Raw genomic sequence first — 66,990 nt, 5'->3', positions numbered from 1 at the left:
TTCACAGGGAGATGCAAAAATCAAGTGACACCCATTTTTAAGTTGAGTAAATAAAGTTGAGGAGATAGTTATTAACCTCACAAAAAAAGCTCATTTCCCAAACAATGCTCAGAATGTTACCAATTCCCACCCTTCCTCCATAGCAGCTCTGTGCAGTGTAACTGTTCTGCAGGCAGCTTCCCATTAAATGCTGTTGTGGGATATTCCCCGGCCTGGAAATGTATGAACAACAGAATTTGAAGCGCAAACCTGGCTCCCCGCACCAGGTGGGATTTGAGTGTTTTGTCCCTGTCACTTAGGGTTTGTCAATAGTACAGATGCCATGGGCAGGACTCCAGGCTCTGCTGGAGGGATCCTGGCACAGGGGCTGGTGGGGGAGAAAGGATTGTAGATTCTGACCTGCCCTCTGGAGAGGAGCTAATAAGTGAAGGGGCATTTTTAACTTCTCCCCTGCCTCAGTGTCCCCTGGGCTGGAATTGTACATTCCACAGGGCCAAATGAGGGGATGACGCCATTTGGTTAATGAAAACCTACACTCCAGGTGAGGTTTGAACTCACAACCACAGCATAGCCCCTCTCAAGACTGCCCTGTAAGTACTGTGTGCTAACCAATTGCGCCACTGGAGAATCTGTTAATTGTGATTCTCCGTAGGTTGATAAATGTAAGGAGTGACCCCAAAACATTCTCAGTGGAGTTGAGAGCAGGTAGCGACAAGCGTTGTACTTGGTGGGGTGGATTCTTCTTAAGGCTTCCAGGCACCATTTCACCCTTTTGTTCGTCCCTGTGTAATAACAGAGCTGACTGAGACTCACTGTAGAGTCTTGCTGCAGACCAACAGATCTGAAATCACTGATCACCAGGTCTAAGCATTAGTCCTGCTTTGGGACAGTGTCTCTCATCCAACAAACTGCCCAGTCTGCGCTAGCAGTGAGGCTCCCTCACTAACAGCTGAAATCAGGGAGAGCTGTGTGAAGTGCAGGGCCCCAGGGGTGCCTGAACAGGGGCGAACAACACCCCAGGACTTTTAAAAATGGGAGAGCTCGGCCTTGCCACTTTGTAATGACCGTAAGGGCGAGTGAGGGGGGAGGGGGCAGAGAGCAGTGAGCAGGAGGTGGGGTCTTGGGGGGAACAGGCCGCACAGGAGCGGGGCCTTCGGGAGAAGGGGTGGTGCAGGGGCGTGGCCTCGAGTGGAAGGGATGGAGCTACTGTTCGGGCTCTGGTGGCCACTACTTTTAGGGAGCCTGTTCCACTCCTGGTGGGACCACAAGACGTCCCAGAGCGGAGAGGGGCCAGCAGAGCGGTGACAGGGTGGAACGGCAAGTGGCCGGCAATATGGCCAGACAGTGGAGGGAGAAAGGGGCTTTCCCCCCAGGAGGTAAGAGGTGAACTCTGGGTTTTCATTGACCCAGGACAGCAGCTGTGGATGAGGTGCAGTGGAGGGAGGGGCACATCCACAGAGCTTTTGGTGTCTGGATTTAAGAGCCGGAGGCAAAAGGCCACTGCCCAGAGGGCTGTGGGTGGGTTTTTTGCTCATAGTGTTGTGTTATGAATCCTCATTGTGGTGTTTTCCCAAGTTAATACAAGGTGAGTTTCCTCCTTTTTATTAAAGTTTCTTTTCTACACTCAGTGCGTGTGAGTGGGGAAAGTATCACCTCTTAGAGGCACCCAGTGGCCAGGGCTAGTTTCCCCAGGTTACTGGGTGGGGGCTTAAGCAGATTGTGTGTTGTATTGTTGAAGAGGAGCCCCAAGCACCCAGACAGGGAATTGTAACTTCAACCTTCAAAGTAAGAGCCAGAGGTGCTGCCAGCTGAGCTAGCCAGGCCGCCTAAATGTATTAACCCCTTTCACCGCAAGAGCAAACACTGGGTACTTCTGTGTTTCTCAGCAGCTGGGAAAGAGCCTCTTGGGGGAAACCCTCCCCTCCTCTTGCCCCACCCTCAATTGCTCTGTGGCTCTTAAGCCTTCCCTTGGAGCTGTCAGCACCAGCTGCCTCTGCTCCAGATGCCAAGAGGAGAGGTGTACTGGGGTCCAGCCTGGGACTCTTCCTCCCTCCTGCCTATCCATGACTATTAAACCTGGGCAAGAGGAAGAGGGTGGCAACTGGGCTGTCGACGTGCTCTCTTTCACGTAAATCAGTGTGACTCCTGGCCTATCCCTGCAGAAAGGTGTACCACATCTGTGTCCGGTGTGAGCTCAGATCAGAGGAATTGGAGGCTACCTCCTGCCCTCCACTGGTTCCACTATGGAGAGACATGTCCTCTAAACCGACCTCACTAGAAACCTGCACCAGGGAGTGGTCATCATAGAAGAGTTTCCTCTGACAGTTGGGAAAATGGGACCAGCGGTCCTCAGGCCATCTGACACAATTAAAATCCACCCCCTACACCAAACACTGTGTAGTCCAGAGGAAGGGAGCCAGTTCCTTTCACACCTTAACTGGGGACCATAAACACTAATATAGCGGTAACAAGATCCATGGAGCACTGCAAATGTGAAGAACAAGACTCCAACCTCATCATTCTTCCCTGGCCAGGAGGGCCAGAAAGACAGGCCCTTCCTCCAATCACCCTCTGCCCATCAAGCCACCCTAAAGCTGTTAATGTGCATTTCCTGAATGCACACCATGTCCAAGTCCAGCTTCTCCAAGTCACTGAACATCCTACAATCTCCTCCTGGGCCCTCCAATCCCTGCCACGTTCCACGTGGACACTTTTACAGATGCCCCTTCCCCAGTACTGCCCTCACTCAGCTGTGGAGAGGAGCTTTTGTCCCCAGTCCCTGCCCCCTCTGGCACCATCTCCGAGGGCCACCCTGCCTCACTCTCTTCCCACCATATTGGGTCAACCAATAAGTCGCATGGGAAATACAGCTCCCATCTCTGATTTTAAAAGGTCAGGTGGGCCAACTGGGGCAGAAGTCCATGCTCCATTGTCTTGTTGGGGATCTCAAAATCAGGGATTCACCTCAGGTAAAGGTGCTGCTGCGCTCCCAGAAAACAAGCCACCTCCACACAAAGAAAGATAAAAGGGCTGTTAAAGCCAGGGATTGAACCAGGGACCTTTAGATTTTCACACTAATGCTTGCCTAACTGAGCTACTTTGGTACCTGCATACTGCTTTTTTGGCCTGCTGCTTCTCTGTCTGGGATGTTTTTATCGGCCATGGCCATGGCACACAAAAAGGACGTCATTGTGAGTGGCCCACGAAGACAAGACTCGCTTTTGTCTGCCTTGCTCAGCTTGACTTGCTTCCTCACACCCTTCCTGCCTTAGTTCCCGGGTTGACCTGGTGGCAGAAGGGGACTGGGGGCCAGTGCTGCGGGGAGGAAGTTGAGATGGACCATGAGCTAGACTAGACCCTGACAGTAAGAGTCTGGCCACCACTTGCTGCCCCACCTTGTTGTCCTGGCTTCCCCCACTGGACGTCATTTAGGAAGGGAAGTGGGGCTTCTACCTCCCCTCCCCGATTTTCACATCACAGAGGAGCACAAACAGGAAAACAAATGGCTGCTCCATACTTCTCCCACGAGAGGAACCAGACGACCTTAGCTGTGGTGAGTAAGAAGTGTCTGTTGGCTGACAGGGCCTGTCCTCGAGGAGCTGGAACAGCAGCTGACACCTCCCCCTTGGCTCCACACTGTGGTAAATGCCCATTGCCTGGCTGCGTGGGTGAATGCTGCTCTGGGCTCTGGAGAAAGTCTGTATTGGTCTGTCAACCCCCCATCTTCACTGAGCCAGTCTGGTAAGGTCCCAAGTGCCCCCTCCGGCCTGGCAGCTGAGAGTCTGTGCAGACATCAACCCCCCTGCCAGCCCCACAGGCGGCAGCAGCACCAGCCCCCCCAGCACCACAGGGGCACTCAATGCACTTCCTGTGGGGAAATGGCTCCTTGGCATCCAGCTGCTAGAGTGAGAGCCAGGAGAGAGCAGTGTCTGGCTCACCTTGGGGGAGAGAAGAGACCTGATGAGAGCTGATCTTCAGTCTCCCTCGCAATGCTGGTCAGTTTTATTGCCACTATAATAGTCAGTGCTTCCCTTCAGGGCTGGCCCTAGAGGGGTGCAGGACCTGGGACAAATCCCCCCCTTTCTGCCCTTCCCCACTCCACCCCTTCCCCCAAATCCGACCCCTTCCTGCCCTGCATCTTCCTGCTCCATTCCTCTCCCTCCTCTTCCTGCACCCCACTGAACAACTGACCATTGGCAGGGGGAAGTGCTGAAGGGGAAGAGCAGGAGCTTGTCCACAAGGCCCGAAGCAGGGGCAGAGCTGGCTGCCAGTGGGTGCTGAGCACCTTTTTTTTCCCCCTGTTGGTTCTGCAGCCCCGTAGCACCCCTGCATTCACTGACTCGGCTCCTTTCATGCTCTAGAGAGAGGAGCAGATCCAGGGCTGTGGCTGATCTATGGGGCACCAGGTGAGTGGCAGAGACTTCAGCTGCTGAGAGTTTGCCTGACCCCTCAGGGACACAGTGTGAGGTGGTGCCCCAGGGATCTCTATGAAAGGCGCAGAACAGGATTTACTTGGGGTGGGGAGAGAATTGAGAGCATCTGTTTGTATAAAGGTATTGCGTGGGTGAGAGGTTGTGAGCAGGATTCAAACCTACAGAGGGGAATACTATTGGATTTATCAATTCTAACGCTTAACCACTCAGCCATCACAGCTGTGAGCATAATAAGGCTTTAATACCACAGAATAAATAATCATAATCACAATGAACTGGTAAATAATCACCATGCCCAAGCTTGAAGATTTCCCACAGCAAACCTGGCTCCCAAAGCACAGGGGGGGATTTGGGGTTTGTTCTCTTTGCTTAGCCATGTGCAGTTGCACAGAGAGCGCATTTAAAAGTTTCCCACAGAGCGGGAATGGGAAATGATTCTCAATTTGAAGCCTGATGTGAATGCGAATGTCTGGACCAAGGGGCCAGGGACTGGTCTTTGCTAGAGAAACCACTGTCAAGTTTTAGCAAATTAGGACAAGTCAGCAAATAAAAACAACCTCAGGTATCAAGTATCAGAGAGGTAGCCGTGTTAGTCTGGATCTGTAAAAGCAGCAAAGAGTCCTGTGGCACCTTATAGACTAACAGACATTTTGGAGCATGAGCTTTCGTGGGTGAATACCCACTTCGTCAGATGCATTTACCCACGAAAGCTCATGCTCCAAAACGTCCCTCAGGTATCAGTAACTGCTACAGGTTGCAAATTCCTACATGTAGCAGTTTCTGGCACTACACCTGTGCAGCTCTGCTCCCTGACTCTTCATGGGATCCTGCTCTCTCCTTAGCTCCACCCCACTCTGGCCCAGACAGTTGCAGATCACACAGAAGATGGGACTCCCTCATTTGATTGTGTGAAAGTAGAATGAATTACATTGTGAAAATAGAAAGGATTAAAGAAATGCTGTCTGTACCTTTAAGCAAAACTGTTGGAATGCTGCAATCCAGGTGTCAGGAATACAGACATTAACATAGAACAATTGGACCGTTTAAGGGCAATTGGTGAAGTATTAGCCTTAGATGGATAAGAGTTAGTAAGGAAGTAGGATATGCATGCTGTGCCCCAGGTGAATTTTACTGTTTTGCTTTCTTTGTCCCTTTGTCTAATTCCCGCTCTTTTATCTGTATAAATAAGACTGTTTAGGTCTTGCATGGCCACTCACATTACCTGGGTGTTATTGGCGGAGCACTGCGCTAATAAAACAGAGTGGTCTGACAAATTGTGAGTCCTGATTCTAACTTTGACAATTTGGAGGTTCCACCGAGATGGCAACCGTCTTCACTGGGGCTGTGTGATTCCTGACCGTTTTTGTAGGATGACCGTGGCAGCCAGCACCTGGGCATTTGGCCCGAGCGGTCCTCCACTAGAGCGGAAAGGCGCACAGCCACAGTGAGGTCTACGCCATCGAACCTATTGGTTCCCACTCTGTTCTGGTAGGGATCCCGGGATCTGACATCAGGAATCTGGTCAGGTAATTATTTCTGTGTTTTGTCCGGACTGAGGACTGTCCTGTCTCTTGTCTATCCGTCCTCTTGTGGAGTGTTTGAGTCTGGGTGCTGTCTCCGTCCGGGGATAGACCGACCAAGGGGTTCCTGTCCCCGCGGTCTGAGTGAGTGGAATCTGCACAATCGCAGCTGCATCGCACTTTGGGTAAAACCCCTGGTGTAAAAGCAAGGGCGATTGAGGCAGTAGCCTGTGGGCTCCTTTTGTGTGTTTGCACTGGGCATCGCTCTGAGGAACCCGAATTTCCTTCTTGTATGATTGGTGTGTGAAGTCCTCCTGTATTGGTAACCAGACGTCTAAGTCGGGACCATTCCCTAAATGAACGCCGGCTCATTTTATGTATTATGTATTTAGAATGGGTCTGGACTCCTGTAAAAAGGCTCCAGACTCCCGTAAATTTCTGGAAAAATGGTCTAGGCTAACTCAGGGGGATCCCAAAACTCAGTGGCCACTATTAAAATCTTGGTAAAAAAAATGAGTGGACGTCTTTAAGGACAAATTCGGCCAACCTAAAACTAAATTGGCTAAAGGAGAGGTTAATTGTTTCATGCAGTGGTGGCAAGAGGCAAATCATAGGTGGACAAACTCAAAACTTGCCTCTCTCAAATAGTCAAATAATAAGTTAAAAGCTTTATTAAAAGCCTCCTCTCCCACCACCAGACTGAGCGCTCCCCTTTACCCCGTTCTCCAGACCCCGGATCGATCCAACCCCCTTCATACTCCCATCTCATTGTAAAAAGGACAAAAAGCCCCTTGTTCTGTTCCCCTTTGTTGTCTGCCTCAAAAACTGATTCTTTAGTGTTCCACTACCAATTCAGCAAGGAGGGTGGGCTCCTCAACTAGCTCCTACCCTTCCTGGTCCCTTTCCTTGAACATTTCTTTCAAAATTGTGAAATGACCACAGTATCACTCACAAACGGTTCATTGAAAAAAAAAGCAGGATCGGGCCCAGACAAGCAGGCAAGCAACAGATAAATGTTGGAGAAAAATTTAGTTTTTGCTTTTAGTTTGGGTGCAGCAAAATCAACTTTGCATTTGATCTTGCTGCACAGTCAATAAGTTCAGATGGCGTGAGCCCAACAGAGACAGAAGGCCCCACGGACAGTTCTTCGACGACACCCCAATAGAGATTTTAAAATGTTTTTTACCTTTATTGTGGCGCCATGGAGTTCGAAGGGGAATGATTCATAGCAGCTGCCTGTGGGTCCGTAGGCGTAGGTTTGAATAGCCTCCTGGTTTATTATTTATGCTTTTAATTGCTTAATTTTAGTTATCAAGTACACATTTTTTTCCTTTTTTCCAACTTTTTTATTGTCCAGTTTTGCTACAGCTGGGGTATATTCACCTGCCACCCTTTCCGGTTAACCAGGGTGGAGAGAGGAATGCTAAACCCCTCTTCAATTTTTAGACTTACTGCGGCTGAGAGTGGGCACTTCTTTAATCATGCAATTCTTAATATATAACATCAACAATACCAAGCAAAGCAAACATAAAAATAACAAGGGTAAAACAAACAGATGGTGTAAATTCCGCAGGGCTCCCCCCTTTTCAATTGCTCACCAAATTGTGATAAATTTCTGTTACCAATTTATCCCTTGTGTTAGGTGATCAGGCTGACACTGCAGGACCTTGGGGGAAGATAAAGAAAACACACTATATAACTGAATTTTAAAGCTTTATTAATAAAATAATAAAACAACAATGGAGTGTTGGGAACGCTCCCACATTACTTAGGAAAAACATTAATGCTTCAAGCCCTATGCCATTTTTTTACTTACACATGTTCAGACTGGCCACGTCTGTGTATAACGTTCAGAGAAGGGAGAGAGGTGGACGGGAGATTATTCTGTATACAGCTTGTCCAGAATTTTCAACATGCTTTTGCTTTTGGGAGGGCTGTTTTTTGCACCCTGGAATCTCCTGCGGCATTTGTTTCAGAGATTCCAGTCCAGGTCTACTGCCTGTGGCTTCTTTGGTGTTACCAAGCCACACCGGCTCCGGGGTCACAAAGGCACACTGTTGGATTTTACTGGACAGTTAAGCTTTGCAAATATAATCTTAGTTCTGTAACTTGTATTGCCTTTGGTTTGCCTTTGTTTATATTGTTTTTTTACAGCCAGCTGGGGCCGAAAGCAGTTTTTCTTTGTACTTAGCATAATCTGCGTTGATTTTTTACCTTGAACGCAGTGCAACTTTCTCTTTATCTCTGGGCCAAGCTGAATTTCAAATTAACCTGTTTCTTTTTTTAATAGACAAATTGCTCACACTGTCAGAGGCTTTTTGATGATTAAAAGCTCCTTTTAGATGTATGATCTTATCTAGATTGAAGGTACCTTTTAGTGGGCATTGTTTAGATGGATTTTCATGCGTGTAAAGATTCCAATTTTTTAAATACCTACAGGTTGTTGGACCATAATGTACGTACATGAAGTAAGATGGGGTACCCTTAGGGGGTGAGCTGGAATGCTTAGACTGTCCCCTACCCATTTTCCAATTACACACACACAGGGGGGATGCCCTGTCCCCGCTAGCGGCACATAAACTAAGGATTTTTCCCTACAGGGTACTTACACAGGAGAGGCTAACAAGGATGGCCATGACCCTCCTACATTTTCCTTCAGCAAAGAGCGTCGGCTAGTCTCAGGGAGACGGCGCCGCTTACTCTGATTGCATCCAGTGAAATGATTAGATTGTCAGTAGCCCACACGGAAAGGAAAGGGGGAGGGAAGATGGGTTCACCTGCTCCTAGACCCAGGTAGCTTTCTTACCAGACGATGCCAGGCTGAGTCAGCCCACCATGGGTCGGATCTCCTAAAGATCCACTAGTTACCGGGCTTGCGTTAGAGTAGTCCTGGTTACGAGCTTTTGCTTTACAGGGTACTCGGGGCGTCTTCCGGTAACAGTTACTTACACTAGTGTATACACACACACACCAAGGCCTTATTTGTAAATACCACGATGCATCTGTACCTTATGTCCGGACCCAATACCATGAGGCGGTATAACAACCCCTTTTGAGGTGGTAAAAACCCCTTAGCACCGGTGCATACCTAATGCATTTTACTATGCATTACCTAATGCATTTACCTATGCATTACCTTGTTGGCCAACCCAGCAGTTTTTCAGTACTGCTATAAACTAACCTTATTGGGGCCTTTTCCCAATACCACTTTGTATCTCAGTAGGTGTTGCCATCCCGGATGAGCCCCCAAATTGTCGGAGAAAAACTCAGTTCTTGCTTTTTGTTTGGGTGCAGCAAAATCAAATACTTTATTTTAACTTCAGCGATTGCAATAGCGGGAGGGAGTGCCCTAGGACACTGGGTTACCCCAGTCCCGGACAGGTCTCTTAACAGGTAAACAATTACAGCAAGCATTTATACCTTTCAGGACTGGGGTAACCCAGTGTCCTAGGGCACTCCCTCCCTCAGTGCAAGGTTGTGATAACTTCTCACACAGTTTTTTCCTACTAGCCTTACACTATTCTCGCTTTTACAAGTTTCACGTCATTAGGGTTACTGTTAGCCTAACTTTTGCTAATAGACTGACATGCATTAAGATTCCCTACAAATCCTTGTCAATTCTTTTCCCTACTTTCACATAAACAAACTGAAGAACAGGTTGAAAGCCCTAAGGGAATAGTGTCAGGAGTAAGAAAAGCAGCAAGTGCAGGCATGAACCCCTGGAACAATACTTAAAATGGTGAAATCTGAGGTGATAAAGGTGTCATTTTGGGACATAAACAAGTGATTTAAGAAAGGAGTGAAAAGTTAACTCTACAGAGGCTGAAGAGAATTAAGCAGTTAAACTTTGTGGAAAATGTTAAAAAGGACCATGTTAAAGAGAAATTATTCTTGGTTTCTTTGCAGCCATTCTGAAGGGAGAATGGGCCCTTTTTCCAGAAGAATGCCTGTAAATAATCCATATATATATATATACAGCTATGTAAAAACAATGTAAAGAAATATTAAGGAAAAGAAAATGTGTATGTATCTATTTGTCTGTGAAAATATGTAACGTTCTAGGAATCTAAACCAACACATCTGGTTTGTAAAACTCCTGTTTTCTAGGTGTGAGATAAATTGATTTTGTTTTTGTTTTTAATGCCACTAAAAATTCATTTGACTCTTTAATTCAAAGTTGCAAAACTGACAGACCTTTTTGCAAGACCCAGGTAATTAGTGCTGGTTGGCTTTGGGATTTAGCATTTAACCCTTAAGGGGTAACTTGATTCTTTACAAAAATTAAAATGTTTTTAAATAAAGACCAAGTCATGGCTGCAATAGGGTAGTCAAAATCAGGAGAATAGCGAGAGATTCTGAAGTCTTTTTGTTTGTTTGTTTATTTGTTTTTTTAAACAATAGCAAATAAAAGTTGTAATGAAAGAATAAGAAATTAACAGTGACCCTCTGAAGCAACAGCAGAGATGAGGTGCACAAAACAAAAAGAAGCAATGTTAAAAACACTGAGCCTTAAAATAGCTCTGTGTAATCAGACAGTCATTTTTATAAGGGTACATGAAAACTCTGTAAGAACAAAAGAAACAGTTACACCTTATGTAAAAATTAATATGGCTAATGTTTTTAATAAGTTATAGTATAGAAAGAATGTGCATTTTCCCTAGGCCATGTGCAGTGTATGTTGTAGAAAGGGGTAGAAAAAATGCAAATGAAACGTGCTGTCGTGGTATAATTCCCCAATCTGAAGCTTAGCATCCAAAAGATGGGGTACCAGCATGAATTCCTCTAAGCTCAATTACCAGCTTAGAACCTGTAGCGCTGCCACCAACCAGGAATTCCAGTGCCTGGTACACTCTGGTCCCCACAAAACCTGGCCCGGGGACCGCCAAGACCCAGTCCCTCTGGATCTTAACACAAGGAAAGTAAACCTTTTCCCTCACCGTTGCCTCTCTCAGGCTTCCCCTTGCTGGGTTACCCTGGAAGATCACTGTGATTCAAACTCCTTGAATCACAAAACAGAGAGGACAATTCACCGTCCTCCCTCCTTCTCTCTCCCCCTCCCAGACTCTTCGTGAGAGAAAGTAATCCTGGCACAGAGAGAAATCAGCCTCTCTCTCCCTCTTCCCTCCTTTCTCCCCACCAATTCCCTGGTGAATCCAGACCCAGTCCCTGGGGGTCTCACCTGAATTAAAAAACAATCAGGTTCTTAAACAAGAAAAGCTTTTAATTAAAGAACGAAAAAACAGTAAAAATTATCTTTGTAAATTTTAAAAAAATGGAATAGGTGCAGGGTCTTTCAGCTATAGACACTGGGAACACCCTCCCAGCCTAAGTATACAAGTACAAATTAAAATCTTTTCAGCCAAATACCAATTTGAACTCCTTTCAGCCAAATACACATTTGAACTTCTTCCAACCAAATACACATTTGGAAATAAAGAAAACAACCATAAGCCTAACTCGCTTTATCTACCTAGTACTCACTAGTCTGAACTTATAAGAGCCTGTATTGGAGAGATTGGAGAGAAACCTGGTTGCACGTCTGATCCCTCTGAGCCCCCAGAGTGAACAAGAACCAAACACTAACAGCACACACAAAAACTTCCCTCCTTCAAGGTTTGAAAGTATCCTGTCCTCTGATTGGTCCTCTGGTCAGGTGACAGCCAGGCTTACTGAACCTGTTAACCCTTTACAGTCAAAGAGATATAAAGTACTTCTGTGCTATTAACTTTTCTTATCTGTTTATGACACATGCTGCTGAATTAAAATCCTAATAGGGCTCCAAAAAGAGCCGCAATAGGCTGTGTTTTCTTTTTCAGATCCCTGTGTGTTAAGACAGAGTCTCTGAGCTCTGCTGAGGCTTTGAATCCAAAAGCCAAGCCTGTGTTGATGCAAATTACCTAACTGATAAAGAAAGGTGAGAACTGCCAGCACAAAAGAAGCTGCAAATAAAGAACATACCTGGTCAGCAAACAAAATGCCTACATAAAAGGCCTGGTATAACAATATACCTTTAATAGATTTGATGCTAATGTTATTGTTAATATTAAACATTAAAATAAATTTAGTGTTAGTAAGTACCCCTGTAACAGCTTATAGTGTGTATGATTTTTGGAAAAATCCTTTAAAGTAATATGGTAATGATGCTTCTCAGCTGTTACCTGTGAATAAACTTAAGGCTTAACACAGCAGGAAAAACATTACAAACTTGGTCTGCTACATAAAAGGAAAAACTTGAGGTACACCACCTCATGAATTTAATAACCAAACAGTGGAATAATTTCCGCATAACTCTTAAAAAGTAGAACCCATTAAAACCTGGCCTGCCTATAGAACAAAAAACACAAGAAAATATAGGGGTAATTCCTCTGTTTTGCCGGCAATCAGCAAGGGTATTTGTAAAAGAAAGGAATCTTTTAAGTAATAATCAATGCCACCCCAAAAGGGGTAGAAAAATGTTATTTTTGTCTTTCAGATAATCCAAAGTACTGTATAATGGCCTATGTGTATGTGTTAATTCTTGGGGGGAAGTGTTTAAAAAGTGTTAACAACCCACCAGAAGACAAATGTAAATGTAATGTAAGTACTGTGTTTACCAATAATCACATTTACTATTTGCCACAACAACAACAAAAGAGTCTCAGGTTAGTGTAAGCACTGATTTAGCTCAGTTCTCTATCAATCTTGGCATTGAATGGCAAACAGTTACCAATCATCTGTTAAAAGGTAAAAAGGTAACATAGTTCCTAGAAAAAAATGTGGAAAATTGGACCATTCATATTATACACACAAATGGGGACATGTTAAGAATTGCCACTGCAGAAAAACATAACAGCCTACCATTGGTATAACATATTTTTGGATGGTCTCCCACAACTACTGGCATACTAATATTACTACCCCTAATTGTGTTTTTGGTTTTAAATTGTATGTGTTTAATCGAAATGTTTAAAATGTGCTGGTGGATAAAACAAATGTATGCAAAGCTAAAGCCACAGGCCCAAATCACCTCTCAGTATTTTCTATTACATGGACTAAATAAGAAGTGACACTGGTGATTAATAATCTTAGCGTCAAAAGGGGATATGTAGGAGCAGGATTTTATAATATCTCATAAGAATTAAAGTATAATTTGATTTCATCTTGCTAGCCACCTTTTTTAAATAGCAGAAAGAAATGACCCCCTGGGACTTTAAGATTCTGTTTTCCCATATGCATTACAAATTGGGCCCTCTCTAACTCTTTGTTTTACGATTTAGGTAGTAAGAGACAGGATTCTCTATTGTGTCTATGTTAAGTAAATTAGAGAAACATTGAAGGCCTGGGTCTCAATGTAAATTGTCTTGGTTATTAATTGTAAAACTTAGCAAGGTTTAATTTGCAATGCTTTTTTGCTCGATATAAAATACTACTGTTGTATTCTCAATTTATTTGTGTGAATGAGGAATGTATGCATCAGGAAAAGATAAAGGTGTGAAGGCCATTGTTATAGCCAGAGTCAAGGAAGAAATAGTAAAGAGACTTAAAGAACATCAAAGAATCACCAGGCACTGCTTACTACCCCGACGGCGGTTAAACTGTCTGGCATCTCAGAGTGGATACATGCTTTGCAGTGTAAGAATGCACCACCCCCAGTGAACCAATCATCACTTCAGGACCACGCAGAGTGACTTGTGACTCCAGAAGAAGACGTAGAGGAACAGCCTGCAATACCTTACAATCTACGTTCTCATAAGGGTTGCCAGAAGCAGACGACAACCTAAAGCAAGGCCTTAGAAGAAGCAGTAGTGTGCCTAGCGCCTGCTGCCTGGTGGACATAAAACTGTGACTGCAGTTTCCTCAGTTGAGGTTGTCAGAACCAGAAGGGCCCTGCCTCCAACATACGCCTCTGGTGGTGCCTGTTCCTCGACTGCTGGTGTCTTAAGGTCTAGGGAGTCCACAACAATGACAATTCTTTTATCCAGCAGCAAGTTTGGATAGCTCAGACCCTTATTATTTCTAAATGCTAGGTCTGCAGCCACATCCCAGCCCACTCTCAAACTGGTGTTCCTGTCCTGGCTATCCCACTCAATTCCCCAGACCTCACTGGAGGACCTTGTCCTTTTAACACAATATGGAACAGTAATGACACCTGGGAAGAGGCTATTGGCAGTTCCTTTATCCCGCTTGGGGGAGTAATACACCAGGCAAAAAGGCTCCTGAGGTTACAACCAGTAGTTAAAATAATGGCAGATAAAACCGGAGAAAGTTTAAGAGCCCTGGCCAAAGAAACAGGGGCGATCCGACAGGTGGCCTTCCAAAACCGTCAGGCATTAGACATAGTGCTGGTGGCCAAAGGAGGGACCTGTGCTCTCATTGGAAAAGAATGTTGTCTGTTTATACCTGATGATAGCAATGAGGTAATAGATCGCGCTAGCCACTTACAACAAATCGCATATCTTCCTCAAGTAGAGCCGAGTTCTTTATGGAAGTGGCTAAATAACCTGTTCAATTTCTCTGGTATAGGAAACTGGTTGTTTCAGGGAGCCCTAACTATCCTGTTTGGAATCTTAGTGATTTTTGTATGCTTTCAGTTAATCTCCTGTTGTATCCAGAATTGTGTCACCCAGGTGACTGCCCCAAAACAGAGTGATAAATGATGATTTTGAATATCGCTGATGAACAAAGAGATAAGGAACGGTTAATTTGTGGAACCCAGTAATTGTTGGTCATGGCATGCGCTTGACCGAAAGGAGGGATTGTGAAAGTAGAATGAATTATATTGTGAAAATAGAAAGGATTAAAGAAATGCTGTCTGTACCTTTAAGCAAAACTGTTGGAATGCTGCAATCCAGGTGTCAGGAATACAGACATTAACATAGAACAATTGGACCGTTTAAGGGCAATTGGTGAAGTATTAGCCTTAGATGGATAAGAGTTAGTAAGGAAGTAGGATATGCATGCTGTGCCCCAGGTGAATTTTACTGTTTTGCTTTCTTTGTCCCTTTGCCTAATTCTCGCTCTTTTATCTGTATAAACAAGATAGCTTGTGTCTTGCATGGTGCTCACATTATTTGGATGTTATTAGCAGAGAGCTGTGCTAATAAAACAGTGTGGTCTGACAAACTGTGGCCTTGGCTACACTGGCACTTTACAGCTCTGCAACTTTCGCGCTCAGGGGTATGAAAAAAACACCCGTCTGAGCACTGCAAGATACAGCGCTGTAAAGCCTCAGTGTAATCAATGCCGCAGCGCTGGGAGCGCGGCTACCAGTGCTGCAAGCTACACCCGTAGAGGATGTGGTTTACGTGCAGCGCTGGGAGAGCTCTCTCCCAGTGCTGGTGCTCCGACCACCCTCACACTTCATAGCGCTGACGCGGCAACGCTTTGAAATTTCAAGGGTAGCCATACCCTGTGAGTCCTGAGTCTAACTTTAACAGGAGCGGATGTTCAAGCGGGGGCAGGGCGCTGCCTCCCCTCCCCAGCTCTGCGAGGGGACTGGGGAGCATTTGTTCCTGTGGGGGCGGGGCGCTGCCTTCCCTACCCAGCTCTGCGAGGGGACTGGGTAGTGGTCATTCCTGCAAGGATGGGGCATTGGGTTCCCTTCCCAGCTCTGCGAGGGGACTGGAGAGCAGCCGTTCAAGTGGGGGTGGGGCTCTTCCTTCCCTCCCAGGCTCTGTGAAGGGACTGGGGAGCCGCCTTTCCAGCGGGGGCGGGGCGCTGGGTTCTTGTCCCAGCTCTGCCAGGGAGTGGCGAGCTGCCATTCCAGCGGGGGCGAGGTGCTGCCTTCCCTCCCCAGCTCTGCCAGTGGACTGGGGAGAGGCCGTTCCTGCAGGGGTGGGGCGCTGCCTTACCTCCCCAGCTCTGCGTGTGGACTGTGGGGCCGCCATACCAGCGGGGGCAGGGTGCTTTGTTCCCTCCCCAGGTCTGCGAGGAAACTGAGGAGCGACTGTTCCAGCGATGGCGGTGCGCTGGGTTCCCTCCCCACCTCTGCGAGCGGACTGGGGAACGTCCGCTCCTGCGGGGCGTGGCGCTGGTTTCCCTTCCCAGCTCTGCGAGGGGACTGAGGAGCGGCCGTTCCAGCGGAGGCGGGGCTCTGCATTCCCTCCCCAGCTCTGCTACTGGACTGCAGAGTGGCCGTTCCTGCAGGGGCGGGGCGCTAGGTTCCCTCCCCAGCCCTGCCAGGAAAATAAGGAGCGGCCGTTCCTGGGGGGCGGAGCGCTACCTGCCCTCACCACCTCTGCAAGGAGACTGTGGGTCCGCTATTCCAGCGGGGGCGGGGCACTGTTTTCCCTCCCCACCCATGCAAGGGGACTGGGGAGCGGCCGTTCCTGCGGGGGTGGGGCACTGTGTTCTCTCCCCAATTCTGCGAGGGGACTGTGACGCTGCCATTCCAGGGTGGGTGGGGCGCTCAATTCCCTCCCCAGCTCTGCGAGGGGATTGGGGAGCATCCGTTCCAGCGGGGGCAGGACGCTGGGTTCCGTCCCCGGCTCTGCGATGGGACTGAGGAGCATCCATTCCTGCGGCGACGGGGCTCTGCATTCCCTCCCCAGCTCTTCCAGGGGAGTGGGGACCGTTCATTCCTACGGGGGCTGGGAGCTGCCTTCCCTCCCCGGCTCTGCGATGGGACTGGACAGTGGCTGTTCGTGCGGGGCAGGCCACTGGGTTCCCTCCCCACCTCTGCCAATGGACTGGGCACCGAGTTCCCGCATCATTTTTGCTAGGGGACTGTGGAGCCGCCTCTCCAGTGGGGTGGGGCGCTACCTTCCCTCCCCGGCTCTGCAGGGGAATGAGGAGAGACCGTTCCAGAGGGGGCGGGGTGCTGCCTTCTCTCCCCAGCTCTGGGAGGGTACTAGGGTGCGGCCATTGCAGCCAGGGAAGGGGTCTGGGTTCCCTCCCCAGCTCTGCCAATGGACTGGGGAGCTCCCTTTCCAGTGGGAGTGCTCGGTTCCCCTCCCATCTCTGCCAGCGGACTGGGGAGTGGTCATGCCAGCGGGGGCGGGGCGCTGGATTCCCTCCCCAGCTCTGACAGGGGACTGGGGAGCGTCTAGTCCAGCGGGGGCAGGGCGGTGGGTTCCCTCCCCGGATCTGCGAGGGAAATGAGGAGCTGCCGTTCCTGGACGGCGGGGCGCTGCCTTTGCTCCCCAGCTCTGCCAGGGAACTAGAGAGCGGCTACCGGGGTTGGGGCGCTGCCTTCCCTCCCTAGCTCTGCGAGGGGACTGGGGAGCGGCTGTTCCAGCGGGGGTGGGGCACTGGGTTCCCTTCCCGGCTCTGCAAGGAGACTGGGGAACAGCCTTTCCTGCGGGAGCGGGGCGCTGGACTCTCTCTGGCTCTGCGTGGGGACTGGGCAGCGGCCGTTCCAGTGGGGGCGGGGTGCTGCTTTCCCTCCCCAGCCCTGTGAGAGGACGGGGGAGCGGCTGTTCCAGCGGGGGCAGGGCGCTGGTTTCCCTCCCCAGCTCTGCGAGGGGACGGGGGATCGGCCGTTCCAGCAGGGGCGGGGCTCTGCCTTCACTGCCCGGCTCCGCGATGCGACTGGGGAGCCGTCTTTCCTGCAGGGGCCGGGCGCTGGGTTTCCTCCCCGGCTCTGCGAGGGGACTGGGGAGCAGCCGTTCCTGCGGGAGGCAGGGCGCTGCCTTCTGTTGCCGACACAGAAGGTGCCCGGGGCAAGCAACAATGGTTTGTGCCCAGAGTGCGAAGCCCCAAAGAACACACACCCGGGTGGAGAAACAAACAAAGTTTATTTGAGATCTCAAAGCGGTGCAAGGAGACGAACGCCTCAAATCATGCACCACTACACAAGCGGCTTGACCCTTTTTATAATTTTTTTTCTCTTTCTTCTTTCTTCCCCGCCCCTCCTCCTCTTCCTTCCTCCCCTGTAGCAATTAGGTAAGCGCAGGTGCATTAAGTAATCTTGGCCGCGGCAGCTTGTTAGTAAGTTTTCCTTCGGCAAGTTACCTTGTCCTTCTGCTAAAGGTGCACAGGCCTTATCACTACTGCTTTAGACCGGTTTTAGCTGTGCTGCAACTGATAACTTACTGTTACACATTTCATTTCACAGCTGCTGGCTTTCTAGATTCATAGATTCATAGATTCTAGGGTCAGAAGGGACCAATGTGATCATCTAGTCCGACCCCCTGCACAAAGCAGGCCACAGAACCCTACCCATCCACTTCTGTAACAAACCCCTAACCTATGCCTGAGTTATTGAAGTCTTCAAATTGTGGTTTGAAGACCTCAAGCTGCAGAGAATCCACCAGCAAGTGACCCATGCCCCACACTGCAGGGGAAGGTGAAAAACCTCCAGGGCCTCTGCCAATCTGCCCTGGAGGAAAATTCCTTCCCGACCCCAAATATGGCGATCAGCTAAACCCTGAGCATGTGGACAAGACTCACCAGCCAGCACTCAGGAAAGAATTCTCTGCAGTAACTCAGATCCCATCCCATCACCAACCACTGGGCATACTTATCTGGCGATAATCAAAGATCAATTGCCAAAATTAGGCTCTCCCATCATACCATCCCTTCCATAAACTTATCAAGCTTAATCTTAAAGCCAGATATGTCTTTTGCCCCCACTACTCCCCTTGGAAGGCTGTTCCAGAACTTCACTCCTCTAATGGTTAGAAACCTTCGTCTAATTTCAAGTCTAAACTTCCTAGTGTCCAATTTATACCCATTCGTTCTTGTATCTACATTGGTACTAAGCTTAAATAATTTCTCTCCCTCCCTAATATTAATCCCTCTGATATATTTATAAAGAGCAAGCATATCCCCCCTCAGCCTTCTTTTGGCTAGACTAAACAAGCCAAGCTCTTTGAATCTCCTTTCATATGACAGGGTTTCCATTCCTCGGATCATCCTAGTGTCCGTCCCTAATGCAGGTTCGGTGAATCGTTTAATCGAGGGAGGAAAATTAAAACCAGACAAATGTAAACTTCAAAACACCACGTGGCCAATTATTAACAGGGAAAAAAAAATCACAACTTGGGCTGGGGAGGAGCACTTTTATCAACTAACAGTACTATTGTAACCAGAAACCTTTACACAACCTGAAGCAATCTATTTACATTCATCGACAAGGAACCAAATGATTCAAAATTAACTGCCCCTTAGAAAAAGGTAAACGAATACACCAAATAAAATAAACTGTGTGCACACTAACCAAGTACTACTGTGAAATACACCAATTAACTTCAATAACAGTCAATACAATAACTCAGTTCTTACATACCATGTATACACAACTTCACATTAGATAGCAATATATGCAGTTCTGTACCAAACAAGAGAGGGGAAAGGAGAAGAGGCTAAGCAAAGCACAGACAGGAAAAATTCGAAAGCAAGTACCGTATTCCAGGCGCAGCTGACCAGCAGAACAGACACCAGGAGCATACTGAATCCGTAGAAGATGACGTTGAAAAGCAATAAAACAACACGTCCCGAGCCGGCTATATCCGGAGGAGACCCCTGGCAGAAGGGTTGATCAGATCCTTCAGTCAGTACGTGGATACTCCTGCAGATCCTGGCACGAGGCATGGTTTTATTCAAAGGCCCTTTTACACTTGTCAGGATCTGATTGGTCCCTAGCTCCTACGCCCTCCAGGTTCCCAGCTGTTGCCCCCTACGTAGATGGAATTTGCACGGCACATTAGAAGCTGCTAGAAGCTGCACTCAGCACACTAGCATAGTTTTGCACACAACCCTAATCTGACCATTTGAAGTGAATTATGATTAGTCAGATTGGGTCCCTTTGCCCACAGCACGCTGGTGTTATGCACACAGCACTAACTTGACCTTTGGGTTACCGGGCAGAAGAGCAGGAGACTGCACACGACACCAGCCTGACCCCTAGGTGACCAGGAAAAAGAGCGGGAAAAATGCACACGGCACTCTAATGTTGCACACCGCACCATGGTGTTGCACACAGTACCAGTGTGACCTCTAGATGACCGGCAATTGGCCATACAGACACCATGTTGGGAAAAGACCTTAGGGCTGCAACACCTAGTAGCCCGTCTCTGAACCTGTTCCAGTTTGAATTCATCCTTCTTAAACATGGGAGACCAGAGCTGCACACAGTATTCCAGGTGGGGTCTCACCAGCGCCTTATATAACGGTACTAACACCTCCTTTACTTTGCTGGAAATACCTCGTCTAATGCATCCTAAAACCGCATTAGCTTTTTTAACGGCCATATCACATTGGCAGCTCATAGTCATCCTGTGATCTACCAATACCCCAAGTTCCTTCTCCTTCTCTGTTGCTTCCAACTGATGCATCCCCAATCTATATCTAAAGTTCTTATTATTAATCCCTAAGTGCATGACCTTGCACTTTTCACTATTAAATTTCATCTTATTACTATTACTCCAGTTTACAAGGTCGTCCAGATCTTCCTATATGATATCCCGGTCCTTCTCCATGTTAGCAATACCCCCCAGCTTCGTGTTATCCGCGAACTTTATTAGCACATTCCCGCTTTTTGTGCCAAGGTCGGTAATAAAAAGGTTAAATAAGATTGGTCCCAGAACCGATCCTTGAGGAACTCCACTAGTAACCTCCTTCCAGCCTGATAGTTCACCCTTCAGTATGACCCGTTGTAGTCTCCCATTTAACCAGTTCCTTATCCACCTTTCAATTCTCATATTGATCCCCATCTTTTCCAGTTTGACTAATAATTCCGCATGTGGAACCGTATCAAATGCCTTACTGAAATGGAGGTAAATTAGGTCTACCACATTTCCTTTGTCTAAATAGTCTGTCACCTTCTCAAAGAAGGAGATCAGATTGGTTTGGCACCATCTACCTTTAGTAAAACCATGTTGTACTTTGTCCCAATTACCATTGACCTCAATGTCCTTAACTACTTTCTCCTTCAAATTTTTTCCAAGACCTTACATACTACAGATGTCAAACTAAGAGGCCTATAGTTACTCGGATCACTCTTTCTCTTTCTGTTAGGCTGGAGCTGGCTGAGGGAGGACGTGGGGGTCTGGTTCACTGCCCCCCAGGATGTACCTGGCCGAGGGGTTCGGTTTGCTGTACTTACAAGCTTTATTTTAGACCCTGTTCCTGTCATCAAATAAACCCCTGTTTTACTGGCTGGCTGAGTCACGTCTGACTGCAAAGTGGGGGTGCAGGAGCCTGTGGGTTCCCCAGGACCCCACCTGGGTGGACTCGCTGTGGGAAGCGCACGGAGGGGCAGAGGATGCTGAACGCTCCAAGGAGAGACCCAGGAGGTGAAGACGTGTGAGCTTCTTGCCCTGAACAAGTCTGCTCCAAGGGAGAGGAGGCTTCCCAAAGTCCTGCCTGGCTTTGTGGGGAGCAGTTCCAGAGCATCGCCTGGGGACTCTGTGAAACCTCGCAGAGCTGGGGAGAGAAGGTAGCGCCTCTCCCCCGCTTTAACGGCCGCTCCCCAGTCCCCTGGTAGAGCTAGGAAGGGAACCCAGCACCCCAACTTCGCTTGAACGGCCACACCCCAATCCCCTCACAGAGCTGGGGAGAGGAGACAGCGCCCCGCCCCCACAGGAACGGCCGCTCCTCAATCCCCTCGCAGAGCTGGGGAGGGAAGGCAATGCTCCGCCCCCGTAGGAATGGTCGCTCCCCAGTCCCCTCACAAAGCCGGGGAGGGAAGACAGTGCCCCTCTCCCACTGGAACTGGAACTCCCCAGTCCCCTCGCAGAGCTGGAAAGGGAAGGCAGCGCCCCGTCCCAGCTGGATCAGCCGCTACACCGTCCCCTTATAGGGCTGAGGAGGGAACCTTGTGCCTTGACCCCGCAGGAACGGCTGCTCCCCAGGCCCCTGGCAGAGCTCGGGAGGGAACCCAGCACCCCACCCCCACAGGAATGAGAGCTGCTCAGTTCCCACATGGAGCTGGGAGGGGTACCCAGCACCCCGCCCCCACAGGAACGGCCATTCCCCAGTCCCCTCGCAGAGGTGGAGAGGGAACCCAGCACCCGCCCCCGGAGGAACGGCCACTCCCCAGTCTCCTCGCAGTGCTGGGGAGGGAACACAACACCCCGCCCCGGCTCGAACGGCCGCTCTCTTGTCTTTTGGCAGAGCTGAGGAGGGAATCCAGCACCTGCCCCCGGAGGAACGGCCACTCCCCAGTCCCCTCGCAGTGCTGGGGAGGGAAAGCAGGGCCCTGCCCCCCTCGAACGGCCTCTCCCCAGTCCCCTGGCAGAAGTGAGGAGGGAACCCAAGGCCCTGCTCCCGCTGGAACGGCCGCTCCCCATTCCCCTCGCAGAGCTGGGGAGGGAATCTAGCGCCCCACCCCTGCTGGAGCTGCCGCTTCCTAGTCTGCGCAGAGGCGGAGGAAATTCAGCCCGCCGCCCCAGCAGGAACGGCGGCTCCCCAGTCCCCTGGCAGAGCAGGGGCGGGAAGGCACTGCCCCGCACCCTCTGGACCAGGCACTTCCCAGTCCGCTGGAATAGATGGGAGGGGAACCCAGCGCACCTCCTCCACTGGAACGGAGGCTCCCCAGTCCCCTCCCAGAGCCTGAAAGGGAAGGTAGCCCCACCCCCGCTGGAACGGCCTCTCCTCATTCCCCTGGCAGAGCCGGGGAGGGAAGGTAGCGCCCCGCCCCCGCTGGAGCAGCCGCTCCCCAGTGCCCTAGCAAGGATGGCGAGTGAACCCAGCGCCCCTCCCTTGCTGGAAAGGCTGCTCACCAGTCCATTGGCAGAAATGGGGAGGGAACCCAATGCCCCGCCCCCGCTAGAATGGTCACTGTCCAGTCCCATCGCAGAGCAGGGAGGTAACCCAGAGCCCTGCCCCCACTGAAACGGATGGTCTCCAGTCCCCTGGCAGAGCTGGGGAGGAAATCCAGTGCCCCGCCCCCACTGGAACAGTCGCTCCCTAGTCCCCTGGCAGAGCTGAGGAGTAAAGGCAGCTCCCCACCCCCGCAGGAACGACCATTCCAAAATCCCCTCGCAGGGCTGGGGAGGGATTCCAGTGCCCCGCCCCCGCAGGAATGGCGGCTGCCCAGTCCCCTGGCAGAGCTGGGGAGGGAACCCAGCACCCCGCCCCCGTGGGAAAGGCCGCTCCCCAGTTCCCTCTCAGAACTAGGGAGTGTTGGTGTCACTAGGCATAACCCTAGGTAACTCGGGTGGGTGGAAGGCCACGAATGTCGATGAAGCCCTCCTGTTCTAGGCCAAAGCAAACCAAAGCCCCTCCATGTTGAACTCTGCTCGACCTAGAAAGCTATCAGTTGCAGCACAGGTCAAACCAGTCTGAAGCAGTAGTAATAAGGCCTCTGTGTTGAAGGACAAGATAACTGGCAGAAGGAAAACTTACTGTTGGTGTCACTCTGGCATAACCCTAGGTAACTCGGAAAGGTGATAGACCACAAGTGTCAATGAAGCCCTTCTGCTGTAGGCCTTAATGAACCAATGTTCCTCCATGTTAAACACTTTGTGTAACCTAGTGTAACCTAATGTACTAATAGCTGCAAAAATATAGTATTGTTAGCTTTTGATTGTAATAGCCAGTTCTCTGCTGTAACACATTGAAGCTAGGCTAGAGCACGTTCAAGGTCGTTTTAAGATACTGTATACATGTCTCAGCAGCAGAGAGGGGGAAGTCAAAAGATTGACTGAAAAAGGATACTGCAGCTGGATGGGAAAGTACAGGGGAGTGAAAGATCAGCTAGTCAGCAAGAAAGTTTTGTAGTAAACAACTGGGATATAAAAGGAAGAAACTGCTTGTTTTAGGTGTGCAGGATCTGAGATTGCAGCAAAGAATCCTGTGGCACCTTATAGACTAACAGACGTTTTGGAGCATGAGCTTTCATGGGTGAATACCCACTTCCTCAGATGCATGTCTTGATCTGAGATTGTTATTTCTCCCCGGCACCTTATCTGAGCTCAAATAAATTTGGTTGTTTGCTTCTCCACCCTAGTGTGTTTATTGGCGCTTAAGCACTCTAGGCAACGAACCACTGTTGCTTGCCTCTGGCACTGCTGTGTCTGCAACATTACTAACAAGCTGTCGCAGCCAAGGTTACTTAATGCACCTGCGCTTACCTACAGGGTAGGGAGGGGGGGGGAAGAAAAAGAATTTAAAAAGGGAAAAGCCGCTTATGTGTGTGTGCAGGATTTGAGATTGTATTCTCCCTTGCACCTTATTTGAGCTCAAATAAACTTGTGCTTTGCTTCTCCATCCTGGTGTTTTTATTCGAGCTGAGCACACTGGGCCACGAACCACTGTTGCTTGGCCTTGGGCACTGTCTGTACCAGCAACAGGAGGGAAGGCAGCGTCCCATCCCCACTGGAACGGGCACTCCCCAGTTCCCTCGCAGAGCTCGGGAGGGAACCCAGTGTCCTGCCTCCTCTAGAACGGCTGCTCCAAAGTCCCCTCGCAGAGCTGCTCAGGGAAGGCAGCGCCCTGCCCCCACAGGAACGGCTGCACCCCAGTCTCCTCACAGAGTCAGCGAGGGAACCCAGTGACCCGCCTCCGTGGCAATGGCCGCTCCCCATTCACCTCGCAGAGCTGGGGATGGAAGGCAGAGCCCTGCCCCCTCCCCAATGGCCATCGGCCAGTTTCCTCGCAGAGCTGGGGACGGAAGGCAGAGCCCCACCCTCGCAGGAACTGTCGCTTCCCAGTCCCCTCGCAGAGCTGGGGAGGGGAGGCAGCGCCCCGCCCCCGCTGGAACGGCTGCTGCCCTGTCCTCTCACAGGCTGGGGAAGGGGGGCAGCGCCCTGCCCCCGCTGGAACGGCTGCTGCCCTGTCCTCTCACAGGCTGGGGAGGGGAGACAGCGCCCCACCCCTGCTGCAACTGCCGCAGCCCAGGCCCCTCTCACAGCCAGGGAGAGAAGTCAGCGCCCCTCCCCCATTCAAATAGCCAATCCACAGGCCCCTCCCAGAGCTAGCAAGAGAAGCCAGTATCCCACCACCACTCGAACTGCCACTGCCCAGGCCCCTTCCAGAGCTGGGGAGGGGAGCCGGCGCCTCACCCCCTCTGGTACCTCCGCTTCCCAGCCCCTTCATGGAGCTAGGGAGGGAACCCAGAGCCCAGCCACCGCTTGAACTGCCACTCCCCACTCCCCTCCCGGAGCTGCAGAGGCAAGCCAGCGCCCCACCTGTGGTGTTATGAGTATAATATCTCAGTGAAAGGTGATAGGGCCAGAAAGAGTTAATTAACTCACCTCACCGACTGACCTGACCCATGGGTGAACCTTAAGGACTAGTTAGCAAGATCTGTAAATGAATAAAGCTTTGAAATGCAAGTCTGCATTGTTGGACGTAGAAGGGTAGAGGTTTGCTCAGGTCTTGAGATGTCAGCAAAGAGGTCTTGTCTATTGCTCTAGTTTTAATTCAAAGATCAAAAAAAGAGAGTATTAGCATTTAAGATCATACTAGAGTGAAATAGTTTTATTGTCTATATGTCTCTTTGAACGTTATGGTAACCTGTATCTCAACTGTTTAATGCATAAATTACTCTGTGCTAATGGCCAGGATGTTTGGGAGAAGGAGTTAAGCCTATTGTTTTCTCAGGCCGAAAGGCTGCGGGAAATGTATAAGAAGCCTGGGATACGATCCTTCTTCATCTCAGATCTGCTTTGGGTTTCAAGAGGGGGAAACTTTAAGCCACAAGGATTGAGATCCCCAGTCATTGACTGGAGCCACCCTGAATCTGGAAATTGGACTATAACGTAGGGACTATTTCTAAAAGGACTTTTGGCAATTACAAGCTCACCTTTACTATGTATCTAAATATCAAGAATTGAATTCAAGTCTGTCTGTATATGGATCTTTTAACCAACACTCTCTCTCTTTTCTTTACTAATAAATTTTAGCTTAGTTAATAAGTATTGGCTATAAGCGTGTATTTTGGATAAGATCTAAGTTGTAATTGGACCTGGGTATGTGGCTGATCCTTTGGGATTGGAAGAACCTTTTCTTTTATATTATGAAATAAGATTTTCAGGAATCATCATCATATGTTTGACAGGTGTGTCTGGACGGAGGCCTAAGGCTTGGCACTTTAAGGGAACTGCATGGTTTGGACTTCTAAGTGACCAGTGAGGTACTATAGAAGCTCTTTTGTGCCGGTTGGTAAATCTAAGTATTGAACTAACCACCAGCATTTGGGGTATGTCTGTCCTGTTTTGTTTGCAGTTCACCCTGATTGAGTGACCTCAGCTGGCTCCCACGAGCAGCACCGTCACAGTGGCGTAGACGTGCAAGTATCCACAGAACCAGGTCAATTAGGCTTTGGGTCAGAATCCCATGCTATCCAAATTTGAGATTTGGGATTGAGAATTTGGTTGATTAAAGATCAGTGACCAAGAGACAGAAGGCATCAGCAAAAGCAATGAAACTGCAAGCCCTGATGGACAGCCTGCAGTTTGAACATGAGCAAAAACTGGCAGAAATTCGAATGAGAGAGAAGCAAGCCTTGGCCCAGCTGGAGGAAGAAGCTGCTGAAAGAAAGGAGGAGGCTGATGAGAGAGAAGAGAAAGCTCGTAAGGGGCGTCTGGAATTACTGGCTGCTGAGGAGAAAGCTCGACAGAGGCAACACAAGCTGGAACAGGAGACTCACAAGATGCAACAAGAAACTGCCAGACTTCAGCTCCAAGTCAAATAAGCAAGGAAAGAACAGCAGAAACTGTATCCTCTTGAAAATCCAGCTTATAACTATGTTGATATGTGGTATTACTCAGAGCAGTTTTCTGTGTTTAACCAGTTTTGCTATAGTCAGGGAGAGGGGGAGTCTAACCTGGTGGGTAATAGCTGTTTGTCTGTTCAAGAAAGCAGTGTGTCTGGGAATGAAGTTTCTGAAAGTCTGTCTAATGTCTCAGAAGTGAATCTGGAGTTAGGCATGGCTACACTTACAGTTTTGCAGCGCTGGTAGTTACAGCTGTGTTCGTACAGCTGTGTAGGGCCAGCGCTGCAGTGTGGCCACACTGACAGCTACCAGCGCTGCAGTGTGGCCACATTTGCAGCACTTGCAGCGCTGTTGGGAGTGGTTCATTGTGGGCAGCTATCCCACAGAACACTTCATCCCATTTTTACGCTGTGGCTTGTGGGAAGGGGAAGGAAGTGTGCTGGTCTTTCCGCTTCCTGTTCCAACGACCCGTGGTGCTTTGCTACACATTCCGAGCAGTTTGGCGGCATTGTGAGTCTGCAGTGCGATTTCTGAGATTTCTGTTACAAATGGAGCCTGAGCTGCTGAGGACCTTGCTGATGAATGTTGCCAGCACAACACGCATGGCAGTGGAGCTATTCCTTCAGCTGCAAAGTGACAGTGAGGAGTCAGACGATGATATTGAAATGCCTGACGCTCAAGACACTCAATTGCTTGTGGCAGTAACAGACATGCTTAGCACCATGGAACAGCGCCTTTGGGCTCGGGAAACCAGCACTCAGTGGTGGGATCACATCATCCTGCAAGCATGGGATGACGAGCAGTGGCTGCAGAACTTTCAGATGAGAAAAGCCACTTTCATGGGACTGTGTGCTGAGCTCGCCCCTACCCTACAGTGCAGGGACACGAGATTGAGAGCTGCCCTGCCAGTGGAGAAGCGGGTGGCTATTGCAATCTGGAAGCTGGCAACTCCAGACAGCTACCGATCGGTGGCGAACCATTTTGGAGTGGGAAAGTCCACCGTTGGAATGGTGCTGATGCAAGTTTGCACAGCCATTAATCGCACCCTGCTAAGAAGAACTGTGACTCTGGGGAACGTGCAAGACATTGTGGATGGCTTTGCACAAATGGGTTTCCCTAACTATGGAGGGGCAATAGATGGGACGCATATTCCTATTCTGTCCTCACCCCACCTGGCATCGGAGTACGGGAATCGCAAGGGGTATTTCTCCGTGGTTCTGCAAGCGCTTGTGGATCACCGTGGGCGTTTCACTGACATTTACTCAGGATGGCCTGGAAAGGTGCATGATGCACGCATCTTTCGGAACAGTACCCTGTTCAGGAAGCTGAGGGCCGGGACTTTTTTCCCAGACCGCAAGATCACAGTAGGGGATGTCGAAATGCTCACTGTGATCCTTGGAGACCCCGCTTACCCCTTAATGCCATGGCTCATGAAACCGTATACAGGGAAGCTTGACAGGAGCAAGGACCGGTTCAACTACAGGCTGATCCGGTGCAGAATGACTGTGGAGTGTGCTTTTGGCCGTTTGAAAGGGCGCTGGAGGTGTCTTTATGGGAAGCTAGATTTGAGGGAAAGCAACATCTCCGCTATTATATCTGCGTGCTGTACCCTCCATAATATTTGTGAAGGGAAGGGTCCTTAACTACTTTCTCCTTCAAAATTTTTTCCAAGACCTTACATACTACAGATGTCAAACTAACAGACCTATAGTTACTCAGATCACACTTTCTCCCTTTCGTTTAAAGTTTCCCCCTCTTGAAACCCAAAACAGATCTGAGATGAAGAAGGATCATGTCCCAGGCTTCTTATACATTTCCAGCAGCCTTTCGTAAAGATAGGAACTACGTTAGCAATTCTCCAGTCGTCCGGTACAACCCCTGAGTTTACTGATTTATTAAAAATTCTTGCTAACGGGCTTGCTAACGGGCTTGCAATTTCATGCACCAGTTCCTTTAATATTCTTGGATGAAGATTGTCAGGGCCCTCTGATTTTGTCCCATTAAGCTGTTCAAGTATGGCTTCTACCTCAGATGTGGTAATATCCACCTCCATATTCTCATTCCCGTTTGTCATCCTTCCATTACCCCTAAGCTCCCCATTAGCCTTATTAATGACTGAGGCAAAGTACTTATTTAGATATTGAGCCATGCCTAGGTTATCCTTAACCTCCTTTCCAACCTCAGTGTGTAGCGGTCCCACTTCTTCTTTCTTCGTTTTCTTCTTATTTATATGGCTATAGAACCTTTTACTATTGGTTTTAATTCCCTTTGCAAGGTTCAACACTGCTTGACTTTTAGTCTTTCTCACTTTATCCCTACATGTTCTGACCTCACTAAGATAGCTTTCCTTGCTAATCCCACCCTTCTTCCACTCCTTGTAGGCTTTCTGCTTTTTCTTAATCACCTGTCTGAGATGCTTGCTCATCCAGCTTTGTCTACAACTCCTGCCTATGGTTTTTTTCCCCTTTCTTGGGATGCAGGCTTCCGATAGTTTCTGCAGCTGCGACTTAAAGTAATTCCAGGCCTCTTCCGCATTTAGATCCACAAGTTCTTCAGTCCAATCCACTTCCCTAACTAATTTCCTTAATTCTTTAAAGTTAGCCCTTTTGAAATCAAAAACCCTAATCCCAGATCTATTTTTGTTTATCCTTCCATCTAGTCTGAACGAATTAGCTCATGATCACTTGAACCAAGGTTGTCCTCTACAACCGTTTCTTCTATGAGGTTCTCACTGCTCACCAAAACCAAATCTAAAATGGCATCCCCTCTTGTCGGTTCTTCAACTACTTGGTGAAGGAATCCATCAGCTATCACATCCAGAAAAATCTGAGCCCTACTATTCTTGCTAGCACTTGTACTCCAGTCTATATCTGGGAAGTTAAAGTCTCCCATGATCACACATTTTCCATTAGTATTTACTTCCTTAAAAATATTAAAGAGGTCTCTATCCATATCCAGATCAGATCCCAGTGGTCTGTAGCACACCCCAACCACTATCTCAGAGGAGGCTCTAGTAGCTTTCTTTCCCAGTGTGATTTTTGCCCAGACAGACTCTGTCTTGTCCATTCCATCACTTCTTATTTCTTTACAGTTAACCTCCTCACTGATGTACAATGCTACTCCACCACCTTTGCCTTTATTTCTATCTTTCCTAAACAGCACATAGCCTTCAATACCTGTACTCCAGTCATGACTACTGTTCCACCACGTTTCTGTTATCCCTATAATATCTGGTTTCACTTCTTGCACCAGTAGCTCTAGTTCCTCCATTTTGTTCCCTAGGCTCCTCGCAGTAGTGTACAGACATCTTAATTTTTACCGTTTGGCTTCACTCACATTCTGTACCCTGTTAGGCACAGACATTCTACCACCAACATCACCTGTTAGTCTGTTATCTACACTACCCTTCCTCCTTATGCCAATTCTTCTGTCCATGGCTGTATCCCCTCTTACTTTGTTTACTTCCCTCTCAAGGTTAAATTCCGGTTTGGAGATCTCCCGAATATCTCCCAACCATCTCCCCCAAATTTCTAGTTTAAAGCTCTCTTAATCAGGTCGGCTAGCCTCCATCCTAGAAGTCTATTTCCCTCCTTGCTCAGGTGAAGCCCATCCCGAGAGAACAGTCTTCTGTCCTTAAATGCTTCCCAGTGGCCGTACATCCCAAAGCCCTCCTTATAGCACCACTGCCTGAGCCATCTGTTGATCTCCATAATCTTGTCACACCTTTGTCGCCCTTCTCTAGGAACTGGCAGAATCCCACTGAAGATCACCTGAGCCTCGATTTCCTTAAGCATCTTCCCCAGTCTGGCATAGTCTCCCTTGATACATTCCAGAGAGTATCTAGCCGTATCATTCGTTCACACATGAAGGACAATCAACGGATTCTTCCCTGCTCCCGCTAGTATCCTTTTCAGCTGCAGGTCCACATCCTGTATCTTAGCACCCGGCATACAGCACACCCTTCTGTTCCCCCGATCAGCTCTAGTCACAGGCCTGTCTATTCTTCTCAGTAAGGAGTCTCCAATCACATAGACCTGCCTATTCCTGATGACAGTGCGCTTCTCTGGTCTATCTCCCGCACCCACCAGCTGCAAGTCCTCTCGATTCCTATTCCCCCTTGCAATCCTCCTGGGGCTCATATTTGGTGTTGCCTCCATTGACTCCTCCCCTCCTCTTGCAGGACTATCAGCTCTTCTCTTTTTCCTTGCCCTCTCTCCTTCAGCGACCACCTGCTGTGCCTCTGCTTCATTTTACAACTCTGCAAACCTGTTCCTGAGTTCTATTTCTCCTTCACTGGCCCGTCTTTTCCTCTGCCTGGTTCTCTTAGTCACATGCTTCCACCGTCCACTTTCCTCCCCCAGCAGTCTCTCCTCTGAATTCTTTGGTCCTGCTTCCATCTGCACGTCTGAGCTTATCCCTTCAGCCCCCTCGTGTCTGTGCTCCATCGTCTGCTCAAACCCCCTTCTGAACTCAACCAGAGTTTGCACCTGCATCTCCAGTCCTCAGATCTTCTCTTCCATCAGCTCTATCAGGCGGCACTTCATGCAGACAAAGCTCTTCTCAGGCTCCCCCTCCAGGATCATGTACATGCTGCAGCTTCCACATCCAGTCATCCTCATTGTGTCTTTCACTGCTGCCTCTGTATCAGTCATGGCCTTCCCACCTGACGCCTGGTAGTCAACACAACACAAGCCCCCAGCAGGCACCAGACCACCACCCTATCCCTTGACTTGCTTGTCGGTTCCTCTGTCTTAGTCTCCCCTGCAACCTGCCCCTGGAAACTCCCACTGAAACTCCCCTGTTTACAGCTCTGGTTACTGGCTCCTGTGCTGCTGCAACTGTCTGTGCTGCTGCCTGACTGGCTGGCTCCTTATATAGGACCCCTAATCAGGTAAGCCGTGCCCCCTAATCAGGGCTCCGCTGCTCTCCCAGCACACTGCCCCTAGCAGCCTACACACACACACACACTACACAATACAATCCACAAACTACACACTACAAAAACCTGCTCCTCCAACAGAACTCCCACTGAAACTCCCCTGTTGACAGCTGTTTGCTGGTTCCTGTGCTGCTGCAGATCAAGTAGAGTTCAACATGGAGGAGCTTTGGTTCACTAAGGCTTAGATTTATGCCTAGTGACACCAACACTGGGGAGCAGCCGTTCCTGCGGGGGTGGGGCACTGCCTTCCCTCTCCAACTCTGCGAGGGGAATGGGGAGTGGCTGTTTCTGCAGGGGCGGGGCGCTGGGTTCTCTTCCCAGCTCTGCGAGGGGAATGGGGAGTGGCCGTTCCAGAGGGGGCGGGATGCTACCTTTCCTCCCCAGGTCTGCGAGGGGACTAGGAAGCGGCCTTTCCTGCGGGGGTGAGGCTCTGGGTTCCCTCCCTATCTCTGTGAGGGTACTGGGGAGCGGCCGTTCCTGCGGGGGCGGGGTGCTGCCTTCCCTCCCCAGTTCTGCGAGGTGACTGGGGAGCTGCCGTTGAAGCGGGAAGGGGACGTCAGGGGATCCTGTGCTGGACCCAAGCACCCTGAAACTCCAGAATGACTCGATTGAGGGGTCCTGACTGCGCTGAAAGCTCTGCTGTAACCTGCATTCCTGTTGTCCAATAAACCTTCTGTTTTACTGGCTGGCTGAGAGTCACTGTGGGTCCCAGGAAGACGGGTGCAGGATCAGACCCCCCTCACACTCCGTGACAGTTCCCTCCCCAGTTCTGCGAGGAGACTGGGGAGCGGCCGTTCCAGCAGGGGTGGGGCGCTCTATTCCCTCCCCAGCTCTGCAAGGGGACTGAGGAGCAGTCGTTTCTTCGAGGGTGGGGTGCTGGTTTCCCTTCTCACCTCTGCCAAGAGACTGTGAAGTGGCCGTTCCAGCGGGGGCGGGGCGCTGGGGTCCCTTCCCACCTCTGCCAGGGGACTGGGGAGCAGCCGTTCAAGCTGGGGCAGGGCTCTGCCTCCCCTCCCCAGCTCTGCGAGGGGACTGGCCGTTCCTGCAGGGGTGGGGCACTGGGTTCCCCTCCCAGCTCTACGAGGGGACTGGGGAGCGCATGTTCCTAATGGGGCGGGGCACTGGCTTCGCTCCTGAGCTCTGCGAGGGGACTGGGGAGCGGCCATTCCAGCGGGGGCGGGGTGCTGCCTTCCATCCCCGGCTCTGCGATACGACTGGGGAGCTGTCGTTCCTGTGGGGGCAGGGCGCTGCCTTCCCTCCCCAGGTCTGCGAGGTGACTGCAGAGCGGCCGTTCCTGCTGGGGTGGGGCACTGCTTTCCCTCTCCGTCTCTGCTAAGAGCCTGGGAAGCGGCCATTCCAGCTGTGGTGGGGTGCTGGGTTCCCCCCCTTCAGCTCTGCCAGGGGTCTGGGAAGTGGTGGTTCCAGCGGGGGCGGGGCACTGCGTACTCTCTCCAGCTCTGGCAGGGGACTGGGGAGTGACTGCTCCAGCAGGGTTGGGGGGCTGAGTTCCCTCCTCAGCTCTAGTAGGAGCCTGGGGAGTGGCAGATGGAGCGGGGTAGGGGCCTTGGCTTCCCTCCCCAGCTCTGGGAGGGGAGAGGGGAGTTGCGGTTCCAGCGGGGGCGGTGTGAGGGTGCTGCCCGTGGGAGCCAGCTGAGGTCACTCAATCAGGGTGAACTGCAAACAAAACAGGGCAGACAAACCCCAAATGCTGGTGGTTATTTCAATACTTAGATTTACCAAGCCAGCACAAAACAGCTTCTATAGTACCTCACTTGTCACTTAGAAGTCCAAACAACACAGTTCCCTTAAAGTGCCCAGCCTCAGGCCTCCGTCCAGTCACATCTGTCAGATATGATGATTCCTGAAAATCTTACTTCATCATATAAAAGAAAATTTTCTTCCAATCCCAAAGGATCAGCCACATACCCAGGTCCAATTACAACTTAGATCTTACCCAAAATACACGCTTACAGCCAATTCTGATTAACTAAGTTAAAATGTATTAGAAAAGAAAAGAGAGAGAGTGTTAGTTAAAAGATCCATATACATACAGACCTGAAGTCAATTCTTGAGGTTCAGATATATAGCAGAGGAGAGCTTGTAGTTGCCAAAAGTCCTCTTAGAAATAGTCCATAGGTTATAGTCCAGTTTCCAGATTCAGGGTAGCTCCAGTCAATGACTCGGGATCTCAATCCTTGTGGTTTAAAGTTTCCCCCTCTTGAAACCCAAAACAGATCTGAGATGAAGAAGGATCATGTCCCAGGCTTCTTATACATTTCCAGCAGCCTTTCGGCCTGAGCAAACAATAAGCTTAACTCCTCCCAAACATCCTGGCAATTAGCACAGAGTAATTTATCCATTAAACAGTTCAGATACAGGTTACTATAACCTTCAAAGAGACATATAGACAATAATACTATTTCACTCAAGTATCATTTTAAATGCTAATATTCCCTTTTTTGATCTTTGAATTAAAACTATACCAATAGACAAGACCTGTTTGCTTACATCACAAGCCCTGAGCAAACATCTCCCCTTCTACCTCTAACAATGCAGACTTGCATTTCAAAGCTCTGTTCATTTCCATATCTTGCTAACCAGTCCTTAAGATTCACCCATGGGTCAGGTCATTCCGTGAGGTGAGTTAATTAACTCTTTCTGGCCCTGTCTCCTTTCAGTGAGATATTATATTATACTCATAACATCACAGGTGGGGCGCTGGCTTCCCTCCCCAGCTCCGGGAGGGGAGCACAGAGTGGCGGTTTGAGTGGAGGCCGGGCTCAGGGTTCCCTCCCCAGCTCTAGGGGGGGCCTGGGGAATGGCGGTTCCAGAGGGAGCAGGGCACCGGCTTCCCTTCTCAGTTCTGGGAGGGGCCTGGGGTGTTGTGGCTCCAGAGGGGGCGGGATGCTGGCTTCCCTCCCCAGCTCTGGAAGGGGCCTGGGCAGTGGCAGTTCGAGCGGTGGCGGGATGCTGGCTTCCCTCTCCAGCTCTGGGAGGGGAATGGGCAACGGCAGTCGCAGCGGGGGCGGGGAGCTGCCTCCCCTCCCCAGCTCTGTGAGGGGACTGGGGACCATCCGTTCCAGTGGGGGCGGGGAGCTGGGTTCCCTTCATGGCTCTGCAAGGGAACTGGGCAGCGGCCGTTCGAGCGCGGGCAGGGCGCTGGGTTTCCTCCCCAGCTCTATGAGGTGACTGGGGAGCGGCCGTTTCAGCAAGGGAGAGGCGGTGTGTTTCCACATCATCTTTGCCAGGGGACAGGGGAGTGGCCATTCCAGTGGGGGCTGGGCACTGCCCTCCCTCCCAGCTCTGCGAGGGGACTGGGGAGTGGGTGTCCCACCAAGGGCGGGGCACTGGGTTCCCTTCCCAGGCTTTGAGGGGACAGGGAGCTGCCTTCCCTCCCCGGCTCTGCGAGGGGACTGGGGATCGGCTGTTCGAGCAGGGGTGGGACACTAGGTTCCCTCCCCACAGGGCCGGCTTTAGGCCGATTCAGCCGATTCCCAGGAATCGGGCCCCGCGCCTAAGAGGGCCCTGTGCCAAGAGCCGGAGCCACGGCCGAAGCACGTCAAGCAGCCCCGCTGTCCCGGCTGGAGCTCTGGGCTCTTTAAATAGCCCCCATAGCCCTGGGATAGCGGGGGGCTCAGGGGGCTATTTAAAGGGCCAGGGCTCCAGCTGCCTCTGCCACCCCATCCTTTAAATAGCCGCTGGAGCCCCGCCGCCCCCATGTATTCTCCAGGGCTCTAGCCGCTATTTAAAAGGTCTGGGGTGGGGTAGAAGCAGGGGAGCCCCAGGCCCTTTAAATAACCCCCAGAGCCCTGGGATAGAGGGAGGCTTCGGGGCTATTTAAAGGGCTGGGGCTCCAGCTGCCTCTGCTGCACCCCCTGCCCTGCCTCCAGCCAGCTCTGCACTCTGTGCCCACAGCTAGCCCCTGCCAAACCCTCCACCCTGTCTCCAGCCACCCCCCGCAGCCCTGCCCAAAGTCAGCCAGCCCCCACACACCCCTGCCTGCACCAGCCCTGCACACCCTGCCCACACCCAGCCCCAACCCCCCTGCCCGGTCTCCAGCCAATCCCGCTGCACTCCCCTGCCTGAAGCCAGCCAGTTCTGCACTCCACTGTCTCCAGCCCTCCCAACCCCTGCTGCATCCCCCTTCGGCCCTGCCTGAAGCCAGCCCACCCCACACCCCCATCTCCAGCCAGCCCTGCACCCCTTGCCCTGCCTGCAGCTAGACCCTGCCTCCAACCAGCCCCATGTCCACTCCTGCCCTGCAGTTCCAGGGCAGTAACCCTACATACCTTCTTCAATGAGGGGGGGAGCGAGTAGCTGGGACCCACACATGTGCACACCCGCAGGGAGTGGCAGGGACCCACACATGTGAAATGGCGGTCATTAATAAGCAATCAACAGCATATGTGATGCAATGTACATAATATTTAATTATATTATTTATATAGTTATGGAAAGTAAATAATACATGAAAGAAATGAAAGGCTTTTTTTTCTCCACTTTTTTTTTAAGTCATCCCCGCCAGGACCCCGCCGAAAATGTTCGACTGTTGCCAGCACACAGGGTGCCCGAGGACAGCAACAGTGGGGGTGTTCGTTGCCCGGTGTGCTTCACGCCAAAGAACACACCAAGGTGGAGAAGCAGGCTAAGTTTATTTGAGATCTCAAAGCAAACCTGATGCACGGAGACAGGCACGTCTCAGATCATGCACACTGATACAAACAGTTTCTCTCTTTTTATACATACTTTAGCCAAGCCGTTTCTATTACCCCCCCATGCCCCCTTCTTCCCCCCCTCCCGCCTTTCCCTGGGACTGCTACAAAAGCAATTATCCCATGTAGATAGATCACTCCTGGCACCTACTAATCTATCTTCGTTAGTGACTCTTCTCTAAACTACTATCTCATCCTAGTTTGTTATTCTACTCCCCTAGCCAGGTGCCTACAGGCCTCATTAGTGCCTCTTGGTACCGGCACTGTAGCTGATAGTCAGCTACTTTACATTCCATTCTTTAAGCCAGCTTGTCAGGTCGCTGAGAGTTCAATCATGGAAGGACTTTGGTTCACTGAGGCCTTAACAGGGGGCTTCATTGAGACACAGTGGCTTTCCACCCTCCCGAGTGGGCCAATGACACCAACAGTTCCCTCCTTTGAGAATACTCAACAAACCTTTGGCCGAGTTTTCTCATACTCTACAGCCAAGAAGTGATTGAGTTCTATGGAGCTGGGGCTCTCAACAAGAGGGTATGTAGGGCTCTCTGGGGTCAGGGGGTTACAGAGTTTGCGGAGTAACAGCTTGAAACACGCGATCAGGAGGAGGGTGATCAGGCACAAGACCACACCTGTGAGGAGGAGACGCACAAGGCCTTCCCCCAGCCCTCCTAGATTAGGCAACCTATTCCAGAGGGAATCAAAAATTGTGGGTTCCCTTTCCTGGGCCTTCCAATGGCTGAGAGCCTGTTCGGCTGACAAAATGTGTTTGTTAATGTCCTGTGAATTTTCTGGGACATAAGTACAACACTCGCTGCCAACCAGGGCACACACTCCGCCCTGGGAGGCTAAAACATAATCCAGGGCCTGTCTGTTTTGCAGGGCTAGCAATCGGAGCTGGTAAAGCTCTGAGTTAAGGCTTTTCTCTATGGCCAGGGTCTCATTAGCAAACTTGGTGAGAAACATAGAAAGTTTACGATACATTTGAGACAGCCGTCCCACCCCATAAGAGGGGAGGAGGATCATACCGAGTCTGTCTCCCACACCAATGGGCTCAGGGGTGACATATAAAGACCTACGATGCCTGGGGCGGCCAGGGGGCAGTTTAGGAAACACTCGAAGAGGAGGAGCAAGATATCCCACATAACAGCTTCCATACCACCGATGTGGGAGCCACTTATAGGCAGAGGTACCGCAAACATAAAAGGAGTGGCCATTTCCCACTAGCCCATTATAACCACTTTGCCACCTTTCAGTTTGGGAGCTACTGAAAGTTCCGAACCAGGCAGTAGAATTGGGTTTTCCATTAACATAGACTGGGATAGAGGCATTACTGCCAGGGGATAGATAATACTGGCAGGTGCTATTCCCAGCGGACCAGGTGTGATTGCTGGACTTGGACTGCTGATAGCACACCAACCCGGGGTTCACTGGCCGCAGCCTAATAGGGGGAGGGAGATGCGTTGAGTTGGCTTGCGGTTCCCAGGGGTCGTCCCTTAATGCGTACTGGGACTCAATTGTACAGTTTTGAGACAAGGGGGTACCCGAAATGTTTTTCCCCCTACTGAACCATCCCCAACAGAGATCTGACCAATTTTGGGGAACCACCCTCCAGGGCAACCCAACTGCATGGTGTGGGATTTGGGAGCATATCCAGCAGTTGGAGAGGTTAAACTCTTGGGCAAAACAAGCTTTCAGGGCCTCATACGTATTTGTTTCCAGCTTGTTAGGGATTCCTCTCCATCCCGCATGTGCCTGGGGAGAACCAGGAGTTACCAAAATGAGTGCTCCCATGGCAAGGAGTAATACTGTGGCAAGCTCTGACCTGAACTCCATACTGGGTTGGTAACCGTAAGGCCTAACAATTACAATTCCCCAAATACCCACAAAATAACAATTACCAATAGCAAACAGATTAAAAACAGAAGGGACCAGGCCACGAGGTTAGGCCGGCCCTGTGAAAATAAACAGAACCAATGCTCAGAGTGGTCGCTGGGAATATGCCGTGACTGTCCGAAGAGGGCACAGGGCATTTCCAGCAGACCTTACTGTCTTTTAAACAACAGCTTAAGTCCCAAATCGTCGCTGGCAGTGTTTTCCGCAGGCTGGACGGTCCACCGTTCAGGAGCAGGCACTGCTTTCAGACGAGAGTGATGGATCCAGTGCTTGTGTCCCTCAACCTTTGCAGCTGTGTGTGAGACCAGCAGGACAGTACGGGGTCCCTTCCACTTCTCTTGGAGAGGCTCGTCCTTCCAGGTACGAACGAGGACGGAGTCACCTGGCTGCAGGGAGTGGACAGGAGCATCCAGCGGGAGGGGCTGCAAATCTTTGGTATACCTGTGAAGAGAACAAAGAACAGCAGACAGAGAGCACAGGTACTGAGACAAGAAACCACAGCCTACCTCCCACTCCCCTAACAGAACCGGTGTACTATTCAGAGGCCATGCCCTTCCAAACATAATCTCGAAGGGACTGAGCCCTAACCTGCCCTTTGGGAGAGCGCGAACTCAAAGCAAAACAAGGGGTAAGGGATCAGGCCATCGGAGAGAAGCCTCCTGGCAAACCTTTGAGAGATGTCGCTTCAGGGTCTGATTTGTGCGTTCCACTACTCCACTGGCCTGAGGTCGCCAGGGAGTGTGGAGCTTCCAGGGGATTTGTAGGGCATCCGATATCTTCTGGACAACTTGTGACGTGAAGTGCGTTCCGTTGTCAGATTCCATCCATTGAGGAAGCCCAAATTGTGGAATGATCTCCTTGACGAACTTAAGGGCTACCGTTCTTGCAGTGTTGTTACGACATGGGAAAGCTTCGGGCCATCCACTGAATCGGTTCGTTAAGACGAGAAGGTATCTGAACCCCTGGGCCCGAGGGAACTCAGTAAAGTCTATTTGCCAAACCAATCCTGGGCCTGGGGTAGGTTTCAGTGTGGCTGGCAGCACTGGCACTCCCGGTCGGGGGTTATTCTTTTGGCAGACTAGACATTCAGCTTGTACCTGGGATACTAGGGGTCTAAGCCCAGAGGTTAGAAAATATTTATTTACGAGCTGGGTTAAAGCCTCTCTGCCAGCAGGAGTAGTCTGGTGTAGTTTCTGTAGCACTGGCAGTATTAGATTCTTTGGTAGGAGGATTTTCCCTTCCGTGGAGTGGAGCCATCCCTCCTTCTCCTTCAGCCCGAGTGTGTCCGCCAGGTTCCTTTCCTCACGAGAGTACTGAGGGGCTGGAAGCTCTCCTACCGATGGGATGAGGGCATGCATATGGGCATCTTCAGCTTCCAGTGGTTCCAGGGTAGCGGCTCACTTGTCTTCCCTGTCTGCCCTAGCATTGCCCTTAGCCACATCTTGATCTTCCTTTTGGTGAGCCCTGCAGTGTACCACTGCTACCGCCAAGGGGAGCTGTACCGCTTCTAAAAGCCGGAGGATCTGGGATCCATGCTTGACCGGAGAGCCTTGAGCTGTCAGCATTCCTCTTTGCTTCCACAGACCTGCATGAGCGTGCAGAACTCCAAAGGCATATCTGGAATCAGTGAAAATGTTAACTCTTTTCCCTTTTGACAGTTCAAGTGCACGGGTTAGGGCTACCAGTTCAGCCAGCTGGGCTGATGTTCCAGCAGGCAAACCCTCCGCTTCCACAGTTTCGTGGAGAGTTACAACAGCATAGCCCGCCCTCCTTTGTCCATTTACAACAGTGCTACTGCCATCAGTATACCACTCATAGTCTGCATTCGGGAGTGGCTGATCTTTTAAATCTGGACGGCTGGAGTATTGGGTATCTATTACATCCAAGCAGTCATGTTCCTGTTTTTCTGTTTCTGGCAACAGGGTGGCTGGGTTAAGGGAGGGGCAAGTCTGCAGGGCAACTTCAGGATTTTCTACAAGTTTAGCCTGGTACCGAGCCATTCGAGCCTGTGTAAGCCAGAGACCACCCCTAGTGTCCAGCAGGGCTTGGACCATATGGGGAGTATATACTTGCACCTTTTCCCCCAAAGTCAGCTTCTCTGCTTCCCCAAGCACTAGGGCAGTGGCTGCAACCGCCCGCAGACATGCTGGCCACCCTTTGGCAACTTGATCCAGCTGTTTAGAGAAATATGCCACAGGACGCTTCCAAGTGCCTAATATCTGAGTAAGCACTCCCAGAGCCACCCCTTTCCTCTCATGCACGTACAGCTGAAATGGCTTAGAGAGGTCTGGCAGACCCAGGGCTGGGGCTTCCATCAGTTTTCTTTTCAAGCCCTTAAATGCCTTGTCAGCTTCCGCTGACCAGTGAAAGGGGTCGTGATCTGCTCCCTTAACACATTCGTACAAGGGTTTAGCCCACAGTCCGAACTCTGGAATCCATATTCTGCAGAAGCCTACCATGCCCAGAAACGCTCTGAGTCGTTTGCGATTGCTTGGGACAGGAATTTGACAGATAGCTTCCTTTCTCTCGTTCGAAAGCTGACGTTCCCCCTGCCTTAGGTGAAATCCTAAGTACTGTACTTCTGTGAGGGCAATTTGAGCCTTGCTCTGAGCTACTCTATACCCCCGGAGTCCGACAAAGTTTAGGAGGCTCACAGTAGCCTTAAGGCAGGGAGTTAGACCCACAGCAGCAATTAACAGGTCATCTACATACTGCAGGAGGAGAACTTTATCCTCATTGTCCCATTCCTTTAAGTCTCGGGCCAGTGCCTGGCCAAAAAGGGTAGGAGAGTTTTTAAATCCCTGGGCCAGCACTGTCCAGCAAAGCTGCTTTTTAACCCTGTTGTTGTCTTCCCACTCGAAGGAGAAAATCTCCTGAGACTGAATGTCAACTGGAATCGTGAAGAAAGCATCTTTTAAATCCAGGACTGAAAAGTGGGTGTACTACCCCCCTACAGAAGCCAACAGTGTATACGGGTTTGGAACAAGGGGGTGCAGAGTCTTGACTCGCTCATTCACAGCCCTCAGGTCCTGGACCAGCCGATATGTGCCATTGGGTTTTCGCACAGGCAAGATGGGGGTGTTCCAAGCTGACTGGCATTCCCGCAGTACCCCATACTTTAGGAACTGGTCTATAGTTTCCTGTAGTCCCTCTCTGGCTTCTCTCTTGATCGGATACTGCTTAATCTGCACTGGACCTTTTCCCGGCAGGAGCTGAACCTTAATGGGGGTGTGATGGGCTGCTTTTCCTGGGACCCCCGATGCCCACACTAGAGGGAAAACCTGGTCTTCCCACTGGCTCCACTCTGGGGCTTGCATGGCTGAAGGCTCAACTGCAAGGGTCATTATCCAGGCATTCTCTGGGGGCAAGGTGAGGGTTATTTCATCCTGGGTAAAATGCAGGGTGGCACCTAAGCGACAAAGCAGGTCCCGTCCCCGCAGAGGCGTTGGACAATCGGGGAGATAAACCAGTTTGTGAGATAGAGTTCTGCCTCCCAAAGCACACTCTGCTGGAGCATATTCCGGACACTTGGTTCCTTTCCCTGTGGCGCCCACCACAGTGAGGGAGTCTGCCACAGGCAGCTGAAGGGGTTGATTTACAGCGGTTCGTGCTGCTCCAGAGTCTATTAAAAAGTCTATTTCCGAATTTCCCACCCGCATCTTTACTCGGGGTTCCGGGGGCAGGATAGTCCGTCTCCCCTGACACCCCTAGTCTTGATCCTCTGCTGCCATCATAGGGGTAGCTTCCCTCTCGGGGCACTCATTTTTCCAATGTCCCTCCTTTCGGCATCTGGCACACTGGTTGCGACCCAGACATCTTTCCTGTGAGCCAGGGCGCCCACGTCCACGGCCTCTCATTCCCCGGCCCCTTCTACCTTCCTGAAATCTTCCCTTGCCACCAGCCTGTACTGCTGCAACCATTATTTTTGCTTGCTTTCTTTCCTTTTCTCCTTCCCTGTTGCTGTAAACCCTGTTTGCAGCTTCCAAAATCTGTGCCATAGTCATGCCCATTAAATCCTCCTTTTTCTGCAGCTTTCTCTTAATATCAGGGGCAGCCCGACTGGTGAAGATACCCTTTATGATTGCCTCAGTTTCCTGGCTATCAGGGTCTGCATTAGTATTTTGGCGAATTGCATCCCGGATGCGCTGCAGAAAAGCAACCGGACTTTCCTTGGGCTCCTGTATGAGCTCGTAAGGCTTAGCCCAATTGTTATGTCTGACAGCTGAGTGTCGGAGTCCATGCAAAAGCAACTCCTTGTATACGATGAGGCGGGTCATATCCCTGGGGTTGTTTGGGTTCCACCCAGGGTCTGCTCGGGGGAGCATGTCAGTGGGGATGGGGACATTGTAAGGATCCCGGTCATGTCTCCTCTGTGCCTCTTCCTGTGCCTTAGCCAGGAGCTGATTTCGCTCTACCTCTGACAGCAGGGTTCTCAGGAGGACGTTACAGTCATCCCAGTCTGGCTTGTGGCTAGCCAGGCCTCCCTCAAACACTGCGATAAACTTACTGGGGTTCGTGGAGAATTCCCCTGCCTGTGCCTTAAAGGCTGCCAAATCCACTGGGTTAAAAGGTACATGCGTGTAAACCTGCATAGTAGTGGCCGGGCGACGGTCTCCTCCCCGACGGGATATCCGAGTTTCAGTAATTAGCGGATAGAATCCCACTGAGGGGGCGATCTCTGACACCCTAGGCACCTCGTTCTTATATGGTGGGGGTGCTGGAGCCGAAGGGGACACCGACTCTGCCATTACAACTGGGAAGGGGTTCGGGGGACTAGCAGCAGCTACTACCGGACCTGCCGGAGTCAGATTACACTTTTGCACCAGGTCTGACCTATTTCTTAGCAACATAAACAGTTGTGCATACATATGCTCATCCCATTTACTCGTTCGCTGACAAAACAGAATTAATTGGAGGATCGTGTTATAATTTAATGATCCCTCCGGTGGCCACCTTTCCTGGTCCTCTAGTTGGTACTGAGGCCAGTCTACTGTACAGAATCTTTTCAGCTTGTTCTTAACCATCGGATCCGACCCAAACACTTTCCAATTCATCAGAATGCATTCTAAGGGTGTACACCGTGCCCTACCGGTACTCTGTCCCTGCCCCATACTCTAGGGAGATACTGGGCGTCCCCAGGTCAAAACAGGCAAAAGAAGGTTTACAGTACTGGACTGTTCCTACCTTATCCACGGGACCGGTTCCCCACCGTCGCTTGAAGCAGCTTCTCCACTACTCAAGCGCGTTACACCGTTGTGCCCTCCGGGGTCGACCACACCGCGTCTCCGCCGAGGCCCCCGATGAAGTCACCAGTGCGCGCTGGGCGTCGGTCGTCGCCGCAATCCGTCGACCTCCAGGAGGGGTCCGGGCAAGGCCAGTTTTAGCCTCGATGCCCACCCAGGGACGCCAAAACTGTTGCCAGCACACAGGGTGCCCGAGGACAGCAACAGTGGGGGTGTTCGTTGCCCGGTGTGCTTCACGCCAAAGAACACACCAAGGTGGAGAAGCAGACTAAGTTTATTTGAGATCTCAAAGCAAACCTGATGCACGGAGACAGGCACGTCTCAGATCATGCACACTGATACAAACAGTTTCTCTCTTTTTATACATACTTTAGCCAAGCCGTTTCTATTACCCCCCATGCCCCCTTCTCCCCCCTCCCATCTTTCCCTGTGACTGTTACAGAAGCAATTATCCCAAGTAGTTAAATCACTTCTGGCACCTACTAATCTATCTTGTTAGTGACTCTTCTCTAAACCACTATCTCATCCTAGTTTCTGTGATTTGTTATCCTGCCCCCTTAGCCAGGTGCATACAGGCCTCATTAGTGCCTCTTGGTACCAGCACTGTAGCTGATAGTCAGCCACTTTACATTCCATTCTTTAAGCCAGCTTGTCAGGTCGCTGAGAGTTCAATCATGGAAGGACTTTGGTTCACTGAGGCCTTAACAGGGGGCTTCATTGAGACACAGTGGCTTTCCACCCTCCCGAGTGGGCCAATGACACCAACACCCGCAGGGAGTGGCAGGGACCCACACATGTGAAATGGCGGTCATTAATAAGCAATCAACAGCATATGTGATGCAATGTACATAATATTTAATTGTATTATTTATATAGTTATGGAAAGTAAATAATACATGAAAGAAATGAAAGGCTTTTTTTCTCCACTTTTTTTTTTAAGTCATCCCCGCCAGGACCCCGCCGAAAATGTTCGAATTGGGCCTTGCACTTCCTAAGCCGGCCCTGGGACTGGGGAGTGGCCGTTCCTGCAGGGGTGGGGCACTGGGTTCTCTTCCCAGCTCTGTGAGGGGACTGAGGAGCAGCTGTTCCAGCAGGGGCAGTGCGCTGCCGTCCCTCCCCAGCTCTGCGAGGGGAGTGGGGAGCAGCCGTTCCTGCAGGGGCGGGGCGCTGGGTTCCCTTCCCAGCTCTGCCAGGAGACTGGGGAGTGGCTATTCCTGCGGGGGCAGGGTGCTGCCTTGCCTCCCCACATCTGTGAGTGGACTGAGGGGCCATCATTCCAGCGGGTGCGGGGCTCTGCTTTCCTTCCCCAGCTCTGCAATGGGACTGGGGAGTGGCTGTTCCAGCAGGGGCGGGGCGCTGCTTTCCCTCCCCAGCTCTGAGAGGGAACTGGGAGTGGCCGTTCCTGCGGGGGTGGGGCACTGGGTTCCCTCCCCGTCTCTGCGAGGGGACTGGGGAGTGGCCGTTCCTGGGCAGGCGGGGCGCTGGGTTCTCTCCCAGCTCTGCGAGGAGAGTGGGGAGCGGCCGTTCCTGCGGGGGCTTGGCGCTGCCTTCCCTCACAGAGCTGGGGAGGGACTGGGGAGCGGCCTTTCCTGTGCTGGCGGGTGTGACAGTGCTGCCCGTGGGAGCCAGCTGAGGTCACTCAATCAGGGTGAACTGCAAACAAAATGGGGCAGACAAACCCGAAACGCTGGTGTTTATTTCAATACTTAGATTTACCAAACCAGCACAAAACAGCTTCTACAGTACCTCACTGGTTACTTAGAAGTTTAAACTACGCAGTTCCCTTAAAGTGCCCAGCCTTAGGCCTCCGTCCAGACACACCTGTAAGATGTGGTGATGTTTCCTGAAAATCTTACTTCATCATATGAAAGAAAAGGTTCTTCCAATCCCAAAGGATCAGCCACATACCCAGGTCCAATTATAACATTGATCTTATCCAAAATACACGCTATAGCCAATTGTTATTAACTCAGCTAAAATTTATTAGAAAAGAAAAGAGAGAGTGTTGGTTAAAGGATCAATACACATACAGACTTGAATTCAATTCTTGAGGTTCAGATACATAGTAGAGGTGAGCTTGTAGTTGCCAAAAGTCCTTTTAGAAATAGTCCATAGGTTATAATCCAATGTCCATATTCAGGGTGACTCCAGTCAGTGACTGGGGATCTCAATCCTTGTAGTTTAAAGTTTCCCCCTCTTGAAACCCAAAGCAGATTTGAGATGAAGAAGGATCGTGTCCTAGGCTTCTTATACATTTCCAGCAGCCTTTTGGCCTGAGAAAACAGTAGGCTTAACTCCTTCTCCCAAACATCCTGGCAATTAGCACAGAATAATTTATCCATTAAACAGTTCAGATACAGATTACCATAACCTTCAGAGAGACATATAGACAATAATACTATTTCACTCAAGTATCATTTTAAATGCTAATATTCCTTTTTTGATATTTGAATTAAAACCATAGCAATAGACAAGACCTGTTTGCTTACACCACAAGACCTGAGCAAACATCTACCCTTCTACCTCTAACAATGCAGACTTGCATTTGAAAGCTCTATTCATTTCCATATTTTGCTAACCAGTCCTTAAGGTTCACCCATGGGTTAGGTCAGTCGGTGAGGTGAGTTAATTAACTCTTTCTGGCCCTGTCACCTTTCAGTGACATATTATATTATACTCATAACATCACACCCTCAATGCAAAATTGATGCAGGAAGGGATGACACTAACATCACTGACTGCATCCCAAAAGCTCTGCATCCTGGGTTTGGTTTTATTACAGCTTGTACTGGGTTAGAAGCCATATTAGTGTGTAACAGAAATGTTTTACCAAATTCATGTTCAATAACATGATTGAATCTCTTTACAAACTTAAGGCCAAACTTGGTTAGAACAATAATGGATTGGATCTGCTCTCGCAGCAGGATTCCTGTATGTTTCATATGATCTTGCCAAGAGCTAAAGAAACTAGCTATTTTATCTATACAAGCTCTGGCAAATGTTTGGAACTCAATTAATATTAAATCAATATAGATATTAATGTTGTTCACAGTGTAGGAATCTTGGCATTTAGTCATGAAAGCAATATGGTAGTGTGCCTCAGTTTCCCTTTTCATACAGCACATCAGGTCTGGAATGTCTTTTCTTCTGTGAAAAGTTCCAAGACTGTTTACAGGCACTAGCAGTGAAACATCAGTATAACAAGGCCTTTTAACATAAAGTGTGTTCTCATATATTTCTGTTAACATGTTGAAGGGATTTTCCAAAAGATTAGGCACATTGTACATTTTTACAGTTGTTGGTAATAGCATTACACTAGTTACAAAATTTACCATTAGGAATAACAACAAATTCATTGCAAGTGTCCATCTATAATTATGTTTGTCATGCCATACCTTTGGCTCAATACCATTGGGGTTTTGACATTTTAGGGTTAACCTGCGGCTTCCCTTTGCAAAATTCAGTTTTCTCTTTCCTCCTCCTTCTGTAGGATCACACCCTGATTTCTCTTGCTTAATATAATTCACTGGCTTAAGGGGTGGGCTCTCTGTGCTAACAGCTATTAGCAAGTCTTTCTTCTCCCTCCCAGTCAGGTAATTTGCATCAACACAGACACTAGCTTTTAGATTTTCAGCTGCTACCCATTCCAAGGCTGGACCCTGTTTTACAGAGATACCACACAAATTCAAATAGTCGGAGGGTGAGAGTCTGTTTGCTCTCCCCTGCATCCTCAAGCATTTGGCCATAAAACTGTTCTGCTCTGAAACACCAGTAACCAAATTTCTCCTCAGACCCTTGGCACTTGGTCATAGGGCTGTTTAAATTCCTTAACAACTTTTACTTCATCAGAGACAGTCTCAAAGCCATTCACACTGGATTTTTCAAAAGGAAAGTCAGTGGATCCATTTACAATAGAAAATTTCTGGCTGTTAGGAACTGAAACTTCCTTGATTAAATCACTTCCACACTCTTTAGTTGTACCAAAATGCTTGCACAGATTACCATGAGGATTTCTTTCCTTAGCAGCTTCTCTAAGCAGCAATTCACCTCTCACAGAAACTCTGCCCTTCCCTGCTTCACCCAGGGCTTGCTCTAAAGGAACACTTTCTTGAGCCCCCACAGACTCTTTCTGGGTATCACTTACATTCAGAATCACCTCTGACCCATCAGGCAGATTCCTACACAATTCCTTTTCAGGCAAACATAGACTTTCTAGATAACAGGTTAGAAGCATTCTCCTTCCCTTGGCCATGAACAAGCTCAGGAATCTTTTCCTTCTTGCTACAAGTTGTCAAACTGTCAGTAGGTAACACAATTAAATCATCTTTTTGCTCTCCTTGTGCCCTGGCTAGGGTATCACCTTGATTAGACAGAGTTGCTACATCCTTTTCCAACCACACATTAGCAACTGGCAAACTACAAGCACCAGAATTGTCTGGTCTCTGGGATTTTGCTAAGACACTAACTGGATGAAACCTAGTTACAGGGCCTTCTCCCCAGCAGACACAAACTTAGGACCATTCCCTTCCCGGGCTTTAGCTGTATTTACAACCAACTCTGAGACAACTGAATTACCCTCTACCATCACAGGCTGAAAGGCACCTTCTGTCTGCTCCACAGACACAGAAGAGCCGGAGGGCTCGTCCAGACTAGGGGAGGGAAATCGATCTTAGATACGCAACTTCAGCTACGTGAATAACATAACTGAAGTAGAATATCTAAAATCGAATTACTCACCCGTCCAGACGGTGCGGGATCGATGTCCGCGGCTCTCCGTGTCAATTCCGGAACTCCACCAACCCCAACGGAGTTCCGGAATAGATATAAGCGCGCTCAGGGATCGATATATTGCGTCTAGATTAGACGCGATATATCGATCCCCGAGCAATCGATTTTAACCCGCAGATACGGCGGGGTAGTCTGGACGTACCCGGAGACACATTCTCCTTCACCAGACACACAGCTTGGGATTTCCTTTCCCTTGTCCCAGCACACAAGGCTGTTCACAGACAGCTGCTTGGAAACTGAGGTAGCTTCCTCCATAGGCAAGTCAATACCCCTGACAGATACAGGCACGTTTTCTTCACTTTCACATTTTTCCACACAGGAAAAAGGTTAGGGATAGGGACACTCATTTTCCACTATTTCTGCCTTCCCAAACTGCTGACCAGATAAAGCCATCAACTCACAAGGATGACTAGGCTCCTCCAAACCTTCTCTACCAGGCACATTGCCACTTCCAACAGATAAGCTGCTGCTTTTTTCACTACACTGAGCTACTTCCAGCAAATCACAGTTACCCATTTCAGGTTCACTTTTACAAGCTCCACTAGCCACCAATCCATTACCCATCTACCCTTTCCTTCCTCAGTTAGGGCTTTCATCTGACCATTTACTTGAATCTGCTCCTGAGAAATATTTTCCTCCCCAATGAGATCATTTTGCTCTTGATCTACATGGCTACACTAGAGAGTTGCAGCGCTGGTGAGGGAGTTACAGCGCTGCAACTTAGGATGTGGCCACACTTGCAAAGCACGGCCAGCGCTGCAACTCCTTGGTTGCAGCGCTGGCTGTACACCCAGTCGAGCCTCAGGTGTAGGGATTCCAGCACTGGATCACCAACACTGGTCAGCAAGCGTGGACGCCCACCAGCGCTTTTATTGACCTCCGGGGTATAAGGAGGTATCTCAGCATACCTTAGAAGCCTCTCTGGTAATCATGCACACTCCACTGCCCTAGCCTCAGCTGACCCCACCTTTAAATGCCCCGGGAATTTAAAAAATCCCCTTCCTGTTTGCTCAGCCAGGTGTGGAGTGCAATCAATCATTCAATCAATCAGCGACCATGCCTCCACGCCCCAGATGAGCCCCAGCATGGAGCAATGCAGAGCTGCAGGACCTCATCATTGTTTGGGGTGACGAAGCTGTGCAAGCACAGCTGCGCTCCAGAAGGAGAAATTATGATACCTATGGGCAGATATCACAGTCCTTGCTGAGAAGGGGCCATGAACGGGACGCGTTGCAATGCAGGGTAAAAATAAAAGAGCTGCGGAGTGCTTACTGCAAAGCCCGTGAGGGAAATCGCTGCTCAGGAGCTGCCCCCACAACCTGCCGTTTTTACAAGGAGCTGGATGCCATACTTGGGTGTGACCCCACTGCCAATCCTAGGAGCACGATGGAGAGTTCAGAGCAGGGAGAAGTGGGGGAGGGTGTAGAGGAAGCCGACAGTGAGGCTACTGGGGTGGAGGGAGACACCCCGGAGTTCCAGGAGGCATGCAGCCAGGAGCTCTTCTCAAGCCAGGAGGAGGCTAGCCAGTCGCAGCAGCTGGAAGTTGCTGGTGAGGAAGAAACTGAGGATCGTGCTCGGAGTAAGTAGATTTTTATGTTTTGGGAGAGGAGGGTTTGGGTTATGGCTGCCTGCATGCATGCCTAAACGTGGAATAGCCCATTGATTTGCTCTATCACGTCTCTGTAATCGGCCTTGGTAATCTCTTGAAAAGTTGCAGCCAGAGCGTGGGCAATGTGCTTTCACAAGTTTATAGGGAGAGCCACCATGGTCCTTGTCCCGGTCAGGCTAACTCGTCCGATCCACTGTGCAGCGAGGGGTGGGGGGGACCATGGCTGCACACAGGCAAGCTGCATAGGGGCCAGGGCGGTATCCACATTGCTGTAGAAGACCCTCCCTCTCTTCCCAGGTAACACGCAGCAGTGATATATCTGACAGTAGGAAACCCTGTTGAGAATTTAGGGATACTTGAGCGCAGGGCGCCAGGTTCGCGGTCCCCTCCCTCAGCCCCGCGGTGCGCTCCGGTCTCCCCCCCTCCTTTCTAGCAGGCAGTCAGCCCAGCGGTGCGTTTCCCCCCCTCAGCAGCAGGCCGACAGTTCCGCGGACCGCCCCCCCCCCCGCCAGCAGCTCGCCACCTTCATGTTCCCTACTGTCCCCTGTGCAGGCCACCAGCTACCTCCTGTACCCAGTGCAGATAAACCCCAGTGAGCCATCAGTCAGTTCCCCCTCCCAGGTGAAGTCGGGGCAGAAACTCTCACCCCATTGCTCGACATGCCTTCACTTCCCTGGCCTCTCTGTGTTATGTTAGGTATGTGGGAATGATGCTACAAAAAGTCTAAAAACTCCTTCACTGTGTGATAATAAACAATGTAGCCTCTGTGTATTACATGTTTCTATCTATGTTTTTTTTAGTGACCTTGACTAATGCAGCCGGATCACCGCCCTCACGTCGCTTGCAGAACTTGAGAAAAAATCCAAGAAAATCAAAAGAGGAGTTGATTAAAGCAGTAATGAATCACTACAACAGAGAAAGTAGGAAGATGCAGGAATGGAGAGGGAAAATGTATGAGTGGAGGCAAACAGAAAGCAGGAGAAAGGAATTGGCTACCAAAAAAACCTCAAAGCACATGATAAGCCTCCTGGCTCGCCAAACTGACACTTTTGAGTCTCTCGTAGCCATGCAGGCAGATCTGTACCGTGGTAACTCACACCCCTCCCAAAGCTCTCTTTCTTGTTCCCCAGTATTTGCACAAAACACCTTTCTCCAGCAGCAAGTTTCTTATTACCCCCAGCTGCCCCCAACACCTGTACCATCACCTTCCAGCCCTGATAACTACAATTCTTACCCTGTGCACTCCACCCCCATTACCCTGCAGCATAGTAATCCTGAAGTGCAGCAGACATTGAACAGTAATCCAAACAGGACATATTCAAACCTCTGAATGTACAGTCCACCACCCTCACCCCCCTGGCCTTTTATGTACTGTACTTTGAATAAAGGATTTTATGGCTTTTACAATACATTTTATTATTGCAGGAAGTGGTAAATATTGTACCCCAAGGTAGAAAGGAGCACAGCAAAGGCACCAAACATTACTGTTGGCTCTCAGCATCAAATTGCTCCCTTAAGGCATCCCTAATCCTTGAAGCCCTTTCCTGGGCCTCTCTAGTAGCCCTGCTCTCTGACTGTGCAAATTCATCCTCTAGGCGTCGAACCTCGGAGGTCCATTCCTCACTGAATCTTTCACCCTTCCCTTCACAAATATTATGGAGGGTACAGCACGCGGATATAATAGCGGAGATGCTGCTTTCCCTCAAATCTAGCTTCCCATAAAGACACCTCCAGCGCCCTTTCAAACGGCCAAAAGCACACTCCACAGTCATTCTGCACCGGCTCAGCCTGTAGTTGAACCGGTCCTTGCTCCTGTCAAGCTTCCCTGTATACGGTTTCATGAGCCATGGCATTAAGGGGTAAGCGGGGTCTCCAAGGATCACAGTGAGCATTTCGACGTCCCCTACTGTGATCTTGCGGTCTGGGAAAAAAGTCCCGGCCCTCAGCTTCCTGAACAGGGCACTGTTCCGAAAGATGCGTGCATCATGCACCTTTCCAGGCCATCCTGAGTAAATGTCAGTGAAACGCCCACGGTGATCCACAAGCGCTTGCAGAACCACGGAGAAATACCCCTTGCGATTCACGTACTCTGATGCCAGGTGGGGTGGGGACAGAATAGGAATATGCGTCCCATCTATTGCCCCTCCACAGTTAGGGAAACCCATTTGTGCAAAGCCATCCACAATGTCTTGCACGTTCCCCAGAGTCACAGTTCTTCTTAGCAGGGTGCGATTAATGGCTGTGCAAACTTGCATCAGCACCATTCCAACGGTGGACTTTCCCACTCCAAACTGGTTCGCCACCGATCGGTAGCTGTCTGGAGTTGCCAGCTTCCAGATTGCAATAGCCACCCGCTTCTCCACTGGCAGGGCAGCTCTCAATCTCGTGTCCCTGCACTGCAGGGTAGGGGCGAGCTCAGCACACAGTCCCATGAAAGTGGCTTTTCTCATCTGAAAGTTCTGCAGCCACTGCTCGTCATCCCACGCTTGCAGGACGATGTGATCCCACCACTGAGTGCTGGTTTCCCGAGCCCAAAGGCGCTGTTCCACGGTGCTAAGCACGTCTGTTACTGCCACAAGCAATTGAGTGTCTTGAGCGTCAGGCGTTTCAATATCATCGTCTGACTCCTCACTGTCACTTTGCAGCTGAAGGAATAGCTCCACTGCCATGCGTGATGTGCTGGCAACATTCATCAGCAAGGTCCTCAGCAGCTCAGGCTCCATTTGTAACAGAAATCTCAGAAATCGCGCTGCAGACTCACAATGCCGCCAAACTGCTCGGAATGTGTAGCAAAGCACCACGGGTCGTTGGAACAGGAAGCGGAAAGACCAGCACACTTCCTTCCCCTTCCCACAAGCCACAGCGCAAAAATGGGATGAAGTGTTCTGTGGGATAGCTGCCCACAATGCACCACTCCCAACAGCGCTGCAAGTGCTGCAAATGTGGCCACACTGCAGCGCTGGTAGCTGTCAGTGTGGCCACACTGCAGCGCTGGCCCTACACAGCTGTACGAACACAGCTGTAACTACCAGCGCTGCAAAACTGTAAGTGTAGCCATGGCCTAACTCCAGATTCACTTCTGAGACATTAGACAGACTTTCAGAAACTTCATTCCCAGACACACTGCTTTCTTGAACAGACAAACTGCTATTACCCACCAGGTTAGACTCCCCCTCTCCCTGACTATAGCAAAACTGGTTAAACACAGAAAACTGCTCTGAGTAATACCACATATCAACATAGTTATAAGCTGGATTTTCAAGAGGATACAGTTTCTGCTGTTCTTTCCTTGCTTCTTTGACTTGGAGCTGAAGTCTGGCAGTTTCTTGTTGCATCTTGTGAATTTCCTGTTCCAGCTTGTGTTGCCTCTGTCGAGCTTTCTCCTCAGCAGCCAGTAATTCCAGACGCCCCTTACGAGCTTTCTCTTCTCTCTCATCAGCCTCCTCCTTTCTTTCAGCATCTTCTTCCTCCAGCTGGGCCAAGGCTTGCTTCTCTCTCATTCGAATTTCTGCCAGTTTTTGCTCATGTTCAAACTGCAGGCTGTCCATCAGGGCTTGCAGTTTCATTGCTTTTGCTGATGCCTTCTGTCTCTTGGTCACTGATCTTTAATCAACCAAATTCTCAATCCCAAATCTCAAATTTGGATAGCGTGGGATTCTGACCCAAAGCCTAATTGACCTGGTTCTGTGGATCCTTGCACGTCTACGCCACTGTGACGGTGCTGCTCGTGGGAGCCAGCTGAGGTCACTCAATCAGGGTGAATTGCAAACAAAACAGGACAGACAAACCCCAAATGCTGGTGGTTAGTTCAATACTTAGATTTACCAACCAGCACAAAAGAGCTTCTATAGTACCTCACTGGTCACTTAGAAGTCCAAACCATGCAGTTCCCTTAAAGTGCCAAGCCTTAGGCCTCCGTCCAGACACACCTGTCAAACATATGATGATGATTCCTGAAAATCTTACTTCATCATATAAAAGAAAAGGTTCTTCCAATCCCAAAGGATCAGCCACATACCCAGGTCCAATTACAACTTAGATCTTACACAAAATACACGCTTATAGCCAATACTTATTAACTAAGCTAAAATTTATTAGTAAAGAAAAGAGAGAGAGTGTTGGTTAAAAGATCCATATACAGACAGACTTGAATTCAATTCTTGAGATTTAGATACATAGTAAAGGTGAGCTTGTAATTGCCAAAAGTCCTTTCAGAAATAGTCCCTACGTTATAGTCCAATTTCCAGATTCAGGGTGGCTCCAGTCAATGACTGGGGATCTCAATCCTTGTGGCTTAAAGTTTCCCCCTCTTGAAACCCAAAGCAGATCTAAGATGAAGAAGGATCGTATCCCAGGCTTCTTATACATTTCCCGCAGCCTTTCGGCCTTTCGGCTTAACTCCTTCTCCCAAACATCCTGGCCATTAGCACAGAGTAATTTATCCATTAAACAGCTGAGATACAGGTTACCATAACGTTCAAAGAGACATATAGACAATAAAACTATTTCACTCTAGTATGATCTTAAATGCTAATATTCCCTTTTTTTGATCTTTGAATTAAAACTAGAGCAATAGACAAGACCTGTTTGCTGACATCCCAAGACCTGAGCAAACCTCTACCCTTCTACGACCAACAATGCAGACTTGCATTTCAAAGCTTTATTCATTTACATATTTTGCTAACCAGTCCTTAAGGTTCACCCATGGGTCAGGTCAGTCGGTGAGGTGAGTTAATTAACTCTTTCTGGCCCTATCACCTTTCACTGAGATATTATATTATACTCATAACACCACAGGTGGGGCGCTGGCTTCCCTCTGCAGCTCCGGGAGGGGAGTGGGGAATGGCAGTTCAAGCGGGGGCTGGGCTCTGGGTTCCCTCCCTAGCTCCATGAAGGGCCTGGGGAGCGGAGGTACCAGAGGGGGTGAGGCACCGGCTCCCCTCCCCAGCTCTGGAAGGGGCCTGGGCAGTGGCAGTTCGAGCGGTGGCAGGATACTGGCTTCTCTTGCTAGCTCTGGGAGGGGCCTAGGATTGGCTATTCGAACGGGGGAGGGGCGCTGACTTCTCTCCCTGGCTGTGAGAGGGGCCTGGGCTGCGGCAGTTGCAGCAGGGGCAGGGCGCTGCCCCCCCTCCCCAGCCTGTGAGAGGACAGGGCAGCAGCCGTTCCAGCGGGGGCGGGGTGCTGCCCCCCCTCCCCAGCCTGTGAGAGGACAGGGCAGCAGCCGTTCCAGCGGGGGCGGGGTGCTGCCCCCCCTCCCCAGCCTGTGAGAGGACAGGGCAGCAGCCGTTCCAGCGGGGGCGGGGCTCTGCCTTCCGTCCCCAGCTCTGCGAGGAAACTGACCGATGGCCATTGGGGAGGGGGCAGGGCTCTGCCTTCCGTCCCCAGCTCTGCGAGGTGAATGGGGAGCGGCCATTGCCACGGAGGCGGGTCAATGGGTTCCCTCGCTGACTCTGTGAGGAGACTGGGGTGCAGCCGTTCCTGTGGGGGCAGGGCGCTGCCTTCCCTGAGCAGCTCTGCGAGGGGACTTTGGAGCAGCCGTTCTAGAGGAGGCAGGACACTGGGTTCCCTCCCGAGCTCTGCGAGGGAACTGGGGAGTGCCCGTTCCAGTGGGGATGGGGCGCTGCCTTCCCTCCTGTTGCTGGTACAGACAGTGCCCAAGGCCAAGCAACAGTGGTTCGTGGCCCAGTGTGCTCAGCTCGAATAAAAACACCAGGGTGGAGAAGCAAAGCACAAGTTTATTTGAGCTCAAATAAGGTGCAAGGGAGAATACAATCTCAAATCCTGCACACACCCATAAGCGGCTTTTCCCTTTTTAAATTCTTTTTCTTTCCCCCCCCTCCTTTCCCTGTAGGTAAGCGCAGGTGCATTAAGTAACCTTGGCTGCGACAGCTTGTTAGTAATGTTGCAGACACAGCAGTGCCAGAGGCAAGCAACAGTGGTTCGTTGCCTAGAGTGCTTAAGCGCCAATAAACACACTAGGGTGGAGAAGCAAACAACCAAATTTATTTGAGCTCAGATAAAGTGCCGGGGAGAAATAACAATCTCAGATCAAGACATGCATCTGAGGAAGTGGGTATTCACCCATGAAAGCTCATGCTCCAAAACGTCTGTTAGTCTATAAGGTGCCACAGGATTCTTTGCTGCAATCTCAGATCCTGCACACCTAAAACAAGCAGTTTCTTCCTTTTATATCCCAGTTGTTTACTACAAAACTTTCTTGCTGACTAGCTGATCTTTCACTCCCCTGTACTTTCCCATCCAGCTGCAGTATCCTTTTTCAGTCAATCTTTTGACTTCCCCCTCTCTGCTGCTGAGACATGTATACAGTATCTTAAAACGACCTTGAACGTGCTCTAGCCTAGCTTCAATGTGTTACAGCAGAGAACTGGCTATTACAATCAAAAGCTAACAATACTATATTTTTGCAGCTATTAGTACATTAGGTTACACTAGGTTACACAAAGTGTTTAACATGGAGGAACATTGGTTCATTAAGGCCTACAGCAGAAGGGCTTCATTGACACTTGTGGTCTATCACCTTTCCGAGTTACCTAGGGTTATGCCAGAGTGACACCAACAGTAAGTTTTCCTTCTGCCAGTTATCTTGTCCTTCAACACGGAGGCCTTATTACTACTGCTTCAGACTGGTTTGACCTGTGCTGCAACTGATAGCTTTCTAGGTCGAGCAGAGTTCAACATGGAGGGGCTTTGGTTTGCTTTGGCCTAGAACAGGAGGGCTTCATCGACATTCGTGGCCTTCCACCCACCCGAGTTACCTAGGGTTATGCCTAGTGACACCAACACTCCCTAGTTCTGAGAGGGAACTGGGGAGCGGCCTTTCCCACGGGGGCGGGGTGCTGGGTTCCCTCCCCAGCTCTGCCAGGGGACTGGGCAGCCGCCATTCCTGCGGGGGCGGGGCACTGGAATCCCTCCCCAGCCCTGCGAGGGGATTTTGGAATGGTCGTTCCTGCGGGGGTGGGGAGCTGCCTTTACTCCTCAGCTCTGCCAGGGGACTAGGGAGCGACTGTTCCAGTGGGGGCGGGGCACTGGATTTCCTCCCCAGCTCTGCCAGGGGACTGGAGACCATCCGTTTCAGTGGGGGCAGGGCTCTGGGTTACCTCCCTGCTCTGCGATGGGACTGGACAGTGACCATTCTAGCGGGGGCGGGGCATTGGGTTCCCTCCCCACTTCTGCCAATGGACTGGTGAGCAGCCTTTCCAGCAAGGGAGGGGCGCTGGGTTCACTCGCCATCCTTGCTAGGGCACTGGGGAGCGGCTGCTCCAGCGGGGGCGGGGCGCTACCTTCCCTCCCCGGCTCTGCCAGGGGAATGAGGAGAGGCCGTTCCAGCGGGGGTGGGGCTACCTTCCCTTTCAGGCTCTGGGAGGGGACTGGGGAGCCTCCGTTCCAGTGGAGGAGGTGCGCTGGGTTCCCCTCCCATCTATTCCAGCGGACTGGGGAGTGGCTGGTCCAGAGGGTGCGGGGCAGTGCCTTCCCGCCCCTGCTCTGCCAGGGGACTGGGGAGCCGCCGTTCCTGCTGGGGCGGCGGGCTGAATTTCCTCCTCGCCTCTGCGCAGACTAGGAAGCGGCAGCTCCAGCAGGGGTGGGGCGCTAGATTCCCTCCCCAGCTCTGCGAGGGGAATGGGGAGCGGCCGTTCCAGCGGGAGCAGGGCCTTGGGTTCCCTCCTCACTTCTGCCAGGGGACTGGGGAGAGGCCGTTCGAGGGGGGCAGGGCCCTGCTTTCCCTCCCCAGCTCTGCTAGGGGACTGGGGAGCGGCCGCTCCTGCAGGGGCAGGGTGCTGGATTCCCTCCTCAGCTCTGCCAAAAGACAAGAGAGCGGCCGTTCGAGCCGGGGCGGGGTGTTGTGTTCCCTCCCCAGCACTGCGAGGAGACTGGGGAGTGGCCGTTCCTCCGGGGGCGGGTGCTGGGTTCCCTCTCCACCTCTGCGAGGGGACTGGGGAATGGCCGTTCCTGTGGGGGCGGGGTGCTGGGTACCCCTCCCAGCTCTATGTGGGAACTGAGCAGCTCTCATTCCTGTGGGGGTGGGGTGCTGGGTTCCCTCCCGAGCTCTGCCAGGGGCCTGGGGAGCAGCCGTTCCTGCGGGGTCAAGGCACAAGGTTCCCTCCTCAGCCCTATAAGGGGACGGTGTAGCGGCTGATCCAGCTGGGACGGGGCGCTGCCTTCCCTTTCCAGCTCTGCGAGGGGACTGGGGAGTTCCAGTTCCAGTGGGAGAGGGGCACTGTCTCCCTCCCCGGCTTTGTGAGGGGACTGGGGAGCGACCATTCCTACGGGGGCGGAGCATTGCCTTCCCTCCCCAGCTCTGCGAGGGGATTGAGGAGCGGCCGTTCCTGTGGGGGCGGGGCGCTGTCTCCTCTCCCCAGCTCTGTGAGGGGATTGGGGTGTGGCCGTTCAAGCGAAGTTGGGGTGCTGGGTTCCCTTCCTAGCTCTACCAGGGGACTGGGGAGCGGCCGTTAAAGCGGGGGAGAGGCGCTACCTTCTCTCCCCAGCTCTGCGAGGTTTCACAGAGTCCCCAGGCGATGCTCTGGAACTGCTCCCCACAAAGCCAGGCAGGACTTTGGGAAGCCTCCTCTCCCTTGGAGCAGACTTGTTCAGGGCAAGAAGCTCACACGTCTTCACCTCCTGGGTCTCTCCTTGGAGCGTTCAGCATCCTCTGCCCCTCCGTGCGCTTCCCACAGCGAGTCCCCCCTAGCAGGGTCCTGAGGAAGCCACAGGGTCCTGCACCCCCACTTTGCAGTCAGATGTGACTCTCAGCCAGCCAGTAAAACAGGGGTTTATTTGATGACAGGAACAGGGTCTAAAATAAAGCTTGTAAGTACAGCAAACCGAACCCCTCGGCCAGGTACATCCTGGGGGGCAGTGAACCAGACCCCCACGTCCTCCCTCAGCCAGCTCCAGCCTAACAGAAAGAGAAAGAGTGATCCGAGTAACTATAGGCCTCTTAGTTTGACATCTGTAGTATGTAAGGTCTTGGAAAAAATTTGAAGGAGAAAGTAGTTAAGGACATTGAGGTCAATGGTAATTGGGACAAAGTACAACATGGTTTTACTAAAGGTAGATGGTGCCAAACCAACCTGATCTCCTTCTTTGAGAAGGTGACAGACTATTTAGACAAAGGAAATGTGGTAGACCTAATTTACCTCCATTTCAGTAAGGCATTTGATACGGTTCCACATGCGGAATTATTAGTCAAACTGGAAAAGATGGGGATCAATATGAGAATTGAAAGGTGGATAAGGAACTGGTTAAATGGGAGACTACAACGGGTCATACTGAAGGGTGAACTATCAGGCTGGAAGGAGGTTACTAGTGGAGTTCCTCAAGGATCGGTTCTGGGACCAATCTTATTTAACCTTTTTATTACCGACCTTGGCACAAAAAGCGGGAATGTGCTAATAAAGTTCGCGGATAACACGAAGCTGGGGGGTATTGCTAACATGGAGAAGGACCGGGATATCATATAGGAAGATCTGGAGGACCTTGTAAACTGGAGTAATAGTAATAAGATGAAATTTAATAGTGAAAAGTGCAAGGTCATGCACTTAGGGATTAATAATAAGAACTTTAGATATAGATTGGGGACGCATCAGTTGGAAGCAACAGAGAAGGAGAAGGACCTTGGGGTATTGGTAGATCACAGGATGACTATGAGCTGCCAATGTGATATGGCCGTTAAAAAAGCTAATGCGGTTTTAGGATGCATTAGACGAGGTATTTCCAGCAAAGTAAAGGAGGTGTTAGTACCGTTATATAAGGCGCTAGTGAGACCCCACCTGGAATACTGTGTGCAGTTCTGGTCTCCCATGTTTAAGAAGGATGAATTCACACTGGAACAGGTTCAGAGACGGGCTACTAGGATGATCCGAGGAATGGAAAACCTGTCATATGAAAGGAGACTCAAAGAGCTTGGCTTGTTTAGTCTAGCCAAAAGAAGGCTGGGGGGGGGGATATGCTTGCTCTTTATAAATATATCAGAGGGATTAATATTAGGGAGGGAGAGAAATTATTTAAACTTAGTACCAATGTAGACACAAGAACGAATGGGTATAAATTGGACACTAGGAAGTTTAGACTTGAGATTAGACGACGGTTTCTAACCATTAGAGGAGTGAAGTTCTGGAACAGCCTTCCAAGGGGAATAGTGGGGGCAAAAGACATATCTGGCTTTAATATTAAGCTTGATAAGTTTATGGAAGGGATGGTATGATGGGAGAGCCTAATTTTGGCAATTGATCTTTGATTATCGCCAGATAAGTATGCCCAGTGGTTGGTGATGGGATGGGATCTGAGTTACTGCAGAGAATTCTTTCCTGAGTGCTGGCTGGTGAGTCTTGTCCACATGCTCAGGGTTTAGCTGATCGCCATATTTGGGGTCAGGAAGGAATTTTCCTTCAGGGCAGATTGGCAGAGGCCCTGGAGGTTTTTTGCCTTCCCCTGCAGTGTGGGGCATGGGTCACTTGCTGGTGGATTCTCTGCAGCTTGAGGTGTTCAGACCACAATTTGAAGACTCCAATAACTCAGGCATAGGTTAGGAGTTTGTTATAGAAGTAGATGGGTAGGGTTCTGTGGCCTGCTTTGTGCAGGGGGTCGGACTAGATGATCACATTGGTCCCTTCTGACCCTAGAATCTATGAATCTATGAATCTATAAGAACCCCCTCCAGCCCCGATTCTCTGCTCAGTTCCTTTTTCGGGCCAGGAGGTCACCTGATCTCTTTGTCTCCAACTCCGTCAGTTGACACGTTTGCAGGGGAGAGGCCCAGGCCATAAGTTGCTAGGAGACAGAGTGTCAGGCATTTAGGTGCACTGGCCCTTTGCTCTGCCAGATACTTAAGAACTGCCTAGGGGACACTGAGGCACCAGAGAAAACATTAAGAACATTCCCAGTTCGTCACATCTCTCCCCCCTTCGAGACCGAACTGAGCCAGGTCACTCCAGCCAGTGACCTTGGGAAGTTTGAACTCACCAACGTTCCCATGGATGCCCCAGTATCTCTCCCATTCCTCGGTGTGAGTTACACCAGGACAGTTCAGTCTCACGCCCTCCCTTAGGTTGAGTGTGCTTGATGGCACTCGCAGGCTGCATGTGGGAAGGTTTATGCGGCTTGAACCCTTTTGCTACCCCAAAACCCCTAGGGTTCAATCTGGGACAGTGTTTTCTCCCAGCATTCTGGGCTGCGATTCGGGCTCTCTTGGTTAAGAGGTCCCATCTTTGCCTTGGCCAGCTCTGGGCTTGGGCAGCCGCTTTCCACCTTGTGGCCCAGATACAACACCTCTGCCGTTCCCACCTTACACTTTCCAGCTTTTACCGTCAGTCCCACCTCCTTGAGGCAGTCCAGCCCCCTCTTCACCTGGGACATCTGTTCATTCCAGGTTTGGCTAAAGATGCACATGTTATCAGTGTCTGCCAGGGCCAAGTTCTTCATCATCCTCTGCTTGTCTAAAATCTCCCGAGGCCTAGGCATAGGGTCGGCATCGGACACTGTGATGGCTTTAAGCTTCTCATAGCCCCCATAAAACCAGATTATTTTGTCTCCCTTGGGGATCAGCCCCACTGGTGAGGCCCATGGGCTGTAAAACAGCTGGATCCCATCTAAAGCCTGGATCTTTTTTACCTCTTTTTCCAGGATCTGGGTTGCTTTTTCAGTGACTTTGAAAGGGGAACACCTGATGGGGAGATTGGCTCCCACTTCAGGGAAGAGATCCACTAGGGGGTCTTCCCTCTTCTTCTCCCAATCCTCCCCTTCTAGGTCCAGGGGTCCCCTCACTATCCTCCCATTCAGCAGCTTGAGAGGGAAGAACCCAGTGGATTTCTGGGGCTGCCTCTTGATTCCCCCCCATTCTACTTCCCCTTGGAGAGCCCATTCCCAGTACAGGAATCCCTTCACCCACAGGACTCTGTCCCTGCAGCCTTCCCCAAGGGGACTTGCAGCGCTGTGGCCAGCAAGTTCCCTTAGCTTCTCCAAGGAGGGATCCCTCTGCAGCTCAGTCTGGGATTCAGCTGCTGGGGCAGGTAAGTGGGACCTGCTCCCTCTCACTGGCTGGGCCTGGGGTTACAGTACCCCTGAGCCTTGTCCCTGATAGCTTGTTCTCTGCTGTGTAATCACTTCCCAGCAGCATGTCTGGACCAGGCAAACCTGGTTGGCAGCCAACCTGCCCTGCCTGGGTGTCCCCGCACTCAGCTGGGGTCTCAGCTCCCCTTGTGCTCAGCGCTGCCCTTGCTGTCCCAGTGGGGACAGGCAGTGAGCTCTCTGCTCTGGTCCCAGCATCAGAGCCAGTGTGAGCTCCCTCTCCGGTGTGCAGGGGAGCGGGGAGCATCTCTCCCTCTCACTCAGCCCTAGGGGGCTGGTTATAGGTAGGCAGGTATCCTAAGCCCAGCAGTCCCTCCCCCCTGCCAGCCACATCATTTGCATTTTCACTGACCATTTCCATCCTAGCCAATTGGTTCCCTGGATTTGAATTCAAACCCTCAGCCCTCACAGGAGCGGGGCCTGGATCCTGTCCCAAGGGGAGACAGTAACCCCCCAACAGGGCCTTCCAGCCGATATCCTGGAGAACCCCAATGACCAGCCAGCCCAACCCCTCCTGGGTCTGCACAGGGATCTGGGACAGAGGCAGGGCGAGGGGCTTAACCTCAGGGACCTTTACCCAGGTCCCACAGTCCCTCAGCATCTGGGGCTGCACCACCACAGTTCTCTCTATCCCAGTGTCTCGCCCCCGCAGGCGTGTTTCCCCACTGACCCTTGGGCAGCCCCTATGTCTCTCCACTCCACCATCACCAGTCCATGGTGCTGATGCTTCTCCTGCAGCTTTTCCTTAGCCTTTTGCTCCCTCTCAAGGTCCTTTCGCTCTCTCAGAATCTGCTTCAATCCCATCTGTCTCCAATCCACTGATGGGGAACCCGATCGTGAAGACTCTCTTGTGGGTGGAGACCAGACTCTCGGGAACGCCTGGCTGCTGCTCCAGCTGCTCCCAAATCCTTTTGTAGCCCCATCTGGGTGAGGAATTTGCTCCTCAGAATGGTCCTCCTCCTCCAACTGCACGATTAACTGTGCCTTGGTGAACTTCCCCGTGCGTAACCCTCTCTTTGTGCGCAGGATCACAATGTCCTTCTACAGGAGATGGTGACAGGCCATCACTTCACCGTTCCCAAGTGGCTCTGGACTCACAGACCTGTGTGCTCTTGGCTCCCCCATGGTTTCCAGGAAAAACCCCTGGTGTGCCAGCCCCTTCTCGTGATCACCACCTCTTTGCCAGGGTCGAGCTGCAGACTCCTCCGCCCCTGGGACAGCTCCTGCAATCCCCAGAGGGACCCTGCTACTGCAAAAATCCTCTCTCCCCGGGCAGAGCGGCAAGCTCCTCCACCCCTGAGACTGCTCACTGCAGTCCTCAAGGAGAACCCGTTACTATAACAGTCCTTCTCGCTGGTCACACACTTCCAGAGGTTAACTGCCCCCTGAAACCGTCCCTCTCTAAGCTTTCAGCATACCTGGTCCTCATTATCCCCCCTTTGTTTTACTGCTCCCCAGTCACTTACTGCAAGCAGTGCCATTCACGGGGTGCAGTACATCCCACCTCTGCCACCAGTTGTCACGGAGTCACCAGGTGATGCTCTGGAACTGCTCCCCACAAAGCTAGTCAGGACTTTGAGGAGCCTCCTCTCCCTTGGAGCAGACTTGTTCAGGGCAAGAAGCTCCCACGGCTTCACCTCCTGGGTCTCTCCTTGGAGCATTCAGCATTCTCTACCCCTCCGTGCGCTTCCCACAGTGATCCTGCCCCAGCAGGATCCTGGGGAAGCCACAGGGCCCTGCACCCCTACATTGCAGTCAGACGTGACTCTCAGCCAGCCAGGAAAACAGGGATTTATTAGATGACAGGAACAGGGTCTAAAATAAAGCTTGTAGATACAGCAAACCGGACCCCTCAGCCGGGTCCATTCTGAAGGGCAGTGACCAGACCCCCATGTCCGCCCTCAGCCAGCTCCAGCCTAACAACTCCCTCCAGCTCCTCTTCTCTGCTCAGTTTCTTTTCAGGGACAGGAGGTCACCTAATCTCTTTGTCTCCAACACCTTCAGTTGGCACCTCTGCAGGGGAGGGGCCCAGGCCATAAATTGCTAGGAGACAGAGTGTCAGGCACTTAGGTGCACTGGCCCTTTGCTCTGCCAGATACTTAAGAACTGCCATGGGGACACTGAGGCACCAACACAGTATTCAGAGAAAACATTAAGAACATTCCCAGTTCGTCACATGAGGGTACTGGGGAGAAGCCGATCCTGCGGGGGCGGGGTTCTGGGTTCCCTCTCCAGCTCTGCGAGGGGACTGGGGAGCGGCCGTTCCTGAGGGGCGGGGCACTAGGTTCCCTTCCCAGCTCTGCTAGGGGACTGGGGAGCAGCCGTTCAAGTGGGGGGGCGGGCGCTGGGTTTCCTCCTCAGCTCAGCGAGGGGACTGGGGAGCGGCGGTTCCTGTGGGGGCGGGGCGCTGCCTCCCCTCTCCAGCTCTGTGATGGGACTGGGGAGTGGTGTTTCTACAGGGGCGGGGCGCTGCCTTCCCTCCCCCGCTCTGTGATGGGGGGACTGGTGAGCAGCCATTCCCGCAGGGGCGGGGCGCTGGGTTCTCTCCATGGCTATGCGAGCGGACTGGGAACCGGCCGTTCCTCCGGGGGCGGGGCACTGCGTTCCCACCCCAGCTCTGTGATGGGACTGGGGAGTGGCCGTTTCTGCGGGGGCGGGGCGCTGGGTTCTCTCCATGGCTATGCGAGCGGACTGGGAACCGGCCATTCCTCCGGGGGCGGGGCACTGCGTTCCCACCCCAGCTCTGTGATGGGACTGGGGAGTAACTGTTCCAGCACGGGAGGGGCGCTGCCTTCCCTCTCCAGCTCTCTGAGAGTAGTGGGCAGCAGTCGTTCCTGCGGAGGAGGGGCGCTGGGTTTCCTCCCCGGCTCTGCCTGTTCCTGAAGGGGCAGGGCTCTGTCTCCCCTCCCCAGCTCTGCGAGGGGACTGGGGAGTGGCCATTCTAGCGGGGGCGGGGTGCTGGGTTCCCAAACCAACTCTAGAAGGGGACAGTGGAGGGGCAATTCCAGTGGGTGCAGGGCGCTGGCTTCCGTTCCCAGCTCTGGGAGGGGCCTGGGGAGTGGCGGTTCCAGCAGGGGCAGGGCGCTGGCTTCCCTCCTGTCATAAACAGACAGTTAAGGGTTAATGTCACTTTTACCTGTAAAGGGTTAAGAAGCTCAGTGAACCTGGCTGACACCTGACCAAAGGACCGATTGGGGGACAGCATACTTTCAAATCTGGGTGTAGGGACGTTTTTGTTGTTCTGTTTGTTTTATTCTTTGTTCGTTCTTGTGGCTAAGAGTGACTAGATGTGCAACCAGGTTTTCTCCAATCTTTCTGAATCAGTCTCTCATGTTTCAAAATAGTAAGTATAGCCAGGAATCGTGGATTAGTCTTATGTTTGTTTTCTTAACTTGTAAATGTGTCTTTTGCTGGAAGGATTTTTACTTCTGTTTGCTGTAACTTTGAATCACAGGCTGGGGATGGGGGAGGTCTCTCTAGGCTATATAAATCTGAATACCCTGTAAAACATTTTCCATCCTAATTTTACAGAGATAATTTTAACCTTTTCTTTCTTTAATTAAAAGCTTTCTTTTTTAAGAACCTGATTGATTTTTTCCCCTTGTTTTAAGACCCAAGAAGATTGGGTCTGAACGCACCAGAGATTGGTGGGGGGAAAAGGAGGGGAGGTAGGTTAATTCCTCTTTGTTTTAAGATCCAAGGAGTTTGGATCAGTGTAGCCTCTCAGAGTAACCCAGGGAAGGGAAAGTCTGGGGGGAAAAAGAGAAGGGGGAAGGCTAATTTCTCCTTGTGTTCAGATCCAAGGGGTTTGGGTCTCGGGTTCGCCAGGGAATGTTTTGGGGGAACAGGAAGTGTGCCAAACACGATATTTTTGGCTGGTGCCACCGTACCAAATTTAAGCTGGTAATTAAGATTAAAAGTGATCATGCAGGTCCCCACTTTTTGGACGCTAAAGTTCAAAGTAGGGAAAAAACCTTGATACCCCCCCAGAATGGACCTTGCTTGGGCGGATTCGCTGGGGGAAGAGCACAGAGTGTCAGAGGATGCTAAATCCTCCAAGGAAAGACCCAAGAGGTGAAGACGTGTGAGCTTCTTGCCCTAAAAATGTCTGTTCCAAGGGAGAGGAGGCTCGTCAAAGTCCTGATTGGCTTTGTGGGGCGCAGTACCAGAGCATCGCCTGGGGACTCCGTGACAACTGGTGGCAGAGGTGGGATGTACTGCACCCTGTGAATGATGCTGCTTGAAGTAAATGACTGGGGAGCAGTAAAACAAAGGGGGGATAATGAGGACCAGGTGTGCTGAAGGCTCAGAGATGGATGGTTTCAGGGAGTGGTTAACCTCTGGGAGTGTGTGACCAGCGAGAAGGACTGTTGGAGTAACGGGGTCCCCTTGAGGACTGCAGTGAGCAGTCTCGGGGCGGAGGAGCTTGCCACTCTGCCCGGGGAGAGAGGATTTTTGCAGTAGCAGGGTCCCTCTGGGGATTGCAGGAGCAGTCCCAGGGGCAGAGGAGTCTGCAGCTCGACCCTGGCAAAGAGGTGGTGATTACGAGAAGGGCTGGCACACCAGGGGTTCTTCCTGGAAACCATGGGGAGTAAAGAGCACACAAGTCTGTGAGTCCAGAGCCACTTGGGAACGGTGAGGTGATTGCCTATCACCATCTCTTGTAGAAGGACATTGTGATCCTGTGCACAAAGAGAGGGTGACGCATGGGGAAGTTCACCAAGGCACAATTAATCGTGAGTTGGAGAAGGACCCCTCTGAGGAGCAGATTCCTGACCCAGATGGGGCTACAAGAGGATTTGGGAGCAGCTGGAGAAGCAGCCAGGCATCCCCTAGAGTCTGATCCCCAACCAGATGATGGTTGCCACGATCGGGTTCCCCATCAGGGGATCGGAGATGGATGGGATGGGACCAGAGTCCGAGAGAGCAAGAGGATCATGAGAGAGAGCAACAGTCTGATGAAAAGCTGCAGGAGAAGCAGCAGCACCATGGACTGGGGATGGTGGAGCAGAGAGACATAGGGGGCTGCCCAAGGGTCAGTGGGGAAACACGCATGGGGTGTCAAGACTCTGGGACAGAGAAAACTGTGGTGGTGCAGCCGCAGATGCTGAGGAGCTGTGGGACCTGGGTGAAGGTCCCCAGGGTGAAGCCCCTCGTCCTGCCTATGGCCCGGATCCCTGTGCAAACC

The 66,990-nt window shown here is 50.9% G+C and overlaps 1 protein-coding gene across 2 annotated transcripts; it reads right to left on the bottom strand.

Annotated features, from left to right (window-relative positions):
• Positions 1–36,474: 36,474 nt before the first annotated feature.
• LOC115640044 (endogenous retrovirus group V member 2 Env polyprotein-like) lies at positions 36,475–44,081 on the bottom strand. 2 transcript variants are annotated; one of them, XM_030542918.1, is made up of 2 exons: positions 43,263–44,081; positions 36,475–38,519 (listed from the first exon to the last, which is right to left on the bottom strand). In XM_030542918.1, exon 2 carries the CDS (start codon positions 38,016–38,018, stop codon positions 36,633–36,635), a length of 1,386 nt encoding a protein of 461 aa, XP_030398778.1. In that variant the 5' UTR covers positions 38,019–38,519; positions 43,263–44,081; the 3' UTR covers positions 36,475–36,632. The 2 variants fall into 2 exon arrangements, with proteins under 2 accessions (XP_030398778.1, XP_030398779.1); XM_030542919.1 differs by lacking the exon at positions 43,263–44,081 and adding an exon at positions 38,747–38,763.
• Between the last annotated feature and the right edge of the window lie 22,909 nt (positions 44,082–66,990).

Source organism: Gopherus evgoodei, unplaced genomic scaffold (genome assembly GCF_007399415.2).
Source record: "Gopherus evgoodei ecotype Sinaloan lineage unplaced genomic scaffold, rGopEvg1_v1.p scaffold_182_arrow_ctg1, whole genome shotgun sequence".
NCBI lineage: Eukaryota > Metazoa > Chordata > Testudines > Testudinidae > Gopherus > Gopherus evgoodei.
The sequence above is the reverse complement of the archived record's forward strand: the minus strand, read 5'-3'. Positions and strand labels throughout refer to the sequence as shown.

Coding starts and splice junctions, on each gene's coding strand:
- LOC115640044 (XM_030542918.1), bottom strand. CDS start 38,018: ATGGAGTTCAGGTCAGAGCTTGCCACAGTATTACTCCTTGCCATGGGA.